We start from the raw sequence: 72089 nt of genomic DNA, 5'->3' as shown, positions 1-72089 counted from the left end.
CTCAGAGGTAGATATCCCCTAGGTTCCATCCCCAATACCGCAAAAAGAAAAAAAGAATTATTTAAACAGATTTGAAAAACTTAGTCAATCTAACTATTGGTAAAACTGCCTGATGTGCTATAAAAAAACTTTTATCTAACATATTTCATATTCAAAGTTACTAATAACATAAATAAATCTGTTACTAATAACAAATCGTGTCCCAAAATCAAATTAAATCAAATCAAATCAAAATATCTAATAAACACATGTTGCATTAGTCTCTGTAGTGACCTTTAATCTAAAACACTTCCTACTTTGTTTTCTTTCATAGAACTAATATTAATTAATTAATTAGTTAATTAATTAATTAATTGCAGTACTGGGGATAGAAACCAGGAGCATTATACCTCCAAGCTATACCCTCAGTTCTATTTTTTAGTCTTTTTATTTATTTTGTGTGGTACTGGGGGTGGATCCCAGGGGCTTTTCTACCTCTGGACTATACTCCCAGACCTATTTTATACTTTATTTGGGAACAGGGTCTCACTAAGTTGCTGAGAGCTTCACTAAGTAGCTGAGGCTGGCTTTGAACCTGTGTGATCCTCCTGTCTCAGCCTCCCAAGGGTGGGGATTACAAGCGTGAGCCACCACGCCCGGCTTCTGATTCACATTTATTTATATTATTATGCAAGTTATTGTTTTATGAAAGTCTTTTGGGAACTCACAAAAATGAAATTTCTCTTGTTTTAATTAAAATAAAACATCTTACTAGCAAACTGTATATAAAAGCAAAACAAATATATATGCATACCTTTTTTCTCAGTTTTCCTCTGATATGGCATAATCTCCTTACACCATCAAAACATATTGCTTCTAGTCGTCCATTTCCTAACATTTTGATTACCTGAGCATATTCTGAAGTAAAAAAAATACTTATTCAACATTTGTTTAAATGTAACAATATACTTGTTAAAATTCAGCTTACAGATAAAAGCTTAATTTTTACTACTAAATTTGGATTCAACTATTATTTTTTTAAAGAAGACTTGAACAGAAAAAAGTATGTCTTCTACTTTGGAAAGCCCTCTTCCAAGGTGACATATAGTCTAATTTTACCCAAGGAAACTGTGGAAGCCTTTATCTGACAATTTTTTACAACTTTTCCAGGTGTGTGTGTGTGTGTGTGTTTGTGTGTATCATATATATATTTAATCTCTTTATTTTTAGAGTAAGTAAAGGACAAATTGTCCAAGAAAATAAATGTCTTTCCATAAGAAGCTATTACTGCAAATATTTTGTTTACTCATTTTGAATAAATCATTTGACTACTGATTGTATGCTGTTATTTATATATTTTTTATTTATTTATTTTGCAGTACTGGGAATGGAACCCAGGAACATTGTATCTCTGAGCTAAACTCCCAGGTCTATTTTGTAGTCTTTTTTTATATTTTGAAAAACAGGGTCTCATTGAGTTGTGAAGGGCCGAAATAACTGAGGCTGTCCTCCACCCGCAATCCTCATGTCTCAGCCTCCCGAAAACTGGGATTACAAGTGTGCATCACCATGCCCGGCCTATATTTCAACTTTTTATTGATTAACTGAAGTGAGATTCAGAGTGATAATATTTATATATGCACACATCTCTTGTTGCATTTCCTTCTGTATCCTAACGCCTCAAACCCTCCTCCATTTCTGTACTTGCTATGCAATTGATTGTGATACATTTATATTCAAATAACATTATTTGGTCTATTTGGTTTGTTTCCTTAAGTCTAATTTTCCCATCCTCCCTTCACTTTTCCCTATATATATGGACATAACATTATATAAACTCCTTTTTACCTCCCCCAATCTCCTTCTACTATTCTTTTTTCCTTTTCAATTTTTGCTCTGGCTTTTCTAAATTTTAGAAAGCATATGTCCTGTGACTTTCTGACTCTTGGTATAATGTTCTCTAGTAGTTCTAACAATTTTCTTGCAAATACATAGTTTACTTCTTTTTTTAAGGCTGAGTAAATTCCAGTTATGTATATAACACTTTTTTTTTGGTATTTTTTATTTATTTTATTTTTTATTTTTTATTATTTTCCTGGAAGCCCTTCTACCTCCGGGCTACACTCCCAGACCTATTTTATATTTTTGAAACAGGGTCTCTTAAGCCAGCGCAGCTGGTTTTGAACCTGCATGATCCTCCTGTCTCCGCCTCCCAAGCGCGGGGATTACAAGCGTGCCCACCACGCCTGGCTATAACACATTTTTTGTTATCCATTTGTCTGAAGACAGAACCATAGGTTGGTTCCATAAATTGGCCATTGTGAATTGTGCTGCTGTAAACTTGGGTATTTATGTGTAATATGCTGACTTTAATTCTTTTGGAAAGATACCAAAGACTGGTCTAGCTGGCTCATTGTCATTTCATTCCTAGTCTTTTGAGGAACTTCCACACTGATCTCCATAATAGTTGTAGTAGTTTACATCCCACCATATATTTTTGTTCTTTTGTTCTTTTATTTATTTATTTGCAGTACTGGGGATGGAACCCAGGGGCATTCTACCTCCAAGCTCTACCCCCAGCCCTATTTTTATTCTTTATTTTGAAACAGGATCTCACTGAGTTGCAAAGGGCCTCATTAAGTAGCTGAGGCTGTCCTCAAACAGTAATCCTTCTGTGTCAGCCTCCCCACTGCTGTGTGCATTTATGTCTACGCAAGTTTTTTACCCCATTATGATATATAAATACAATGCACCAATAAAAAATCTAATAAATAAAACAAAAAAGAATACTCAGTGATTATTCTAAAGTTTGTAAAACACAAGGATGTTGTTCTAGGTAAAATATAAAATGTTGAACGTGAGAATGGTAGCACACCTTATAATTCCAGCTGAGACTGGATGATCTAAGTTTGCAGCCAGCCTTAGTTACTTATTGAGGTCCTTTGCAACTCTGTGAGACAGACCCTGTTTCAAAAATAAAGAAGAAGCCAAGGATGGTGGTGCATATTTGTAATTCCAGCATTCGGGAGGCTGAGACAGGAGGATCATGGTTCACGGACAGCCTCAGCTCCTTAGTGAGGCCCTCCGCAACTTAGTGAGACTGTTTCAAAATAAAGAATAAAAGATAGGACAGGGGGTGTATCTCAGAGGTAGAATCCTCTTGGGTTCCATCCAATATGCAAAAAAAATGCAAAAAAAAAAAAAGAATAAAAAATAGGGCTGGGGTATAGTTCAGAGGTAGAATGTCCCTGGGTTCGATTCCCAATACCACAGAAGAAAAGTGTTTAATTAAAATACTTGCCAAAGTGTCCTGATTTCACTGTAAGAATATAAGCATACTGTTGGTGGGAGTGCAAACTAGTTCAGCCACTATGAAGATCTGTGTGGAGATTCCTTAGAAAACTGGGGCTGGATCCACCATATGATCCAGCTATGCCACTCCTGGGTATGTTTCCAAAGGTGTTGAAATCAAAGAACTACAGTAACATATGCATACCCATGTTCATAGCAACACAATTCATAATAGCCAAAATATGGAACCAACCTAGGTCTCCATAAACAGATGAATGGATTGCAAAATTATGAGAAATACACATGATGGAATTCTACTCAGTTATAAAGAACAAAATCATGTCATTCAAAAAAAGATGGAAAGACTTTGAGAATATTATGTTAAGTGAGATCAGCCAAGCACAGAATGAGAAGGGACATATGTTTCTCTAATATTCCCAAACTAGGGAGCACTGGGGATACCAGAGGGACTCCAGATAATGGAGGAGAAATCTTAGCAAAGCCAGAAAGGAAGGGGAGGGGAGGAAGAAGGGTGAGGTTGATTAATGGAGGAGCTACATTCAAATACATGTAAAAGAATGAATGTAGAATGGTTAACCTGAACACTTATTGTTGGGAAAGGGGGAAAAGGGAAGTAGGGGTGGGGAGGGCACCAAGCACATTCTAAGTGTATGCCATTGTCAATATGATCCACATAAAAATAAAAAAATACATAAACTGCCCCACAACCCAGTGGCTTAAAACAAACAAACAAAAAACAATATAAGCATTAACTCTCACCGAAAAATATTTTCTAGAATCTAGAAATAATTTTTTTCTGGTTTTGGGGACTGAACCCAAGGGTATTTTACCTCAGATATACACACTCAACCCTTTTAACTTTGAAACCAGGTCTGGCTTAGTTACTGCACACTGGCATCAAATCTGTGTTCTTCCTGTCTCAGCCTACCAAGTAGTGGGAGTATAATAACCATGCCTGGCTTCTTGTAGAATTTAGCAACAAAAACAAGAGTGGAATATGGGAATGTAAGTAGAGAATTTATAAATCTGTCACTAAGATTTTAGGAATACCCCCCCAAAAAAAATATCAACTGATTACTCAGGACAAAACTGAAAAGCTATATTTTGAGGTACTAATGTGGCAGTAATAACCACAGCTAGTGAGCCTACATTTCTACTTAGCAATTTTCCAAGATGGAAAGAAATAATAAGAAAAAATGAAATAAGAAACTAAAAAAGTTGGCCCTAAAAATAAAGCCACCATTTAAAGGGAGTGATGAAAATAAAGGCTAAATAACTCTTTAGCCAAAAAACATGCTTTTTTAAATTTTTTATTTTTATTTTTTGCAGCACTGGGGATGGAATCCAGGGGCATTCTACCTCCAAGCAACACCACCGCTCTATTTTTTATTCTTTATTTTGAAACAGGGTCTCACTGAGTTGCAAAGGGCCTCACTAAGTAGCTGAGGGTGTCTGCAAACTGCAATCCTCCAATCTCAGCCTCCCAAATGCTGGGATTACAAGCATGTGCTACCACACCCCGCCAGAAAACATGTTTTATGTAATTAAAGATGTCATTTTTTTAGTAGCTTCTATTTATGACATGACTATCAAACTTATCTTACAAAGAAACATGAAGCTGATCATGATGGCACATACTGGTAATCCCAGTACATGAAAGGCTGAGATTGGAGAATTGTAAGATCAAAACCAATCTCAGCAAAAGACTCTCAGACCTAGTGAGACCATGTTTCAAAATTAAAAATTAAGCTGGGCGTGGTGGCGCATGCTTGTAATCCCAGTGCTTGGGAGGCTGAGACAGGAGAATCGCACAGTTTTCAAGCCAGCCTCAGCAACTTAGTGAGACCCTGTTTCCAAATAAAGTATAAAATAGGTCTGGGAGTATACCCCGAGGGAGAAAAGCCCCTGGGTTCTACCCTCAAATAACACACACACACACACACACACACACACACACACACACACACACACACACACACACACATTAAAAATTTAAAAAATGGATAGGGGTAGAAGCCCTTTTAGGTTTATTCCCCACTATCAAAAACAAAAACTTGTTTTGTTATACAGTACTAGAAGCTGGATGTGGTGGCGCATGTCCACCATTTGGGAGTCGGAAATAGGAGCATTGTGTAGGTTCGAAGCCAGCCTCAGCTACTTAGTGAGGCCCTTTGCAACTCATTGAGACCCTATTTCAAAATAAAGCATAAAAAATAAGGCTGGAGGTATCACTTGGAGGTAGAATGCCCTGGGTTCTATCCCCATTACAGTAAAAAAAAAAAAAAAGTACTATCAATGACTATAATACTTGAGGTAATCTGAATGTGGATTATGTATTATATTTGTACTATTCAATAAAACATTTCTATCTTGGTGGAAACATTATAAAAATGAAAATGAAGTATTAATGTAATCACTATATATGCACTATAATTATAATTAACTTGAGCTTCATATAGCTAGTGAATAATTATTTTGACTATAGAATATTAAATTTAAATATCTAGCTAGGTGTGGTGGCACATGCTTATAATAGCAATAGTTGGAATGCTGAGATGGGAGGACTGCAATCTTGAAGATAGCCTCATGAGGCCCTCTACAACTTAGGGAGACCCTGTTTCAAAATAAAGAATAAAGCCTGGTGTGGTGGCATGCTTGTAATCTACCCCCTACCCTGCTTGGAAGGCGGAGACAGGAGGATTGCACCAGCCTCAATGGCAGAGACCCTGTTTCCAAATAAAAATAGAAAATAGGTCTGGAAGTGTAGCCCAGAGGTAGAAGGGTTCCCAAGAACCTCAGTACCAACAACAACAACAAAAAAAGAATAAAAATAGGGCTGGGAATGAAGTTTGGAGGTAGAACACCCCTAAATTCAATCCCCAATACCACACACAAAATAAAATAAAACAAAATAAAGACTGCATCTATACTTAATTTGCTTTGCACACTAAAATTCAAAATCAGTTATAGCATGTTCTTCCACATAAAATAAACTATTATCTTATTTTTTTATTTTTTTGATGGTACTGGGGGAGGAACCCAGGGGCTTTCTACCTCTGGGCTATACTCCCAGACCTATGATATTTCTATTGATTGATTGATTGATTGATTGATTGATTGTGGCACTGGGGATGGAATCCAGGGGCATTCTACTTCCAAGGTACAAGGTCCTAAATTGAAACAGGGTCTTACTGCGTTGCAAAGGGCCTCACTAAATAGCTGAGGCTGTCTGTGAACCTGGATCCTCCTGTCTCAGCCTCCCGAATGCTGAGATTACAAGCGTGCATCACTACACCTGGCTTCCCAGACATATTTATTTGGAAACAGGGTCTCACTAAGTTGCTGAGAGCCTCACTGAGTAGCTAAGGCTGGCCTCGAACCTGTGCGATCCTCCTGTCTCAGCCTCCCAAGTGTGGGGATTACAAACTCGTGTACCACTACACCCAGGTTAAACTAATATTAAAAAAAATACCATCAATGAATCCAGAATAGTATTATAAAAAATGTTTAATAGGTCTGACAAGTGGGAATAAAAATAAATGGAGAAAAGCAAATCGCTACTATAGGCCCAAATGATCAGGATTATGATTAAAATCCCTTTTAGGTTAAAAATTAAAACTATAATAACAACAAAACAATGACAATAAAATGAGCCTAAAGTCTTACCTTGCCCATCCTCTTTAAACACCAACTCTCTTTTTTCAGATTCATTCTCATTCTTACCTCTGCGCCTGTTTTTGCCTCCTTTACCTAAGTAGTAAAGATAAATAAGAGATTAACCATAAAAATCTGTATAATTTTTATAAACTAAATTATTAAAAGTTTGTTTGTTTGTTTGTTTGTTTATTTATTTGGTGGTTGGTACTTGGGTTCCTGGAAACCCTTCTACCTCTGGGCTACACTCCCAGACACTTATTTTTAATATTTTTATTTGGAAACAGGGTCTCTTAAGCCAGCGAGGGGCTTCGAACTTGCGCGATCCTCCTGTCTCCACCTCCCAAGCACAGGGATTACAAGTGTGCACCACCATGCCCTGCTAGAAAAAGTTCATTTTTAAAAAATTAAAGAAAAGGCCAGGTGTGGTGGTGCACGGTTGTAATCCCCACGCTTGGGAGGCTGAGACAGGAGGATCACACAGGTTCAGTGCCAGCCTCAGCTACTGAGTGTGGCTCTCAGCAACTTAGTGAGACCTTGTTTTTAAATAAAATAAAAATAGGTCTGGGAGTGAAGCCCAGAGGTAGAAGATCAGAAGGTCCCTGGGTTCCATCCCCAGTACCACAAAAAAAAAAAAAAAAACCAAAAAAACCAAAAAAATTAAAGAAAAGCCAGTGTAGTGGGACATGCTTATAAGCATGAGGTCTGAGAGGCATTTGACTTTCAAACACATCCTTAAAACCAAATCCTCTAGGCCGGGCGTGGTGGCGCACACTTGTAATCTCAGCACTTGGGAGGCTGAGACAGGAGGATCGCACGGGTTCGAAGCCAGGAGGATCGCACGGGTTCGAAGCCAGGCTCAGCTACTGAGTGAGGCTTTCAGCAACTTAGTGAGACCCTGTTTTCAAATAAAGTATAAAATAGGTTTGGGAGTGTAGCCCAGAGGTAGAAAAGCCCCTGGGTTCTACCCCCCAAGTATACCATTCCCCCAAAAAATTAAAAAATAGGGCTGGGGGTGTAGGTTGGAGATAGAATGCCCCTGGGTTCCATCCCCAGTGCCACAAGAAACTAAAACAAACAAACAACAACAACAACAACAAAAAAAAACCCACTTCCAACCCATAAGAATCAAAGGGGAAATTATTACACATCTAAGCATGGAGTTAAGCATAGGTTAGGTAATATAAAAAAAAAATTATTGAACACTTACTAAGAGAGATTATTTTACCTTTAGAATTAATAGCTTTGCAAGAAAACTGGAAACGTCATCATTACAAATAAAAAGGACGCCAGGCATTGTGGTGCACACTTGTAATCCCAGCATTTGAGAGACTGAAACAGGAGAATTGGGATTCACAGCCAGCCTCAGCTATTTAGTGAAGCTGTTTGCAACTCGGTGAGACCCTGTTTCAAAATAAAGAATAAAACCTGGGCATGGTGGTGCACACTTGTAATCCCAGCATTCGGGAGGCTGAGACAGGAAGATCACGGTTTGTGGACAGCCTTGGCTACTTAATGAGGCCCTTTGCAACTCAGTGAAATCCTGTTTCAAAATAAAGAATAGAAAATGGGCTGGGGTATAGCTCTGAGGTAGAATGCCCCTGGGTTCCAGCCCCAGTACTTTAAACAAACAAAACAAAGAATAAAAAATTGGGCTTGGGATGTAGCTCAGAGGTAGAATGTCCCTGGGTTTGATCCAAATAAAAGAGAGGACAAAGCATGTACTAAAATGGTCTAGTAATCACCTAAAATAACCAGGGATTTTATAGAAACTACATAATTCTTAACAGGAAGTATATTCCTTTTCTACATAGATTAAAGCCTCCCTTTTCTCCTCAATAATTAGCTACAAAAATAACTTGTCAGTTGGTTCTGGAGATAAAATGGAATACATTTGTTACACTGTTTGTGTACGGAAGGCATAGAATTGTAATGAAATGTGATAAAGGATAAGCACCAGGAAACTGCTAAAAGAGAAAACACTAGAATTTCTTATGTTAGCTGTTAAGTAAAATAAACAAAGTCTGATTGTGGCCCAAGAACAAAAAGTCAGTCTTGTATGCTGTGAAACAGTTTTCTCCTACAGAATCATTTTGGTTTTTCCCTAGTTTTTTTCAAGAAATTATATGGCTATCAAAAACAACAAACATTTAAGCTCTTAAATAAGAGTTCAATAGTGACTGTGCATGCTTTTACAAAGGTTAATTTTTCTACTTTGGAAATCTCAAGTAAATAGACTTATATCTAGTGAAAAGAAAGTTGAAAACTTTCCTAAATATATAACAAGTCTTTAGGATAAAATGTTTAACTCTGTAAAGTGCTAGGTGAAAATAAATCAGTAGAGATAAAACCTTAAAATGTATGATGGTTTCACCTACTATTCTCATGGTAGATGGCATATCCATAATAAATATATATATTAGTGGTACTAGGATGGAACCCTTCTACCTCCAGGCTACACTCCCAGACCTATTTTATATTTTTATTTGGAAACAGGGTCTCTTAAACCCCTGTCTCTGCCTCCCAAGCGCAGGGATTACTACAAGCCTGAGCCACCACGCCCAGCTCCTTAATAATATTCTTAACAGTCCTTAAAGTTACCCATCCAAGAGTGTCTGAGGTCATTAAAGCAAGTTTTTGAAAGTTGGGAAGAATAAAGGGTCTCTTTTATGAAACCCAGGAGTACCCGTTGGAGATCTCTCTTCAGGTGACTAGAGACCCACAATGGTCATTTATATTTTAGATCAGGCGTCAGAAATAGGGGTACCAGAACTAACAGTAACAGAGTCTCGTAATTCAACATCATTACCTTTATTCTTGGGCATGGCAAGAATAACCTTGTGGAACCACCAACTTCCTTTCTGATGGTTACCTTTCCCGAGTTTCTTTTTAGATCGGTAGGCCTATCAGTTCCCAGTGTGTTAACAATGTGTAACTATCGGAGTTCGGCATCAAACTGCAAGTGTACAAGATTATGAGGCACCAAATGACAACCAGTTACCCCACCTCTGGTGGCCTGTAGGGTCAATCCCCTTTCTCTTTGCCCCTCCCCCACCCGCGCCTTACAGCGCAGGCGTGGCCTACTAACTGACATCTATTACAGCAAATAAGGGGCCTTACAGAAGAGTGCCGGGGTCAGAGTCTTTATTTCGTCAAATTAGGGACTGTGAGCAAAGATTAGGCAGTTGGGTAGAGTAGGCTGTCCCTGGGCATCTACTGCTATGTAAAAAAGCCATATCAAAACCAGGTGTGGTGGCGCACGCTTGTAATCCCAGCATTCGGGAGGCTGAGACCCGAGGATCGCGGTTCGCAGACAGCCTCAGCTACTTAGTGAGGCCCTCTGCAACTCAGTGAGACCCAGTTTCAAAATAAAGAATAAAAATAGGGTTGAGGGTGTCACTCAGAGATCAAATGACCCTTGGTTCCATCCCCAGACCCGCAAAAATAAATAAATAAATAAATAAATAAATAAATATAAAATTATTATAGAAACCAGTATGGAGGTTCTAAAAAAGAATATAAAAATTAAGAACTATCCCACAACTAAGTATATCTATCCAAAGGAAATGAAATCAGTATGTTAAAGAGATATATGTCCATGTTTGTTGCAGCACAAATCAAAATAGCCAAGGAAAGGAATCATCAGATGTGTTCATCTCTATGTGTCTATCAATACATATAATACGTATACACAATGAAATACTATTCAACCATAAAAATAAGATCCTGTCATTTACAACAACATGGATGAACTAGAAATTATGTATGTGAAATAAGCCAAGCACAGAAAGTCAAGTACTACTTCATTTCAATCATACATGGAGTCTAAGAATGTTGATCTTAGAGATGTTTAGAGTAGAGCAGTGATTAACAGAAGATGGGGAGAATGAGGAGCTGGGGAAGAATGGGGAAATATGGATACTATGTTACAGTTAGGATCAAGAAGTAATTGTTTGCTACAGCATAATTGATTACTATATATAATAATAATGTACAGTGCATTTCAGACATCTGGAAGCCAGGCCCCATGACACATGCCTGAAATCCTATTACCTGGGAGGCTGATATAGGAGGACTTCAGGTTCAAAACCAAAACACACAGCAACTTAGTGAAACTTAGTGAGAACCTATCTAACAAAACAAAACAAAACAACCATACACACACACACACACACACACACACACACACACACACACACACACACGTATTCATTATAATATAGATAGCCATTAAAAACCTGAAAGATGCTGGGCATGGTGGTACATGCTTGTGATCCCCATGCTTGGGAGGTGGAGACAGGAGAATCCCACAAATTTGAAGCCAGCCACCCTGGCTTAAGAGACCCTGTTTCCAAAATTTATAAAATAATATAAAAAATAGGTCTGGGAGTGTAGCCCGGAGGTAGAAGGGTTTCCAGGAACCCCAGTACCACACACACACAAAAGAACCTAAAAGAAAAAAACTGAGTTTTTAGGATGTAGAAATTATCTTTGGGAGCCAGGATGATAATATATGCCTGTAAATAATATTAGGGAGGCAGAGACAGGACTTCAGGTTTGAGATCCTGTTTTAAAATAAACAATAAAAAGTTGGGGGGGTAAAGCTTGTTATGCTATCTATATTCAATTCCCATTACAAAAAGGATATAAAAAATTGAGAGAAATAAATGCTGTTTACAGAGATAAATATGCTTAATTTGATGTAAATATTATACCATGTACATGTGTATTAAAACAATATGGATCCCTATAAATATGTTGTATCAATGTAAAGTGATACATACATAAATTGTATGTATCAATGTAAAAACAAAAGAACAACAACAAAAACTAAAGCTTACCCAGTTTACTGTAAACTGTAAACAAGTGGCTGTTCATCAAAGTTCACAATAAAATACTTTACAAGTTAAAAAACAAACAAAAAGGATTCAAGGATCATCACTATGTTTCTTGTTGAACTCCTTTAGAGTTATCATAACAGTGCAAGAGGACTGCAAGTGAAGCAACATTGAGGGGCTGGGAATGTGAATATTTCAGTGGTAGAGCACTTGCCAGGTAAGAACAAGTTCCTGGGTTCAATACCCAGGCAGGGGTGGGAGGAAAAAAAGGAGACAGATTCAGAAGGTGGAGATTTGGCATGTAGTTTGGAGTATGTGCAGTTTGAGATATCTATTAATATTCAGGTGGAGGTAAAAAAATTATATACATGAGTCAAAAGATAAGAGTTTGAGATAAAAACATACAGATAGCTATTGATAAGATTATCAAAGGCAGAATAAATGAAAGAGAAGTATAAGAAATAAGCTTTGAGACATGAAAAATACAGAGTAATTCAGGGGAATATAGGTGATAAAGGCTAGACAGAGGAAGTTGCTAGACATCAATTATTAATGTCAGTAAACTAATACTACTGATTTAATTGAATAACTTTAAAAAGTGTAGAAAATGTCCAGTTGTAAGCAATAAAGTAAAACTGAATTTAAATAAAATCATCCGTTTTTTTTTCTAATGTTAAATGTAAAATTATATTTTAGAATAATGAAGAAAATTGAGCACAGATGTGTGATCATGCACATACACACTGGTAGATATTGTAGTGAAGGCTGTAACACACTATTTTCAGGGTGAAAAAATGGGAAAAAGCCCCAGGAACTAGTGTTAGATAAAGTACAACTTTATTTTCTGGTGTTGGAGATTAAACTCAGGGGCATTCTGTAACAGTGTGAGATGGAGCTATGGGTTCTTGTTCTTAGCTACTTTAAAAAAGAATAGCCAGAACTATGCTTAAAGCTTAAGCAATTTTACTATTACAAAGGTAGAAAGAAGGGACAGAGTATTATAAAGCACTATATCAGAGAGTGACATAGTAGAGTGTCTTGAAAATAAGACACTAAAGTTTTTGGATACAGAACAGTTTTTATAAAGATTTATTATCTTCTATCTTGCCTAACCAATAGTCTTCCTAACCTCACTAGGTGTGGGTCCGTATATTAACCTGGGACAAGCCTTTTGATATGATTTTGAGGATTCACCATCTTACATGATTATGATATGATTTGATTTTGATTATTATGATTTTAATATGATTATACAGATTCACTCTCTTAGATTCATTTGCTCCTGACTTGATGCAGGTGTAGGTCTACCCCTGTTTCTTGTGCAAGCCCAAGTCTTTGTTAAGACCCAAAATGTGTTACTTGATTAACAAAGTCAGGGGTCACATGGTATCTGTCCCCTTTGACAGAGGCCTGTACCATTCTCCCATGTCCTTGGGAAGTTTTAGTCTATCTGCTAGAAGTTATTTATTATGTAAACTTGTCTTTAAAATATGGAGTCCCTGGGCTACAACTCTTTTGTGCACTTGCTAATCACATTTGGTGAGGGAACTCTGCATTATAACAAGCTGCCTAAGTGCTTGGCAGTATCCAAGCCCTGAATACTTTGTACATTTTGAAATTAGTGCCAAGGAAATTTTTATACATTTGGAAATTAATATCAAAGCCATTTTCCAATATCAGCACACATTTCAGCTCTGAGCTACACCTCCAGCCCTATTTTATTTTTATTATTTTATTTTATTTATATATTTTTTTGTGGTACCGGGAATGGAACCCAGGAGCACTATACCTCTGAGCTACAATCCCAGCCCTATTTTTTAGGCCTTTATTTTTGAAGTAGGGTCTCCGTTGCGAATTGCCTCCCTAAGTAGCTAAGGCAGTCCTTGAACCAAGATACTCCTATGTCTGCCTCCCAAATGCTGGGATTACAAGCATGGGCCATCACATTGGCTATTTCATTTTATTTTATTGCTGTATCGGTGATGGAAGCAGGGGCATTCTACCTCTGAGCTATACCCCAGCCCTACTTTTTATTCTTTATTTTTGAAACAGGGTCTCACTGAGTTACAAAGGGCCTAAGTATTAGTTGAGGCTGTCCATGAACCATGATCCTCCTATCTTAGCCTCCCAAATGCTAAGATTACAAGCGTGTGCCACCATGCCTGGCTTTTTATTTTGTGATAGGATTTCTTAATTTGCTGAAGTCTCGTCAATTTGTGTAGTTAAAATTTAGAAAGAGGTTTGGATCTAGGATTTATGGTAACTTATGGTTCCAAAATTAATTTCTTACTATTTTTATATACTTTTTGTGGTCTTGGGGGTGGAACCTAGGAGCTTTTCTACCTCTAGGCTATACTCCCAGACCTATTTTATACTTTATTTGGGAACAGGGTCTCACTAAATTGCTGAGAGCCTCACTGAGTAGCTGAGGCTGGCTTCGAACCTGTGTGATTCTCCTGTCTCAGCCTCCCAAGCTCTGGGATTACAAGCGTGCGCCACCATGCCCGGCTTCAAAATTAATTTTGAGTTTTGTGACACCTTTGTCAATGCAAGATATCAAAGAATCTTAAGCAAGTCAGTTCTGATCTATTCCAAACATTTTCATTTGTTTTTAACATAATAGATTTTCTATCATAAGCATATGCTTATAATTAGAAAATGTAAACAACACTATATAGTAGGCCATTTGAAGGAAGAGAAGGTATACAGTTTCACACAGGAACATGTAGGCACAAGCCTATGTCAAGCAGCACTACTTTAATGAGCTTCGTAAACATCAAAGGAAGCATCATAGCATTATTTTAGTAATTCCAGCTCCACCATGCACTAGTGGATGCAGTTCGGCAAGTAAATCCTTCTAAACTCAGCTTAATTGTAAAATAGAAATGTATTTGAATTAAAAAAAAATTGTGGTACCGGGAATGGAACCTGTTGTGGTGAGATATGTTCGGTGTGTGAGGGGAGAAATAATTCCCCCAACACAACTACACAAACAGAAAAACAGAAAAACTGCAGGTTCTTGTTCTGAGCTAAGTATAAATATACATTAGCCTGAACTCTTGCTGAAGATTTAAAGAAGTTTATTAAAAAGACAGAAATACAGGAGATAGTTTATAGCCCTGTGCCCGAGAGTGGCACAAGGGGACAATTCGAATGAATACACCAAAAACCCCAGTATGCTGAGTATTCTTATCCTGACCAAGTCTGTGGCAGGTCCTTTGATCTGTAGATATGTTGTCCTATCTCTAGCCCAGTGTTCTGCTCTCTCCAGCCGGATTTGCCCCAGAAGTGGGGGCAGCCCTGTCTCCAAACACAAACCTCTACACTTTTTGTTATACCCCCAAGATGTGTTAAATTGCTTCTCCCATCTGGGATTTCCTCCCATCCCATAGGCCCTCTGTCTCTCCTTAGAAATGTAAAGAGATTCTTCCCTGGCTCCAGCTTTCTTTTCTTCTCTTTAAAAATGTAAATTACAAGTCCCTTCTTCCTGCCAATCCTGGCTTTCTTTAGTACAAACGATATATTTTCAAAATTGGAAATCTTTCCCAATACTGGTACATTAATACATTTTAAAACCTCTCCCCAATACTAGTACAGAACCCAGGGGCATTCTATTTCCAAACAACACCCCAGCCCAATTTTTTAATTTATAATTTTAAAACAGAGGTTACTGAGTTGTGGAGGGCATTACTAAGTAGCTGAGGCTGTCCATAAACTATGATCTTCTTGTTATAGCCTCCCAAATGCTGGAATTGCAAGTGTGCACCACCACGCTTGAATGGAATGTTGTTGTTGTTGTTGTTGTTGTTGTTGTTGTTGTTGTTGTTGTTGTTGCTGTTGTTGTTGATGGAACCCTGGGGCATTCGACTTGAGAGCAATTCCATCTGCCCCAATTTTTATTCTTTATTTGAAACAGGGTCTCACTAAATTGCGGAGGGCCACACTAAGTAGCTGGGTCTATCTGTGAACCGTGATCCTTCAGCTCCTGAAAATTGGGATTACAAGCATGCGCCACCACGCCCAGCTCCTATTTTATATTTTTATTTGGAAACAGGGTCTAAGTTGCCAAGAGCCTTACTACTTAGCTAAGGCTGGCTTTGAACCTGAGCGATCCTGGGGTCTCAGCCTCCCAAGTACTGAGGTTATAAGCATGTGCCACCACGCCCGGCTTGGGATTATTTTAACTAATTAATACTTATAAAGTATATGCTAGAGTTGTCAGTTATTATTACTGTTTTTTTGTTTGTTTGTTTGGTTTTTTGCGGTATAGGGGGATGTATTCCAGGAGTATTCTACCATTGAACCACACCCCAACCCTATTTTTTAATCTTTTTATTTTTTTGAAGCAGGGTCTCACTGAATTGCAGAGGGCCTAAGAAGCTTAGACTGGCTGTGAAGCGCGATTCTGTTTCAGCGTCCCGAATACTGAGATGACAAACATGTGCCACAATGCCTGGCTTAGTTGTCAGTTATTGTTTCCTACAATTCTTAGTGATCAATGATAGAATTTATGAAGTACAATGATAGATTATAAAGTTCAAATATGAGTGTGACACCACAGACTAGAATCATGACCTTAGACCTTGAGGTTGCTCCCTGGAAACATGCTGGACTTTGCTTTTGGTTGGTTATGCAGTTAAGCACATCATCAAATGTCAACGCAAGGACTCTCCATCAAAGTCCGGCCAGGGTCCGCGAGGGGACGCAAGCAAGGATAGGTCAGTATGCAAATTTCTCCTAAGAGTTGCTGTTAGAGGCGGGCAAGGATCACGAGCCGACCCGGCTTCATTATAGAAATGGGTAAAAGTGCAGACAAACGTTAGAAATAATTAAGCTAATAACTTCTCTTCCTGCTCTGACAACTGAAAAAGAGTGTCAGGTTTCCGGAAGAGGAAAGGGCTTTGCGGCAGCACCCTGTTTAAGTGCTTTACTCCTCTGGCAGAGGGGTCTTTTCAGAAGCTGCTCTTGGTGTTGCCTGAACAAATATCTAATAAGTCCAACGAGTAGAGCACGAAACTTTCCATTATGTTTTAAAATAATTCTTCCTGACGTCTTTATGCAACTCCAGTTACAGGAAAGTTCAGATAGTGAGGCCACTGCAAAATCTGTCATCTTTTTTTTTTCCAGTTCAGGACCTCAGTTGGCCTTCCCGCCTTTGCTTACTGGCCCCGCCCACGGGGGGGTCCTCCGTACTGTGTGGCCTCAGCTCAGTGGACAAGATGGCGGGGAGTGCAGCTGGAGTGAGTCTGGGTCAGCCGCACCTTTCTCGGCAGGATCTCACTAGCTTGGTAAGACTGTACTTTGTGAACATATAGAGTGACTTCAGAAATGGGGAAAGAGTGGGACGAGGCAGTGCTGGGCTGTGAAGAACATGGGATAGGTAAGAGCCTAACAGCGCTCTAGGACACGCAGTGGGTGAGGAGAGACCTTGAATTTCTGAAGAATTCGGCCGATATTTAAAGCCTTTATCTCTGAAGGTTTAGGAAGGAAGCATATATTGAGCTTATTAAGCTTTTCACCTTTAATAAACGCATGGAAACGTGCTTTGGTATCAATTTTTAGTAACATTTGGGAGTTGGTGTCGGAATTCAAGGTCTTCTGTAGTAAATTGAAAGCTAGAATTGTCTTTTTTTTTTTTTTTTTGGCGGGTTTGGGGATGAAACCCAGGGGCCTCCGAGCTACGCCTTCTGTCCTATTTTTTACTTTTTATTTTGAAACCGTCTCACTAAGTTGCAGAGGGCCTAAGTAGCTGAGGCTGTCCGCAAACCGTGATCCTCCTGCCTCAGCCTCCCGAATACTGAGATTATATGCGTGCATCACCACGCCCAGCTTTAGAATTTTCCTTTTTTTTTTTTTTTTTTTGTTGTACTAGGGTTTCTGGGAACCCTTCTACCTCCGGGCTACACTCCCAGACCCATTTTCATATATATATATATATATATATATATATATATATATATATATATATATATATATGTATATGTATATGTATATGTATATGTATATGTATATGTATGTATATGTATATGTATATGTATATGTATATGTATATGTATATATTTATTTATTTATTTATTTATTTATTTATTTTTGGAAACAGGGCCTCTTAAGCCAGCAAGGCTGGCTTCGAACCTGCTTGATCCTCTTGTCTTAGCCTCCCAAGCGCGGGGATGACAAGCATGGACGTTAAACACAGCTGTGGAATTGTCTTTTTGTAGTATCCCTGTCAACCCCTCAACTCTGTCTTTGAAACAAAAAGCATTTACAGTAAAGGCTCCTTTTGTCCCAGAGACAAATAGAAGTCAGGATTCTGTACATAACAAACTTGAAGTCAAAGAAAAACTTTGTTTCAAATTAGATGTATACACACTTGTAATCCCAGTACTTGTGAGGCAAAGACAGGAGGGTTGCAGGTTCCAGAACTGTCTCAGTAAGCAGCCTCTTAATACCCTGTTTCAAAACAGAAAATAAAATTGGATTTGGAAGTGTATCTTGGAGTTAGAAGGCCCCAGGGTTCAGTCCCCACTACCACTAAAAAAATGAATGAATAAATGAAATTTCATTGCAGGATGTTACTAAGTTGACTCCACTTTCACAAGAAGTGATTAGCAGACAAGCTACAATTAATATAGGTAAGAATAAATGAATACATAAGGAGTACTGTAGTCCAGGATCCCTGACTTGATTACTCTCCAAAAAGGAATTTTAATCTTGTGTGATTAACTGATTTATAGTAAGATTGATATATTTTAGAAATAATTTTAGCTCTTGTATGCAAAGCACCTTCTAGGTCTTAGAAAAATAGAAGTAATGCACTGTATTTCTGCTTTACAGAGTGTCATGAGAGTTGAGGTTGTACCTCAGTGGGTAGATTGCTTGCCTATCATTTCAGGAAGCCCTGGATTTAAACCCCATCAATTTTCCTTTCTCCTAAGAACAACAAAAGTAACAATAGATATGATGGAAAGTTCTATAGATATGTGAAAAGGGATCATGCTATATATATCTATATATATACGATCAGTTTTAGAGATGAAAATATTTGTTGCATATAGCAGTGTTTGCAAAAGTTTTGCTTGTTGAATAGGATGTTGTTAAGCCCTTTATAAGCTGTGTTGAATAGGATGTTGTTAAGCCCTTTATAAGGTGTGTGTGTGTGTGTGTGTGTGTGTGACCTACCTTTGTGCTACACCCCTGGGTCTTTTTTTTTTTTTTTTTTTTTTTTTTTGGTTATACACAGGGTTTCAGTAGGTTGCTGAGAGCTCTAAGTTGCTAGTCTTGAACCTGTAATTCTCCTGTCTGACGCCCAGGTACCAGAATTTTAGGTCTGCACCACTATGCCTGGGACAGTGTACATTTTTTTAAATTGATATACTTAGTGCTTTACTTTTTTATTTTTTTTGGTGGGTTTGGGAATGGAACCCAGGGTCATTTTAACTCTGAGCTACACCCCCTGCCCTATTTTTTATTCTTTATTTTGAAACAGGGTCTCACTAAGTTGCAGAGCTACACCCCCTGCCCTATTTTTTATTCTTTATTTTGAAACAGGGTCTCACTAAGTTGCAGAGGGCCTCACTAAATAGCTGAGGCTGTCCGCTGCCTCCTGAATGCGTGGCTAATTTAGTGCTTTATAAGAAAAATAATTTTTCTTTTTTCTTTCTTTTTTTTTTTTTGTACTGGGAATGGAACTCAGGGGTATTCTACTTCTGAGCTACACCCCCAATCCTATTTTTTATTTTTTATTTTGAAACAGAGTCTCAGTTAGTTGCAGAGGGCTCACTAAGTAGCTGACACTGTCCATGAACTGCCATCCTCTTCATCTCAGCCTCCCAAATGATGGGATTGTAAGTGTGCGCCTCCATGCCAGGACTGAGAAATAATTTTAACTGAGTGAAAACTTCACATATTTTAGGGTCTTTATAAATAGTAAAACCTAGCGAGACTCAGAGTCACTAAAAGTCATAAGATATATACAACTCATCATAATTGTTATTAAAATCATATTTTCTGTTTTTCATGGATTTGATGTTTTTTGTTTCAGAAGCTGGTAAACCTTTGACCCTACTTTTGAAATACTGGGAGGTTTTTTTGTTTCGTTTTGCGGGTCTAGGTATTGAACCCAGGGGCATTTGACCTCCGGGCTACAATCCCTGCCCTATTTATTATTTATTTTGAAACAGGGTCTCACTTAAATTGCGAAGGGCCTAAGTAGCTGAGGCTGTCTGAAAACCGTGATCCTCCAATCTCAGCCTTTCAAATGCTGGGATTACAAGCCTGCTCCACCATGCCTGGCTCTAGAAGGTTTTTTTTTAACATACAAAATTTTGTGTACCTATTGCTGAATGTTTAAATGAAAATAATCTTTCAGATTAATAGAATAAATAGCTTATGTTAAACAAGTTTTGTTCATGAAAAATTTTCTTCAGTCATGTTTCAGAACAGAATTTATGAAGAGAATTGTGGGAGGATTAAAATCAGTGTTGGTTATAGGTTTACACTCTTATAGTGAGTTATAGCTTTGGTTTTTTAATTGAAAATTTGGTATGATATGGTACATATTTTTTTGTTTATTTTATATAGGTACAATTGGTCATGTTGCTCATGGTAAATCCACTGTGGTAAAAGCTATTTCTGGTGTTCACACTGTGAGGTTCAAAAATGAGTTGGAAAGGAATATTACCATCAAACTTGGATATGCTAATGCCAAGGTATATAAAATTCTGTGAAAATAGAAACCATTTTACCTTAATTGTTAATTATGTAGTTGGCAAATGTATTAGTGTCTTTGAAACTTTTCAGATTTATAAACTTGATGACTCAAGTTGTCTTCGGCCAGAATGTTATAGATCATGTGGAAGTGGTACACCTGATGAGTTTCCTACAGACATCCCAGGGACCAAAGGGAACTTCAGACTAGTCAGGTGATCATTTTTGTACTAAACACTCTTCCCGTTTCTGTTTTTATTTGTGTGTACTATGAGGGATTGAACCCAGCCTGGTTGTACCACTGAGCTATACCCTCAGTATTATTTTTTTATTTTAACAGGTTTTAGCTAAGTTGCTGAGGCTGGCCTTGAACCTTTTATTCACCTTTCTCAATTTTCTGTGCTTGCTGAAATAGTCAGTGAAGTCAGTTGTAACACCAGTACTGAGGAGCTAAGACAGGAATTACAGATTTAAGGCCAGTGACTGGTAGGTTAGTTAGGCTTGGGATGTAGTTCAGCAGTAAAATGCCCTTGGATTCAATCTCCAATACCACATTAAAAATTAGTGAAGTATTAACAGTTATTGAAACCTAAGTTTGATACAGATAAGCTAAAAATATGGATAGGAACCATTGAACATTTGTGACCAAGAGATGGTGTCAGTTCACAAAAGCTACTTTTATTAAAAAATAGCTTTTAGCTGGGCGTGGTGGCGCACACTTGTAATCCCCGCGCTTGGGAAGCTGAGAAAGGAGGATGGTACAGGTTCAAAGCCAGCCTCAGCTACTTAGTGAGGCTCTCAGCAACTTAGTGAGACCCTGTTTCCAAATAAAGTATAAAATAGGTCGGGGGTGTACCCCACAGATAGAGGCCCCTGGGTTCCATCCTAAGGACCAAAAAATAAAAATAAATAAATAAAAATAGCTTTTAGCCAGGTGTGGTGGCACACACTTGTAATTCCCACAGTTGGGAGGCTGAGGAAGGATCGCACAGGTTCAAAGCCATCCTCAGCCTACTTAGTGAGGCTCTTCAGCAACTTAGTGAGACCCTGTTTCCAAATAAAATAAAAAATAGGGCTGGAAGTATAGCCTGGAGGTAGAAAGCTTCTGGGTTCCACTCCCAAGTACCACACACAAAAAAGCTTCTATTAAAAAAAAAAAGTGTTACTGCAAATAATAAATATAATGAAGCCGGGCATGGTGGTGCATGCTTATAATCCCAGCAGTTGGGAGGCTGACATAGGAGGTTTGCAGGTCAAGGACAGCCTCAGCTACTTAGTGAGGCCATTTGAAATTCAGTGAGACCCTGTTTGAAAATAAAGAATATAAAATAGGGCTGACGATGTAGCTCGGAGGTAGAATGCTTCTGGGTTCCATCCATAGTACAGCAAAAGAAAAAAAGAAAAAAAGAGAAAAGTATAATTTGAAAAATCAATTATTTAAATCCAGCCAAGATATGTCTGTGTACTTCTTGAAACAATTATTCTGTAAGAAGAATGGAGTGTTGAATTTGATGATTTACTTTTCTAGGCTTTTAAAATTTTAACTACTGCTGTTTTCTGTACTAGAATTAACATTCTTAATTCTTTTTTTCTCTGTCACTTTCTTTCACTTGGGGATAGAACCCAGAGTCTAGCACAAAGATAGGCAAGTAATATAACAAAGCTTCATCCACAGACCTACTTCTTTTTAATATTTTGACTTGTTTCCCCATCTATTTTGGGGTTTTAATTGGATGCGCTATACGAGGACACTGATGTCCACAAGTGATAGGATTTTAAGTAAGAGTAAGGAAAGTTTAGATTATGACAATATAAGCATAACACTTAAAAAAATGCTAACAATTCTGAATGCATAGTATAGTTTTTTTTTATGTTGTTTATGTGCTACTGTCTTAGACTAGCAATTTCATTAGTCTTTTTAAGGTGATAGAGATCTTTTTTGTGTGTGTGTGGGGGGTCTGGGGGTGGAATCCAGGGGCATTTGACCTCTGAGCTATACTCTCAGCCCTATTCTTTATTTGGAAACAGGGTCTCACTGAGTTGCAGAGGGCCTCACTAAGTAGCTGAGGCGGTCTGCGAACAGCGATCCTCCTGTCTCAGCCTCCCGAAAGCTGGGATTACAAGCGTGTGCCATCACACCTGCCAAAATTACATATCTTTACACTCAGGTGAATGTATTAGACCTGTTGTAGGATCATTTTGGTTACTTCTGGTATTGGGTTATTAGTGAAATTGTTAAGAACACCTGGGCATAGGTTTTTACAGACATAAGACTTTATTTCTCTGGAACATCTCAGTGTGCAATTACTGGGTTGTGTGATTTGTATATGTTTAGCTTTTTTGTGTGTGTTTGGTACTGGCAATGGAACCTAGGGTCATTCTACCTCCTGACATTTTTTTTTGTGTGTGGTCCTGGGGATGGAACCCAGGAGGCTCTACCTCCAGGCCTATTTTATATTTTATTTTGAAACAGGCTCTCACTAAGTTGCTGAGAGCCTCACTAAGTAGCTGAGGCTGGCTTCAAAACTGTGATCCTTAGCCGGGGGTGATGGTGCATGCTTGTAATCCCCACGCTTGGGAGACTGAGAAAGGAGGATCACACAGGTTCGAAGCCAGCCTCAGCTACTTAGTGAGGCTCTCAGAAACTTAGTGAGACCCTGTTTCCTAATAAAATATAAAATCGGTCTGGGAGTATAGCCCGGAGGTAGAAAGCCTCTGGGTTTCACCCCCAGTACCACACACACACAAAAAAAACTGTGATCCTTCTGTCTCAGCCTCCCAAATATTGGGATTACAAGTGTGCAGCACCATGCTTTGCTTTTATTCTTTATTTTGAAACTAGTCTCACTAAGTAGCATAGTGAGGCTGTCTGTGAACCACGATCCTCTGGTCTCAGCCTCCCGAATGCTGGGGTTACAAATATATGACACCACTCCTGGCTTTCATGTTTAGCTTTTAAAAAGAGGTCCAATTATTTTTTTTTATAGTGGCTGTACCATTTTAGATTTCTACCAGCAATGTGTGAAAGATCCTATTTCTCATCTACTAACATTTGGGATTGAAAATTTTTCTTTTTTTGCAGTACTAGGGATTGAACCCAGGGACATTCTACCTCCTAGCTACAACACTAGCCATATTTTTTAGTCTTTATTTTGAAATAGGGTTTCACTGAGTTTCTGAGGCTGGCTTCAAACCTATAATCCTTCTTAATCTCCTAAATACTGGGATTATAGGCATGTGCCACCATGCCTGGCTAAAACATAAAATTTATAATCTAGCCAGGCATGGTGGCGAATGCTTGTAATCCAGCATTTGGGAAGCTGAGACAAGAGGATTGTGGTATAAGGACAGTCTCAGCTACGTAGTGAGGCCCTTTGGAATTCGGTGAGGTCCTGTTTCAAAATAAAAAATAAAAAAATATGCCTGGTAATGTTGCCCAGAAGTAGAACACCCCTGGGTTCCATCCCCAGTACTACAAAAAAAAAAAAAAAAAGTAATCTGGCCTGTTACCTTAAAATACCAGAAAAAGAACATCAAGAATAACTCAAAACATAAAGAATAAAATGATATTTACCCATTAAGTCCAAAGTTTTCAGTTCTGCGAATTTTATTTTTCCCTTTGATTATGGGGATAGAAGCTTTTTATTTTTATTTTTTCCTTGTGGTACTGGGGATCCTGGAAGCCCTTCTACTTCCAGGCTACACTCTCAGACCTATTTTATATTTTTGAAACAGGGTCTCTTATGCCAGAGCGGCTGGCTTCGAACCTGCGCGATCCTCCTGTCTCTACCTCCAAGCCTGGCTTGGGATAGAAGCATTTTAACTATGTGCTGCATCCCCAACTCTTTTTTATTTGGAGACAGTCTCACTAAGTTGCCGAGAGCCTCATTAAATTGCTAAGGCTGGCAGAGATCCTGTGATCCTCCTATCTCAGCATCCTAGGTACTGGAATTAAAACATGTGCCACCAGTCCTGGCTGAATATTACAGTGTAATTAAAAATAGTACATTAGCTGGGCGTGGTGGCGCACACTTATAATCCCTGCGCTTGGGAGGCTGAGACAGGAGGATCGCTCAGGTTCAAAGCCAGCCACTCTGGCTTAAGAGACCCTGTTTCCAAATAAAATGTAAAAAATAGGTGTCTGGGAGTGTAGCCGGAGGTAGAAGGGTTTCCAGGAACCCCAGTACCACCAAAAAAAGAGAAAAAAAAAAGTACATTAAATAGGCTGAAAATCATAATATAGAACATAGTTAATGGTTAGTGCCATATTATAATTTAAAATTATTTTATGGTTATAAAATCATATCATATATTTAGATTTACCTATGTGTTCCATTTTTGGGACCATGGTACAAAGTGGGGTAAGAAACCAATGAAATTGAAAGCAGAAATAATGGAGAAAGTCAATGAAACTAAAAGATATTTTTTTCAAAATTGAAAACTGACTTAAGGAAAAAGAGGTTACAAATTGCTGGTGTAAAGAATGAAAATGGAGCCAGGTTTGGTGGCACATGCTTATAATCCTAGTACTTGGGAGGCTGAGACAAAACTGTCATGGTTCATGGCCTTCCTCAGCTACTTAGTGAGGCCCTCTGCAATTTAGTGAGACCCTGTTTCAAAATAAAAAATAGGGCTGGGGGTGTAGCTCAGAGGTAGAATACTACTGGGTTTCATCCCTAGTAAAACACACACACACACACACACACACACACACACACACACACACACACACACAGCAAGAATACAATTTTATGGCTAGTATAAATAAGTGCACTGATTCCTTCAAAAAGTAAAGCTACCAGGCTGAGGATGGTGGTGCATGTTTATAATCCCAGTACTTGGGAGCCTGAGATAGGAAGATCTTAGGTTCCTTCATGGCCTGTCTCAATTTAGTGAGACTTTGTTTCAAAATAAAGAATAAAAAATAGGGCTGGGGGTGTACCTTGAGGTACAATGTCCCTGTTTTCCATCTCAGTACTACAAAAACAAAACAAAAAACCTAAAGCTACTAAAGTTTACTTGATATGAAAAATAATTTAAATAGCCTGTAACGATTTTTTTTTATTGTTGTTGTACTGGGGATGGAACCCAGGTGCATTCTACTCTGAGCTACACTGCCAGCCCTATTTTTTATTTTGAAACAGGGTCTCACCAAATTGCAGAGGGCCTCACTAAGAGCTCAGGATGGCCATGAACCATGACACTCCTGTCTCAGCCTTCCAAGTACTGGGATTAATAGCGGACTTGTAGCTATTAAATTTGTAATTTCAGAGCTGTTTAAAAATAAATTTCTAGCGGGGTGTCATGATGCACACTTGTAATCCCAGCATTCGGAAGCTAAAACATGAGGATCAGAGGCTGAAACAGGAGGATCCTTGTTTGTGGACTTGAGTATAGCTACCTAGTGCTGGGGTTGTAGCATGAAGGTAGAATGCCAGTGGGTTTCACCCAACTCCCTTGTTCTCATCCACCTTACTTCTTACCTTTTCTCTCATACATAGTACTAGAAGTTTTGCCTTAAGGCAAGAAAGGAAATAAAGACTACAAATTGATTAAGTGGTGGTTTATTTCAGGGGTAAAAGGCTGATTTAGTATGAAAATGGTTCATCATTAATTTACCACATCAGTAGTGTAAAGAATAATCTTACAACTTGAGTTGTATAGTGAAACATTCCACAGTCATTCATTATAAAAAAATTTCTAATAACTCAGAATAAAGAAGCTGGGTATGGTGGTGCATATTTGTAATCCCAGTATTTGGGAGGCTGAGACAGGAGGATTGTGGTTCAAGGACAGCCTCAGCTACTTAGGTTTTTCAACTCAGTGAGACCCTGTTTCAAAATAAAGAATAAAACATAGGGCTGGGAGTATAGAATGCCCCTGTGTTCCATCACCAGTACCACAAAAAAAGAGAAACAGGAAAAAAAAAAAAAAGGAAAAAAAATATATATATTCTTAACTCAGAATAAAGAACCCAGGCATGGTGGTGCATACTTGTAATTCCAGCATTTGGGAGGCCGAGACAAGGAGGATCATGGTTCTTCAGCCTCAAATACTTTGTGAGGCCCTTTACAACTCAGTGAGACCCTGTTTCAAAATAAAGAATAAAAATTAGAGGAGACTTCCGGGAAGATGGTGACCGAGGAAAGCGGGGCTTAAGAGCCCCGCTAACAACCAATCTCCATTACCACAAAATCAGCGCCTTTCATAGCCAGAAAACACTATCACCAGAGAAACAAAAAAATCACCAGGCTCCAGAGAGAAAGCGGACTGAGAACAGGGCTCAGAGCCACAGAGGAGATACACCGGCCTCACGCCGAGGACGCAGCAGCAGCGCCATACTGCCAGCGGCAGCGGCGAGTTCACCAGACGGCTACAGCAAGCCGAGGTGAGCTGCTGTGGAACAGCCAGGCGGGAATTCTCAGTGCAGGGAGCATCTAAAGCTCCCAGTGGCTGAGCTCAGCACACGCTGCAGGGATTCAGAGTGGAACTCAAAACCAAGAAGAAATACGCCAGCCTCACGGCCGAGGGCATATCAGTGGCTCCATATTGCCACCGGCGGCAGCAGCAGTGAATTCACCGAGTCCAGTACAGCTACATCTGCGTACTCAAGAACAGTGAGTCAAATTGCGGGACACAGAGGAGAAATCCCAGTACTGTACTCCCTGGGACTTGACCCAGTGGGGGAGTGGCGGTGGCAGAGATATCACACCATAGGAGAAAGAGCAACCTGGCACCCCCCACAGTCTAAAGCAGCCTCTATCGACTCTCTGGGTCGGAGACTCCGTGATACAACCCAGTAAAGGAGTAGTGGGGTCTGAGATACTACTGACTCGAGATCCAGAACACCTTAAGTGAAGTCATAGTGACCCAAGGGAAGAACCCAGAGAAGGCACAAACTTCCGAAATCATGGGAAAGAGGAATAATACTGGAGCAATGAATGCACACAACCCCACAACATCAGAACCCGATAAAACAGAAAATCAGAGATTTCTAGAAGATCAAATCAGGAAAATAACTGTAGAAATAATAGAGGTGCTTCAAAAAGAACTCAGAGAGAGCCAAAAGGAGATAAAGGATGCAATTAATGAAGTAAAGGCCTCAATTCAAAGCACAAACAACCGATTAGACCACATGGAGAACAGAATCTCGCTCTTAGAAGATGATCATTCCAAAAATGAACGCATAGTTTCTAATCTAGAAAAAAATATCCGACAGCAGGAATCTGATATTGAAGAAATATGGGCCCATTTTAAGAGAGCTAAACTAAGAATAATTGGAATAGAGGAGGGAAAAGAAAGTGAAACCAAAGTGATCAACAATCTCTTTAAGGAAGTAATAGCAGAAAATTTTCCAAACATAGAGCAAGAGGTTGATACACAGGTCCAGGAAACTTATAGAACTCCCTTTAGACAGGATCGGAGTAGAGGATCCCCACGCCACATAATTGTCAAAATGATCACTGTGCAAGCCAAGCAGAGAATCTTAAAGGCAACAAAAACAAAGGGCCAACTGACATTCAGAGGCAAACCAATTTGAATCACTCCAGACTTCCCAAATCAAGTCATGAGAGCCAGAAGGGCTTAGAGTAACATATTCCAAACTCTGAAAGAAAACAACTTCCAGCCAAAAATTTCCTACCCAGCAAAACTTTCTATCAAATTAGATGGAGAAATAAGAAGCTTCCATGACAAACAGAAACTGAAGGAATTTATGTCTTCAAAACCAGCACTAGAGAAAATACTCAGAGATTAACTACAAAGAAGAAATAGGTAACACACACCAGAACCCGAGAAATAAGAATTTCCCTCCAACAGATAACTAAGATTGGTTATCTGTGGAGATTCATTATTTATGTTAGTCTTTTACCTGTCTCTAAGTGGTATTGTTTGCCTTTATTGTTGTTAATTTTTAGGATTTCTAGTTGGAATATTAATATACCTTCAGATATAGCATTTGGAAATATTTTATCCCATTCTATTAGTAACTGTTTCTGTTTACATTGTCTTTGGATATATAATTTTTTTTATTTTTTAGGGAGTTTGTATACTCTTCTGTTGCCTGTGCCATTTAAATCATATCCAAGAAATCACTGCCAATTTCAATGTTGTGAGGTTTTATGACCCAGATTTTCTCCCAAAAGTTTATAGTCTTAAGATTTATATTTAGGTCTTTTATCTATTTTGAGTTAATATTTGTATATGGGATTAGGTAAGGGTCCAATTTTATTCTTTTCCATGTAAGTATTATTTTTCAACAATATTTAGTTAAAAGATTATTATTTCCACCATCAAATGTTCATGGAAACCTTGACAAAAATAACTTGACAATATAGGGAAGAATTTAGCTCCAGGCTTTTATTTAACTCCAATGGTTTATATATCTGCCTTTAGAATAGTACTACACTGTTTCAATTATTGTAGCTTTATATGGTTTGAAATCAGAAAATATATATCTTCTAGCTTTATTCTTTTTCAAGATCGTTTTGGGTATCTAGAGTCCATATTCCATATTAGGATAGATATTTTTTTCTGAAAAATAAATATATAAATATATGATAGTTTCACCTAAAAAAATAGAAAAAAATATTCTCTGGTAAGAAAGAAAGTAAAAAGAAATATTGAAATGTTATCTTTAAGTTATCAAAAGCTTGGTATCAGACAAATGAAACTGTTATGTGAGATTATCATTTTTAATTTTGGATAAATTGCTATAATACTAGATGTCAACCACTAAACCAAGCATGGGAAGGGGGGATGGGGAGAGAATGGGGTGGGGATTGGGTGGGTGCTGACTGGGCGATGTGTGCATGTATGTCTACAAAAGTTTGTATCCCACTATGATGTATGAATACAGTGCACCAATAAAAATAAATAAATAAATAAATAAAGAAAGAAAGAAAGAAAGAAAGAAAGAAATAAAGTAGAATGGGGGGGTGTCTTGGAGGTAGAATTCCTCTGTGTTCCATCCCCATTACTGCAAGAATAAGAGAATAAATAGGAATTTTTCAAATTGACAAAAAACCTTACATAGTCATCAAAATTATGAAATAAGTATTTTCTTCTAATTGGGAATTAAGCAACTCCCTTGTTCTCATCCACCTTATGTCTTACCTTTTTAGGTTTAATACCCAGTATACCTTTACAAGGGACTAGAATACACATAGAACTGTTAGAATTGAACAGTAAGAAATAAATACCTCAAAGAGAATATGGCAGACGACATGAAGAGCATGTAGAAATGGCAGAAAAAGCAGTTTTTTTGTTTGTTTTTTGTTTTTGCGGGTCTGGGGATGGAACCCAGGGGCATTTGACCTCTGAGCTACACCCCCTGCCCTATTTTTTAATCTTTATTTTGAAACCGGGTCTCACTGAGTTCCAGAGGGCCTCACTAAGTACCTGAGGCTGTCCACGAACCGCGATCCTCCAGTCTCAGCCTCCCGAATGCTGGGATTACATACGTGCACCACCAGGCCTGGCAGAAAAAGTAGTTATTTTAACTCGTTACATTTAATTTTCAAGTCAGTGTTACTTCCAGTATGTTCTATAATATCTATAGCTTTTTTTTGTGTGTGTGGTACTGGGGATTTAACCCTGGGGCATTCTACCTCTAAGCTACACCCCCCAGTACTGTTTTTTTTTTTTAATTTTTAATTTTTGAAACGGTGTCACTGAGATGCAGAGGGTCTCACTTAATTTAGCTGAGGTTAGCTGCAAATTTGTAATCCTCCTATCTTAGTCTGCCAAGTACTGGGATTACAAGGGTGCACCACCACACCTGGCTGTAGCATCTTCATTTTGATTATATTTGAGAGTTTCCTAGGTTTATTAGAATCTTGTTTTATGAAAATGTCTGGTCCTGATTGTTATTTTAACTGGTAATTTTTTTTTAAATGTGAAAGCATTGAGATTTTTAGTCATGTATTTTGCAGGAAGGATATTTTCAAAGTGTTCTAACACTAAACTATAATTTGTGTATCTGTTAGTTAATCTAAAGGATAACTGTTATTTCTTCATCGTTAGACATGTTTCCTTTGTTGATTGTCCGGGTCATGATATTTTGATGGCTACTATGCTGAATGGTGCAGCAGTGATGGATGCAGCTCTTCTGTTGATAGGTAAGTATTTTAGAATTGGCTTGGACAAATCAATAGTGGTCCAGTGAGTCTGAAATGGAAAACCTATGACCTTTAATGACCTTAAGGTGACTTATGTATATTTTCTTAAGTTTTCCAAAGTAATGTTACAAAATCCAACTGTCACAAAATATGAATGATGAACTTGGGGCATTATGGGGCATAGTTCATGATGGATTGTGAGAATTTGTGTGGGTTAATGAAAAAAAAAAATTAAAATCAGGGAATGGCACATTGTTTTTGTGGTACTAGGAATGGAACCCAGGGGCATTCTACCTCTGAGCTACACTCACAGTCCTATTTTTAATTTTTAATTTTGAAATAGGGTCTCACTGAGTTGTAAAGGGCCTCATTAAGTAGCTGAGACTGTCCATCAACCACGATCCTCCTGTCTCAGCCTCCCAAAGAAGTGTGGACCACCCATGCCCTGCTGAATGGCACATTTTTTTCATCCACAATTTTATGAGATTTTTCATTGTTTTATGTAGTTTTTTTTGTTGTTTAAAAGTATGCATTTGTTTGCTTTCTTTAAGATCTGTGTTGTCCACTGCACTGTTGACATTTTTGTTTTATTTAAATACTAATCTTACTAATTTGAAATGCAGAAGTCAAGGCCTATTTGGAGATATTCAAGTCTAGGGACATGTTTTCTTTTCTGTGACACCTGTCAGGAGATTTTTGTTCTTTTTTTTTTTTGTGTGTGTGTGATATTAGGGATAGAATTGAGGGGCATTCTACCTGTTCTCCTCTCCCACCAAGCCCCCCCCCCTTTTTTTTCAGTACTGGGGGTGGAATCCAGGGGCATTTTACCTCTAAGTTACACCCTCAGCCCTATTTTTGATTCTTTATTTTGAAACAGGGTCTCACTAAGTTGCAAAGGGCCTCACTAAGTACATGAGGCTGTCCGTGAATGGAATTCCTTCTATCTCAGCCTCCCAAATGCTGGGATTACAAGTGTGTGCCTCCACGCCCGACTTCCAGCCCAATTTTTTTATTCTTTATTTTGAAACAGGGTCTCATTAAGTTACAGAGGACCTCACTAAGTAGCTGAGCCTGGCCTTGAACTTGAGATCCTGTCTGTCTTAGCCTCCCAAGTACTAGGGATTACAAGTGTGCACTACCACACCCAGCTCTGGCAAGAGATTTTGTTTGTGGGTACTACATGGAGTTTACTCCAATGTAAAGTCAGAACTTGAAGTACTGCTTTGCATAAAATTGGACTTCTGACACCATTTGCAAATTCAAGGAATTCCCTATAAACTAAAGTTTGACAGTTTGTTAGAAGAGTCATAAATCTCACTGAAATACACTATACTCAGTGGTGGTTAGTTACAGAGAAAGGATTCAGATTATTATCAGCCAAGGGAATAGATGTATCAAGGCAGAATATAGGAGGGTTCTACACTTGAATCTTCTATTTTTTTTTTTCTTCTTCTGGAGACAGAAATTACTTTCCCAGAATGGTATGACATGACACATAATATTAACTATTCAGATAAATAACTTGGGTAGGTTTTTTAGTGGGGTTTCCTTTATATGTAAAAATAATTATTTGCCCACTAGCATATCATAGTTTATAATTCCAAACCTTGACATTAAATCGCATAAGTTTGTTTTTCTAGCTTGGCCACCTTCTACTTGGTGTGATGGCCCCATTCTAAAGTCTGGTATGGTCATCTCCTAATCTAAACACGGACACTTGTATCAGGAACAACATTATGATTTAACTTCAAGAAGCATAAGAAAGGCTAGGTCTGTTTTTGGGGAAGGCCAAATGGCTAACTAGATAAGAATACACTTGGAGAAATAAAGATACTGTATCCAACAAATGAACATCACAGCTTGGGGGAGATGATCTTTGTTCTATAGAAAATTTCTTTTTTTTTTTTTTACTGGGGATGAGTTGCAGAGGGCATTTTTAAGTAGCTGAGGCTAGCTGTGAACACGATCCTCCCAAATATGTGGGTCCAGCTTAGAACATTTCTGTACAATACATTTTAGGTTATATTGGGGGATAGATTTTTACCCTTATTTTTGTTAATATCTGTATTTATTGTTATGTAACAAAATGCTTGAAAATACACACACTTTTAATCCCAGCACTTGGGAGGCTGAGACAGGAGGATTGCAGTTCACAGCTTCAGCTACTTAGTGAGGCCCTTTGCAACTCAATGAGACCCTGTTTCAAAACAAAAACTAAAAAATAGGGCTGGGGGTGTAGTTCTGAGGTAGAATGCCTCTGGGTTCCATCTGTAGTACCACAAAAACAAACAAAAAAACAACTTTAAAGCCAGGGGTGGTGGCACATGCTTATAATCCCAGTGCTTGGGAGGCTGAGACAGGAGGATCGCACAGGTTCAAAGCCAGCCTCAGCTACTTAGTGAGGCTCTCAGCAACTTAGTGAGACCCTGTTTCCAAATAAAATAGAAAATAGGGCTGGGAGTGTAGCCTGGACGTAGAAAGCCCCTGAGTTCCACCGCGTGCGTGTGTGTGTGTGTGTGTGTGTGTGTGTGTGTGTGTGTGTGTGTGTGTGTGTGTGTGTGTCTCCCCTCTCTCTCTCTCACACACACACACACACCAACTTGAAAATATAGTAACTAGGAGTTATGAAGTTATACCTACTTAGCTTCTCTAGTTAGAGTTTTGGAAAGTTTCCTGCTCAAGGTCTGCTTGATAAGTATGCCAGTAAGAATTGCAGTTATTTTAAGACTTTGCTAGGGTTAAAGAGTCAATTCTTAAGGTTACTTGGGTCTTTTTTTCTCTCCTATCAGATTTCTTTTAACTACCTTAGTGTACTTATAACATCATTCTATTTTGAGAGTCAGAAGATAGTCTTTGTAATTTAATTTGATAGTGAAACCTCACTTATCAAAAAAAAGCTGTCAAGCTCTTCACTAAAAAAGAGAAAAGAAAGGTGTGAATACAGATCATTTGGGGCATCTTGGTGATTATCTGCCTCATTAGTTATAATTTATAGACTTTATTAAGTGAGTTTCTCTCTCTCTCTCTCTCTTTTTTTTTTGTGGTACTGGGGGGTGGAACCCAGAGGCTTCCTACCTCCGGGCTATACTCCCAGATTTATTTTATATTTTATTTGGAAACAGGATTGCACTAAGTTGCTGAGAGCCTCACTAAGTAGCTGAGGCTGGCTTTTAATGTGTGTGATCCTGTCTCAGCCTCCCAAGTTCAGAGATTACAAGGGTGCACCACCACACCGGGCGTAAGTTTCTCTTTTAACTGTTCTGGTTTCTAAAAGCAGACTGGACCATAATATTCAGAATACTAAATAAAGCCAAACGTGTATGTTATGGCTCAGCTGTGATATACTGAATGAGCCAAATTTATTGAGTCCATTTTGGCCTTTATTACTAGCAGTACTAGTTAAGTGACTGGGAGGATCAAAGGAAATTGGCCTTGAGTAGTTCATCTAAAGGGCTATTAGAGCTGGGTGTGATGGCTGCATCCTTGTAATTCCAATATGTGGAAGGCTAAGACTGGAGGATCAGGTTCAAGGCCAGCCTTAGCTACTTCATGAGGTCCTCAGCAACTTAGTGAGAAATAAAAGAAAGAGCTTGGGGGTATAGCTAAGAGTTAGAATGCCCCAGGGTTCATTCTTAGCTCCACTTCCCCTCCAAAAAAAGGGCCATTAGGCACTAGTTGATTTCTTATTATTCATCCTGTTGTCATTGTTTTTAAATTTTTTTTTTTTAATCAATTTAGCTGGTAATGAATCTTGTCCTCAGCCTCAGACTTCTGAGCACCTGGCTGCCATAGAAATTATGAAACTGAAACATATTTTGATTCTACAAAATAAAATTGATTTGGTAAAAGAAAGTCAAGCTAAAGAGCAGTATGAACAGATCCTGGCATTTGTACAAGGTAAGAAGCCATTATATTTAAGAAATGTTTGAATCTAGATATTTTGTTATGGTGGTGGTGATTGCAGTATTGGAGAACATTATGTTAAGTGAGATTAGCTTTCAGTTTTTTAGGAATCTTCATACTGATTTCCATAGCGGCTGTGCTAATTTGTAATCTCACCAACAGTGTAAAAGAGTTCCAGTTTATCCACATCCTTGTCAACATTTATTTTTTGAATTCTTGATGATTTCCATTCTGATTGAGATTACATAGAATCTTAGTGTATTTTTAACTTGCATCTCACGTGTTTAACATTTTTAATGTATTTATTTGCCAGTCTTTTGTGAAGTGTCTATTTAGTTAAATTATTCATTTCTTGATTGAGTTTTTTTTTTTTAGTGTAAATCTTTTAAGTTCCTTGTATATTCTAGATATTAGTCCTCTATCAGAGGAAGAGCTGGCAAAAATCTCCCATTCTATAGGTTTTTTTTTTTTTTTTTTTTTTTTTTTTTGGCGGGTTTGGGGATGGAACCCAGGGGCATTTGACCTCTGAGCTATACCCCCTGCCCCATTTTTTATTCTTTTATTTTGAAACAGGGTTCACTAAGTGGCAGAGGGCCTCATTAAGTAGCTGAGGCTGTCCGCAAACCATGATCTTCTGGTCTCAGCCTCCCGAATGCTGGGATTACAAGTGTGTGCCACCATGCCCAGCTTTGTAGGTTTTCTTTTGATGATAAGAAACTTTTTAGTTTAATGCCACACCACTTATTCTTGTTTAATTTCCTGAGCTTTGGGGGTCTTATTGAGGAAATTTTTACCAGTTCCTATACATTGGAATGTTGATTCTATGCCCTTCTCTAGTAACATCACAGTCTCTGATCTAGTTTTCAGATCTTTGATCCATCTCAAGTTGATTACTGTAAAATGCTTGTTTTTGAAAAAGTTTTAAACTAGCCACATATCTTTGCTTTTAATGACTATATTTTTCCTTTAGCCACTTTTTTCTGCTTATTATATATATAACTTTTATATATAACTTTTTTTTTAGTATAACTTTTTTTTTTGGTGGTACTGGGGTTTCTGGAAACCCTTCTATCTCTGGGCTACACTCTGAGACACCTATTTTTTAGATTTTTATTTGGAAACAGGGTCTCTTAAACCAGCAAAGCTGGCTTCTAAACTGTGATCCTCCTGTCTCAGCCTCCCAAGTGAGGGGATTACAAGCATGCACCACTACGTCTGGGTATATTAGTATAACTTGATAACTTTTTCTTAAAGGGGATTATTTTCATGTGGAAAATAATATTGTGAATTTTCTAAGTAGAAAGATGATTTCTAAGCCAGGCATGGTGGTGCACACTTGTAATCCCCGCGCTTGGGAGGCTAAGACAGGAGGATCGTGCAGGTTCAAAGCCAGCCTCAGCTACTTAGTGAGGCTCTCAGCAACTCAGTGAGACCCTGTTTCCAAAGAAGGTATAAAATAGGTCTGGGAATATAGCCCAGAGGTAGAAAAGACCCTGGGTTCCACCCCAAGTACCACCAAAAAAAGAAAAAAAGACGATTTTTGTCAATTGCTAATATACATATGAGGATGTTTGGATATTAAGTATAAGTTTAATAACATTTATATTAAATGATTTATGTAATAGTTATGCAGTATTTGTTAACTTATATTTATCTAAATGTTATATAGGTACAGTAGCTGAAGGAGCTCCTATTATTCCAATTTCTGCTCAGCTAAAATACAATATTGAAGTTGTTTGTGAGTACATAGTAAAGAAAATTCCAGTACCTCTTAGGGACTTTACCTCAGAACCCCGACTTATTGGTAAATACTTCTTTACCTCTTTTTTCTCAATTGTTTACTTGAGGTTTTTGTAGTTATTTTTAATACAGAGAATGGACTTTATTGTTTTTTTTTTCCTCCTCCATCTTCTTCAGTAATTAGGTCTTTTGATGTTAACAAACCTGGCTGTGAGGTTGATGACCTTAAAGGAGGTGTAGCTGGTGGTAGTATTTTAAAAGGAGTATTAAAGGTAAACTGAATTCTAAACTTTCTTAAGAAAAATACTGTAGTGGAATAAATCCTAATGCTTTTATTAGCTAAAGAAAAATGCTTATTATTGTGTTTTAAATAAAATTGTTCATAAGATCTAACTCATAGATTTCTTACATTATTAAATCAGGTTGTTTTAGAGCCGGGCGTGGTAGCGCACACTTGTAATTCCTGCGCTTGGGAGGCTGAGACAGGAGGATCACAGGTTCAAAGCCAGCCTCAGCTCCTTAGTGAGGCTCTCAGCAACTTAGTGACACCCTGTTTCCAAATAAAGTATAAAATAGGTCTGAGAGGATAGCCCGGAGGTAGAGGACCCTGGTTCCATCCCCAGGACCACAAAAAAATAAAATAAAATAAAATAAAATCAGGTTGTTGTAGCTTTAGTAGTGTCTTTTTTATAGTAATATTTGAAAATATTTTTAAATTGTACTGCTCTGGCTGGCAGAACTGTATACATTTCAATAGTCATTGTGCTATCCCAAATATGTCAATTACTTATTTATATTTCAGGTGGGCCAAGAGATAGAAGTCAGACCTGGTATTGTTTCCAAAGATAGTGAAGGAAAACTGAGGTGTAAACCAATCTTTTCCAAAATTGTATCACTTTTTGCAGAACACAATGATCTTCAATATGCTGCTCCTGGGGGTCTTATAGGTAAAGATGTTCTCTCATCCATTAACTCTTATTCGAGGTTTATGTTACTTTTTTGGGCAATGAATTATCTAAGAGGTATGTTATGTATGATTAGATATTTTAATTCAGTATGAAAAAGTGAGAACAAATACACATATGGTTAAATTGATTTTAGATAATATGAAATATATTTGTAAAAAGGTAAATTGCTAGCTGGACATGGTGACTCACACTTGTAATCCCAGTATTTGGGAGGTGGAGACCGGATGATTGTGGTTTGCTGACAGCTTCAGCTCTTAAGCAAGGGCCTTGCCAGTGAGACTCTGTTTAGAAAATAAAAAGACTAAAAAATAAGGCTGGAGATGTAGCTTGGAGGTAGACTGGCCCTGAGTTCTGTCCCCAGTATAGGGGGAAAAAAAGGTAAACTGCTCATAGTGAAGAATACATTTTTAGTATGTACAAACTAACTAATGCAGTAACAGAAAATAGCACTTAAAATGTACTTTTTATCTATACAGTTTTTAGTTGTTCAATATGTACATTTTTACAAATGGAGATTTTCTTAATGCCTAGAATTTAAGAGTATCTTGGTCCTTGGTCAAGGGCTTTTTTTGAATGTTGTAGCTTTATTTCCAACTTGTCAAAACCTGAAAATTATCTAGCTTCAAGAACTTAAGGTTAACGCAGGCATTCCAGGTCATGTTATAGCCCTTGGGTTTCTAGATTTGCAGGAACAATCAATATTTCAAAGCCCCAATGGACATATTATTCCACAGTTACTCTTTTTAAACTTTTGTTTAATGTAGTGTTTTTCTCAGTCTTATCCTTCAGTAGTTACTTGTGATCATTTTCAGCAAATTCTCCCTGAGAAAAGGTCTTTCTTTATGGGCATATTAACAACTTTCAAAGTAGTATATTCAAGGGAGACACTGGGAATGAAGTTTTAAAGGAGCTCTAACCTTATTTCCCTCTCTACTTTGACTGCCAAGGCAGCTGTGTGCCACATAAGGTAGTTTTTTTAAATTTTATTTTTATTTATTTTATTTTATTTTATTTGACTTTTTTGTGGTCCTGGGGGTGGGACCCAGGGCCTCTACCTCCAGGCTATTTTATACTTTATTTGGAAACAGGGTCTCTAAATTGCTGAGAGCCTCACTAAGTAGCTGAGGCTGGCTTTAAACCTGAGCGATCCTCCTGTCTTAACCTCCCAAGTATTGGGATTATAAGTGTGTGCCACCACACCCGACTCACATAGGCTAGTGTTTTTTTTTTTTTTTTTTAACCTCTGGGCTAAACCCCCATACCAATTTTATACTTTATTGGGAAACGGTCTCACTAAGTAGCTGAGGCTGGCTTCAGACCTGTGCAATAAACCAGGGAGTTTGCAAGGAATTTGATTAGCTGCTCTGTGGCATCAGTAAAATATAGCTATGTGACATATATGTGTAGTAGATGCTCTTCTGGTTTGACTGACTTTATCTTTTCAGCCATTTGATGAAATGAAACATAGAAAATATACGTCTTATATTTTCATTAGGAGTTGGAACAAAAATTGACCCAACATTGTGTAGAGCTGACCGAATGGTAGGCCAGGTACTTGGTGCAGTTGGAGCATTACCTGAGATATTCACAGAATTGGAAATTTCTTACTTCCTACTTAGAAGATTACTAGGTGTACGTATAGAAGGGGATAAGAAAGCAGCCAAGGTAAATATGTCTTACAATTTCTGTTTTATTTTATTTTATTTTTATTTTTTTGAGGGTCTGGGGATGGAACCCAGAAGGCATTCTACATCTGAGCTACACCCCCTGCCCTATTTTTTATTCTTTATTTTGAAACCGGGTCTCACTGAGTTGCAGAGGGCCTCACTAAGTAGCTGAGGCTGTCTGCGAACCATGATCCTCCAGTATCAGCCTCCCAAATGCTGGGATTACAAGCGTGTGCCACCATGCCCGGCTTACAATTTCTGTTTTAAAAACAGACAAAGCATAGAATTATAGCCAGTTTTGAGTTTTATTCTTTGATTGTTAAAATGGAATTACAAAAAGAGAAAGATAATTGAAAACTTTTAAGACAAAAAAGAATATTTTTTTTTGGTACTGGAGATAGAACCCGGGGGCATTCTACCTTTGAGAGACACCCCAGCCCTATTTTTTTATTTATTTTGAGACAGGGTCTCACTGAGTTGCAAAGGACCTTAATAAGTAGCTGAAGCTGTCCGTGATTCTAGATCCTCCTGTCTCAGCCTGCCAAATGCTGGGACTACAAGCATGTGCCACCATGCCTGGCTAACTTTGCCCAAATTTTAAAATAGAAAACATGCGGCCAGGCGTGGTGGGGCAAGCTTGTAATCCCTGTGCTTGGGAGGCTGAGACAGGAGTATTATACAGGTTTGAAGCCAGCCTCAGCTACTGAGTGAGGCTTTCAGCAACTTAGTGAGACCCTATTTCCAAATAAAATAGGTCTGCGAGTATAGCCCGGAGGTAGAAAAGCCCTTGGGTTCCACCCTCTGTACCCCCCCCCCCCACACACACACACAATAAAAAAATAATATATTAAAAAAAGAAAACATGTTATATATACTTTTAAGATTTAGTTACCAGAGATGGAAAATTACTGATAACTTATTAGCAAGTGTACAAATAAATATATGTATTCTTTTAGAGTGTAAATTTGAGACATTTTTATAGATCAGTATGATTGCAGTAGTTATAAAAAATGTACAAAACAATTCCAACAATTTCACTTGAGAGTTGTTTTAAAAATTATAATAGAACCGGGCATGGTGGTGCATACTTATAATTCCAGCATTCGGGAGGCTGAGAAAGGAGGATTGCGGTTTGCAGGCAGCCTCAGCTACTTAGTGAGGCCCTTAACAACTTAGTGAGACCCTGTTTCAAAATAAAAAAAAATTAGGGCATGGGATGTAGCTCGGAGGTCGATTGCCTCTGGGTTTCATCCCCAGACCCGCAAAAAAATTGCAATAGAAGGGGGCCTCATTGTGCATTGTTGTAAGCCCAGCATTTAGGAGTCTGAGACAGGAGGATTGTGGTTCACTGACAGCCTCAGCTACTTAGTGAGGCCCTTGGCAATTCAGTGAGACCTTGTTTCAAAATCAAGAATAAAAAATAGGGCTGGGCGTGTAGCTCAAAGGTAGAATGCCCCTGGGTTCCATACCCATTACCACAAAAAACAAAAACAACAAAAAAAATTGCAGTAGGGCTGGGAGTGGTGTTGTATGTATGTAATGCCAGCATTTGGAAGGCTGAGACAAGAGAATCAAGGTTTGCAGACAGCTTCAGCTACTTAGGCCCTTTGCAACTCGGTGAGTTCCTATTTCAAAATAAAGAATAAAAAATAGGGCTAGGGGTGTAGCTTGGAGGTAGAATGCCCCTGGGATCCATCCCTAGTACCGCAAAAAAAAAAGGCAAAAAAAGTTGATAATTTTTATTTTTTATATATATTTTTTGGTACTAGGGATGGAACCAGAAGCTTTCTAGCTGTGGGCTACACTCCCAGACATCATTTATATTTTTATTTGAAAACAGGGTTGTTTTAACTAGTTGCTGAGCTGGCTTTGAACTTGTGATCCTCTGTTCCCAGTCTCCCATGTAATGGATTAAAATTGTGCACCACCACACCTGGCCAAAAGTTGCTATGTTTTATAAAGGAGGTCTAACCCGGCATGGTGGCACACGCTTGTAATCCTGGCATTCGGGAGGCTGAGACCGGAGGATCGCGGTTCGCAGACAGCCTCAGCTATTATTGAGGTCCTCTGCAACTCAGTGAGACCCTGTTTCAAAATAAAGAATAAACTATTGGGCTGAGGGTGTAGCTTAGAAGTCGAATGCCCCTGGGTTTCATCCCCAGGTCCCCCCCCAAAAAAGGTGGTCTATGTATAATTTTGTAATAAGTGATTTTGCAGTGATATTGTGTACAGATGTGAAAATGTCATTGTCAATCTCAGTATCATGTATGGAAAAAGACATGGGCGGGGAAGGGAGGGAAAGTTTACCACATGCTATGTTCATGTAAGTTCCTATCACTCAGAACTACATTATGATGTGAGACTACAGTGAAGCAATAAAAAAGTGTATATATGAATTTAAAAAAAGAAAAAAGAGCTGGGCGTGGTGGCGCATGCTTGTAATCCCCGCGCTTGGGAGACAGAGACAGGATCACGCAGGTTCGAAGCCAGACGCACACACTGGCTTAGGAGACCCTGTTTCCAAATTAAAAAAAATGTAAAAATAGGTCTGGGAGTGTAGCTCGGAGGTAGAAGGGCTTCCAGGAACCCCAGTGCCACCAAAAAAAGAAAGAAAAAAACATAAGGAAAAAATTATTTCCAAGATAGAATAATCTTGAATAGTGAGACAAGTAAGTTGAAAACAATATAAAATTTTTATTTTTCAGTACGAGACTGTTTGGTTTTTAATATACTTTTATTGGTACATTTTAGTTATTATATTAGGTTTACTCTGATAGAACCATATATGCACAGAATACCCAATGTGTTCCCTGTGAATCTCACTCTGCTCCCTACCCCTAAATATTGAATTGGTATTTATAGCTTCACAAATGTACAGAGGATATTTTGAACTATTCACTTCACCAGTCTTTCCCTCTTTTTATATCCCTCCCCATTTTCGTTTCAGCTATTGTACTTGTGTGTCTTTTCATTACCTGAAGTTGGTGTTTTTTTTTCTTCCTAATTTCTATCTAGCTTGCATGAGAAAGACCAAATGACCCATCACTTTCTGAGACTGGCTAATCTCAGCATAATATATATACTCTATTTTCATTCATTTTCCTACAAATGATATCATTATGTTCTTTATGGCTGTGTAAAATTTTATGTGTATATTCAAGAGTTTGATAACCTGTTCATTTGATAATAGACATGCTGGCTGGTTCCATAGTTTTGTCTATTGTGAAATTATACTGTTGTAAACATGGATATATGTGAGTCTATAATATTTTGACTTCAGTTTTTGTTTTGTATTGTTTTGTTTTGTTTTGCAGTATAGGGGATAGAACCCAGGGGAATTGTACCTCTGAGCTACAACCCCAGCCCTATTTTTTAAGTCTTTTTATTTTTGAAATAGGTCTCACAGAGTTGCAAAGGATTTTGCTAAGTAGCTGAGGCTGGCTGTGAACCTCTATCTTCTGATCTCTGCCTCCCAAATGCTGGGATTACAAGTGTGTGCCACCATGTTTGGCCCCCCATATTGTTGCCCCCATTTAGTTCATTTTCTTTTTTGTACTAGGAATGGAACCCTAGTTCCATCTAGCGGCCTTCTACCTCTGGGCTACAACCTCAGACCTATTTTCATTTTTTTTATTTGGAAATGGTCTTATACTAAGTTGCAAAGATCCTCACTAAATTGCTGAGGCTGGCTTCAAACATTCAGTCTTCTTGTTTTAGCCTACAAGTACTAGAATTACAGGCATGAGCCACCATGCTCATTGTTTATGCCACCATTTTATTGCTTATATATATTGTTTTTTGGTGCTGGGGATTGAACCTAGGGATGTTCTACCTCTGAACTACACCCCCACTCATTTTCCATTTTTTCTTATTTTTTTATTTTCTTATTTCTTATTTTTATTTATTTATTTTTTGCGGGTTTGGGGATGGAACCCAGGGGCTTTTGACCTCTGAGCTACACCCCCTGCCTCATTTTTTCTTTTTATATTTTGAACAGGGTCTCACTAAGTTGCAGGGGGCCTCACTAAGTAGCTGAGACTGTCCACTGCGATCCTCCAGTCTCAGCTTCCCGAATGCTGGGATCACAAGCATGCACCACCACACCTGGTTTCCCATTTTTTTTTTTTTTAAAACATGGTCTCACTAAGTTGTGGAGAGCCTCACCAAGTTTCTAAGGCTGTGAACCTGCAGTCTTCCTGTCTCTAACTCTTAAATGTAGGAATTACAGGTATGCACCACTGTTCCCAGCTCTTGTTTGTATTTTTTTTTTTTTTTTTTGCGAGTTTGGGGATGGAACCCAGAGGCATTTGACCTCCGAGCTACTCCCCCTGCCCAATTTTTTATTCTTTTATTTTGAAACAGGGTCTCACTGAGTTGCAGAGGGCCTCACTAAGTAGCTGAGGCTGTCCCTGAACCGCGATCCTCGGGTCTCAGCCTCCCAAATGCTGGGATTACAAGCGTGCGCCACCACGCCCAGCCTTTGTATTCTTGATGATTGGCATCCTAACTGAGGTTAGATGGAATCTCAATGTAGTTTTAAAAATTTTTTTTTTATTTTTACATTGTAGTCATACATCTTAATAGAGTACAAGATGGTAGAGGCATACGTGCACCTATCACCATTTAGTGCTTTCCTTTCTTCCCTATTCCTTTACCCTTCTCTCCTGTTTGCCTTACGGATTGACTTTGATATGTTTGTGAATGTACATCATGTACATTTGGGAATTTCCCTATTCCCGCCTCCCATCCCCCTCAGTTAAGTTGTCTTATTTGCTCATTTATAGTTTCTTCTTCTAGAGTACCTCCTATGACCTGTTTTTCCCCCTGGCTTCTACATATTAGTGAGAGCATACTCTGACTTACTTTTTTTTTTTTTTTTTTTCTTTTTCTTTTGGTGGTACTGGGGTTCCTGGAAGCCCTTCTACCTCCGGGCTACACTCCCAGACCTATTTTTACATTTTTATTTGGAAACAGGGTCTCCTAAGCCAGCGCATGCGGCTGGCTTCGAACCTGCGTAATCCTCCTGTCTCTGCCTCCCAAGCGTGGGGATTACAAGCATGCGCCACCACGCCCGGCCTGACTTACTTTTTGTGACTGACTAATCTTAGCACACTGTTTTTCAGTTCCATTCATTTCACTAAATATAAATTATATAATTATGTTTTTTTATAGCTGAGTAAAATTCCATTGTGTACCTATCCCATCATAATTTTGTTCTTTTTTATGGTTGAGTACAGTTTCGCTAGTTACATATCCCATAGTTTTGTAATCCATTTATTTGTTGATGGACATCTTGGCTGGCTCCATAGTTTGGCAATAGTGAATTGTGCAGCTGTGAACATAGATACTCATGAATTAGTTTTGTAGTTTGGTTTCCATTCTTTTGTGTAGGTACCCAGAAGTGGTGTTACTGGATCATAAGGGAGGTTTGGTTCCATTCTTCTGAGGATCTTTCATACTTGTTTCCAAAGTGGTCGCACCAATTTGCAATCCCACCAACAATGTTTTAGAGTTCCCAGTTCTCTACATCCTGGCCATTCAAAACTTGTCTGTGTTTTGAATTATTGCCATTCTAGTTGGAGGTAGGTGAATCTCAGGGTGGTTTTGATTTGTATCTCTTTGATTGCTAATGATGTTGAGCATTTTTTTCCTACATTTATTGGCCATTTGATTTTCTTCTTTCATGAAGTGTCTGTTTAATTCACTTTCCTATTTTTTGAGTTATTTGTTTACTTAGTGCTGAGTTTCTTGAGTTCTCTATATTTAAGATGTTAGTCCTCTATCAGAGGAATAGTTGGCTAAAAATTTTATCCTATTCTGTTGTTTCTCTGTTGAGGTTCTTGATAATTTCCTTTGCTGTTCAGAAGCTCTTCAGTTAATACAATCCCACATATTAATATGCCTTTGGGATTTTGTTTTTACCTGTACTTATGTGTGGCAGTGTTGGACCTATGCCCACTTCAAGGAGCCTCAAGGTCTCTGAACTAAAGTCCAAGTCTTTGGTTTATCTTGCTGAGTTGTTGAGGCTAGTCTCAAATATGTGATCCTTTTGTCTAGCCTCCTAAATACTGGGATTACTGATAAATGTGCCACTTTAGCTGGCTGCCGTTTTTTTTTTTTCCTTAGGCTATTATGAATGGAATTGTTTTTGGGTTTCTTTTCAGTAATTCAGTAGATTCATGATTGGTGTATAGAAAAGCCAATTTTTTTTGGTGCATTGTGGTCATACATCTTAATGAGGTGGTAGAGACATACATGCACATATCACACATTTAGTCCTACTTCAGTTCCTACCTTACACCTTTCCCCTCTCTTCTCATGTTTGGCATAATGATTAACTTTGGTATGTTTTTGAATATATAATAAGCAGCATTAAGGAATTTCCTTATTTCCCTGTCAAATTTTCTTCAGTTAGGTTGTTTTATTTGCTCATCTGTGAGTCATCACCTATGACTCTTTCTCCCTGCAAATTACATAATTGTGTTTTTCTTCACAGTTGAGTAAAATTCCACTGTGTTCATATGCCATAGTTTTGTAATCCATTCATTTTTGATGGACATCTTGGCTGGTTCCATTGTTTGGCAATGGTGAATTGTATAGTTGTGAAAATAGATACACATGCATTAGTTTGGTAGTTTGGTTTCCTTTCTTTTGGGTAGATACTCAGAAGTCAGTATTGCTGGATCACATGGTAGGTTTGTTCCCATTCTTCTGAGGATCCTTCATACTGTTTTCCAAATTAGTTACACTATTTTTCAATCCCACCAACAATGTATTAGAGTTCCCACTTCTCCACATTCTTGCCAGCATATGTTGTTTGTGTTTTGAATGATTGCCATTCTAGTTGGAGTTAGGTAAAGTCTCAGGGTGGTTTTAATGTGGTTTTCAATATAAATTGCCAGTATTTTATTATTAATTTTTCCATTTGTATTCACTAAGGATAGTGGTTTGTTATTTTGTTTTCTTGAGGTACTCTTATTCAGTCTGCATTTACCAAGAATATTGGCCTGTTATTTTGTTATTGTACAATTTGAAATTGTACATATTGTATTGTAGGATGAGTTTAGAAATATTACATCTCTTTCTGTTTTATGGAATAAATCTGATTTGGGACTTTTCTTTGTTGCTGTTTTCTTTATTGTTTCAATTTCTTTGCTTGTTATTGGGTTTTCTATATATTTTGTTTCAATCTAGGTAGGCTGCTTATGACTAGACTTTTGCCAGTTTCTTCTAGGGGTTCTAGCTAATTAAGAGTGTAAGTTTTCAAAATAGTTTCTGTTGATTACCAGGATTTCCATGCAGTGTATGGTGATACCAATTTTTTTAACCTTTTATTTTAACAATTGGGTCAATACTGTCTTATTGTATTGGATACGCTAATAAGCCTTTTTATTTTTTATTCACTATTTTAGCTTTTATTTTTCTATTTTTATTCTAATTTCTGCTGTGATTTTAATTTCCTGCCTTCTGCTGGCTTTGGGGTTAGTTTATGTTTCTCAAAGGCCTTTAGATACATCATTATGTTGTTTATTTGGAGTCTTTTTCTTATGTGGGCCCTCAGGGCCATATATTTTTCTCTTTTTTTTAATTTATTTTTTATTTTTTTGGTGGTACTGGGGTTCCTGGAAGGCTTCTTCTCCCTCCGGGCTACACTTCCAGACCTATTTTATACTTTTTTTAAAATTTGGAAACAGGGTCTCTTAAGCCAGCATGGCTGGCTTTAAACCTGCACGATCCTCCTGTCTCCGCCTCCCAAGCACAGGTATTACAAGCATTCGCCACCATGCCCCGGTATATTTTTCTCTTAAACCCACTTCCAAAGTGTCTGAAAGGTCTTAAAAGTTCTGTGTCTTTTGTCATTTGATTCTAGGAATTTATAAAATTTTCCATTATTTTTTTACTCAAAAGTGTGTTATTCCATATCTCTGTATTTATTTAATTTCTCTGGATCTTCCTATTGTTGAATTCTTGTTTTAGTCTATTATGATCTAAAAAAATGGAAGGAATTATATCAGTGTTTTGGATTTGCTAGTACTTACTTTGTGGCCTACAATATTTAGTTTTGGAGAAGGTTCCATAAGCATCTGCGAAGAATGCGAAGTAGTCTGTAAATATCTGTTAGATTCATTTGGTTTATATGTTCTTTAGGTTTAAAGAGTCTTTACAAATTTTTATTTAGAAGACTGAACTAGTGGTAAGAAGTTTATTTAAGTCTGCCAGTATTATTGTACTGGGGTCTATCTGAGACTTAATGTCATGAAGCATTTTTTTTACTTAAGTGGTGCATTCACATTTCTGCCATAAATATTTACTATTATTATATATACTTGTTGATTCCTTTATCAGAAGAAGGACCTTTGTCTCTTCTAATGACTTTTGTTTTGAAGTTTGCTTTGTTGGATAGGAGAGTAGCTATCCCTGCGTGCTTTCAGTCTCCATTTGTATGGAATATTTTACCCATCTTCTCTCCTTTGGTCTGTGAATATCTTCATTTATAACATGAGTTTCTTTGAAGAATCACATAGATTGTGATTTTTTATTTTTGGTGGTATTGGAGATTGAACACAAGGCATTCTACTTCAAAGCTGCACTATGAGCCCTGTTTTTTCTCACTAAGTTGTGGAGAGTCTCATGAAATAGCTGAGGTGAGGCTGGATTTGAACTTCTGTGATTTTCCTGGCTCAGCCTCCCAAGTACTGGGATTATAGCATGTGCCACCACACCCAGCTAAATTATGATTTTGAATTCACTTTACCAATCTATACCTTTTATTTTGGTAATTAAAACCATTAAAATTGTTCTAGTATTGAAAAGGGATTTTTATTTTCTGTCTTTCATAGCTATCTCTATCTATCTATTTATCTATCTATTTATCTATCATCTAATTTTTGTGGTCCTGGCTTAGAACCCAGGGGCCTTTCTCCCTCCGGGCTATACTCCCAGACCTATTTTATACTTTATTTGGAAACAGGATCTCACCAAGTTGCTGAGAGCCTCACTAAGTAGCTGAGCCTAGCTTCAAACCTGTGCAATCCTTCTGTCTCTTCCTCCCAAACACTGGGATTACAAGTGTACACCACCATGCCTGGCCTCTTTGTATATTTCTATTTGATACAGTAGTAGTTTTCCTTCATTTAGATGCTTATGATGGATTTCATTCCTTCTCTCTTTGATGTTTACTTTCAATTTCTTGTGTTTTATTTCTTTAAATGTTCTCTCTTAAGCCGGGTGTGCTGGTTTAAGCTTGTAATCCCAGCTTTCAGGAGGTGGAGACTGGTGGAGATTGAAGGATTGTGGTTCTTGGCCAGCTTCAGCTATTTAGGAGGCCCTGATTTAAAAAAAAAAAATTCAGTGAGACCCTGATTTCAAAACTAAAAGAATAAAAAATGGGAGTGTAGCTCAGAGGTAAAATGCCCCTGGGTCCATCCCCAGTACCACACACACACAAAAAAACAAAACAGCAACAACAAAAAATGTTCTCTTGTGCTGGTTTTGGTAGTCATAAATTCTTTAGTTTCTGCTTATGTTGGAAGATATTTTTTTTCTTCATTGATTTTTGAAAGATATCAGAGCAATCGTTGTTGGAATTTCCCACCCCCACCCCCCCCCCAGGGATTGGAGTATATCCTTTTAAGGCCTTCAGGCTTTAGAATTTGAGTCTAGAAATCTGGAAGGATCTTTAACTCCTTTACATCTAATGACTGTCTTTTTTGTTAGGCACTTTTAGTATTATGTTGTGTGGAGAAGTACTTTAATCTTGCCTTATTGGTGTTTTGAATGTCTCCACTCTGTGAATGCCCATCTTGTTTTTCAAATTTGGGTAATTCCCTGAATTTTTTTTAAATGTTGTTGTTTTGTATATCTAGGCCTACTTTAATGTCAGTTTTCCTTAAGTTTGATTATTTGATATTTTTTCAGATTTCTTAATATTTGGTCTTTGTGTGTCTTTGCTGTATTATTGATTGAATGTTTATTCTTGAATTTACTATTTTGTAAGACTGAGACTCCATTTTTTATGTTGTGTTGTCTTTTGGTGATAGTTTCAATTGAATTTTTTATTTGGTTTGTTTTTTCTTTTATTTCATTTAGGGTCTTTGATTTTTGTTTATAGTGTCAGTTTCTTTTGAAGAATCACATAGTTAGATTGTGATTTTTCTTCCTCTCTCCTTTCTTCCTCTCTCCTTTCTTCCTCTCTCCTTCCTTCCTTCCTTCCTTCCTTCCTTCCTTCCTTCCTTCCTTCCTTCCTTCCTTCCTTCCTTCCTTCCTTCCTTCCTTCCTTCCTTCCTTCCTTCCTTCCTTCCTTCCTTGCAGTCCTGGGGATGGAACCAGGGCATTCTACCTCTAAGCTACACTCCCAATCTCTATTTTATATTCTTTTTCTTGCGGGGGGGGGGGGGTTACTGAGGTTCCTGGAAGCCCTTCTACCTCCAGGATATACTCCCACAGACTACACTCCCAGACCTATTTTTTAACTTTTTTTATGTGGAAACAGGGTCTCTTAAGCCAGCACGGCTGGCTCCGAACCAGCGCAATCGTCCTATCTCCGCCTCCCAAGTGCAGGGATTACAAGTGTGTGCCACCATGCCCGGCTATATTCTTTATTTTTTACTAAGTAACTGTGAGGCTGTCTGTGAGCTGCGATCCTTCTGTCTTAGCCTCCCGAATGTTGGGATTACAAGTGTGCACCACCATGCCCAATTCTTCATATTTTTTTTTATACCTGTATATTATCTCTGATTTTGAAAATATTTCATCATCAGTGATGAAAATTCTGAATTCTCCTTTTGGTATTTTGTGCATCTCTACATTTTATTGTTGTGGGGTTGTGGGATTTATTGTTTTCTTGTTAGCTTTCCTTTTTGTGTTTTCAGGTTTTTAGATTTATACCTCAGTTGTATTGGTTTCTTTTCCCTCTTTATGTGGGAGTCCAGTGTCTAATCATTGTCTCTTTATAATGGGTATTGAGTTAATGGGTATATATTATTCTCAGAGGATCTGTCCCATGTAATCAGAATCTTATGTAAGTCTCCCAGTATCCCTTTCTCAGGATATAGTACAAGCAAGTTAAGAATGGTAGTTTAGCCGGTTGTGGTGGCACACGCTTGTAATCCCCGCACTTGGGAGGCTGAGACAGGAGGATCGCACAGGTTCAAAGCCAGCCTCAGGTACTTAATGAGGCTCTCAGCAACTCAGTAAGACCCTGTTTCCAAATAAAATATTTAAAAAAAAAGGTCTGGGAGTATAGCCTGGAGGTAGAAAGCCTCTGGGTTCCACTCCCAGTACCACCAAAAAAAAAAAAAAAAAAAAAAAAGAATGGTAGTTTATCAGCCAAACAATTTAGAATACATTATAATAGTAGTTACTACTTCTGTATTATCTGTTTTTCTAGAGGATATAGTGGTAGTTTTGATGTGGAGTAGTCTGCCAAGACTATGAATTAAAGAGTATACATTAAATTGGTTTGGATGACAGAATAAAAAGTAAGGGAAACACATAGTAATATAGAATGGGAGAAGACAAAAAGATAATGGGAGCAGGTGGGTGATAGAAATTCAAACATAAAGAGTGTTTTAGAAGAGAAGTGGGAATTAAGCTCAGTGAAAAAGTTGAGAAGTTGTGATGGCCTATTTAGATGACAAAATACCAAAGAGATCAGTATATACTCTTTTTTTCAGTACTGGAATGGAATTTAGGAGTATTCTACCTCTGAGCTGTACTCCCTGCACTATTTTTTTAAAAAATTATTTTGAAACAGGGTCTCACTGAGTTGCAGAGGGCCTAAGTAGCTGAGGCTGTCTGAACTGCAATCTTCCCATATCAGCCTCCCAAATGCTGGGATTACAAACGTGCCCCACCATGCCTGGTTCAGTATATAATCTTAACAGCACAAGATGTCAGGGACCAATAGAAGTTTATTAATATCGGTTAATACAAGTCTATCATGAAATTGATCCTTTTTTTGTGTTCAGAGATATTGAGATAGCTTTCCCTTTGAGTATGCTTTTTTGATGCAAATAGCTGTTTGGGGACTCAGTAATTTTCTATCATATGTCCTCTTCTTTCCTTGGACCCCTCTGCTGGATGGTGATGTGGTCTTATGATAGCACAAATTATGTCTTGTTTATTTGAAATTCATCATCCAGGGTTTTTTCCTCTTTTTGGTTCTATTTACATTTGACCTGGTACGTAAAATTTTAGCTCTCTGTTACTTTTTTAACATTAAAATGAATGTATTTCTATCATAGTAGTAGAAATACTATACATATATGTTCATAAAGTACTTTGCATATTAAGTGAAAGGATAATGAAAAATGACAGGGAAAGAAATTATTATGTCATATGCTTATAAAACTGATATTGTTTCATTTAAATAGTAGATGTTACCCAGTTTTGCAGAGGCCCAGAAATTAAGTAGTTAAGATTGCATGAGTAGAATTTGACTTTTGGGACCCACTTAACTATTATTACTGCTGTTAAAAAAATTTGTTACTTCTTTCTTCCATATAGCTTCTTTAGACTTTTAAGAGATTTTTTTGGTCTCTCTTCACTTACTTTAGAGATTGATCTGTTATAAATTTATTGAATTCTGCATAAAATTTTTATTTTACTTTGTAAGTGTAGTAAGTTTTCCTTCAATATGTTTATTTCTTTCCAAGTAAACTCAAGAGTTTACTTGGACAGCATTTTATTTAAGTGTTTATTTATTTCTTTAGGTACAAAAGTTGTCCAAAAATGAAGTCCTCATGGTGAATATCGGATCGCTGTCTACAGGTGGAAGAGTTAGCGCAGTCAAGGCTGATTTGGGTAAAATAGTTCTCACTAATCCTGTATGCACAGAAGTAGGAGAAAAAATTGCCCTTAGCCGAAGAATTGAGAAACATTGGCGGTAAGTTTTCCAGTTTAGTCACTATCTGTTCAAGAAAAATATATCAGATTCTTTTGTGTGATTTAATTTTAATTTTTTTATTTTTGGTGGTACTGGGGTTTCTGGAAGCCCTTCTACCTCCGGGCTACATTCCCAGACCTATCTTATAATTTGTTTTTAAATTTGGAAACGGGGTCTCTTAAGTCAGCGGGGCTGGCTTCGAACCTGCGCGATCCTCCTGTCTCCGCCTCCCCAGCGCGGGGATTACAAGCGCGTGTCACCACACCCGGCTGTGATTTATTTTTTATTCTTGCGGTACTGGGGATTGAACCCAGAGGCAATCTACCTCCGAGCTGCACCCCCAACCCTATTTTTTTATTCTTTATTTGCAAACAAAGTCTCCCTAAGTTGGGGAGAGGACCAAACTAAGTAACTGAAGCAGACTCTGTGATCCTCCTGTCTGAGCCTCCCAAGTACAGGAATTAAAAGTGTGCACCACCATACCCGGCTTATGATTTAGTTATTGATAGTATGCACCCTTGCTTTTTCTAAAATTCAGTAGTCATCAAACTTTCATTTATGTTTGATTACATACCATTAATCCATTTAACCATTTCTAATTATATACTTTATTGTTAGTAATTGTATTCACACTGTTGTACAACAATTATCACCATTCATCTTCAGAACTTTTTTTTTTTTTGTGGTACTGGGAATGGAACCCTTCTACCTCTGGGCTACACTCCCAGACCTATTTTGTTATTTTTTTATATGGAAACAGGGTCTCTTAAGCCAGAGAGGCTGGCTTCAAACCTGTGCGATCCTCTTGTGCTTTACAGAGCCGTGTATGGTGACACATGCTTGTATTCTCAGCATTTGAGAGGCTAAGACGGGAGGATTATGGTTTGTGGACAGTCTTAATTACTACTTAGTGAGGCCCTTTACAACTTGGAGAGACCCTGTTTCAGAGTAAAGAATAAAAAATAGGGCTGGGGGTATAGCTCAAAGGTAGAAATGTCCCTGGGTTCAATCCCAAGTACCACCAAAAAAAAAATATATATTATATGAAGTGGGATTTGATGTTACATATTTTTACATGCACACATAATTTGGCCATTTTAATATATATACACATGTGTGTGTGTGTGTGTGTGTGTGTGTGTGTATATATATATATATATTGTGTGTGTGTGTGTTGCTGGGGATGGATGGAACCCAGGGACATTCTACATCTGAGTTACACCCAGCCTGATTTTTTGTTTTCCATTTTCAAACAGTCTCACCAAGTTGCAAAGGGCTATTTATAAACCTTGATCTTCCTGTCTCAGCCTCCCAAATGTTGGGATTAGAAGCATGCACCATCACGCCAGGCTAATTTAATCTTTCAGAAATGAAAATCTACTCTTTAAACAGTTAACTCTACTCTCCTCAACCCTAACTGGTAATTCCCATTTTCTGTATATCAATTGGACTGACTATTTCAATTACATTTTATTTGTCTTTTTATTATTGGCTTTTTTTTTTTTTTTTTTTTGAGTACTGGAATTGGACCCAGGGGCATCCTACCTCTGAGCTATACCCCCAGCCCTATTTTTGTTTTTTTATTTTGAAACAAAGTCTCACTAAGTTGTAGAGGGCCTCACTAAGTAGCTGAGGCTGGTTGAACATGTGATCCTCCTGTCTTGTCCTCTCAGGTACTGGTATGATAAGTGTACACTACCATTCCTTCCTTACTGGTTTATTTTTTCTAGCATAGTGTCCTTACAAGTTAGTTCATGTTGTAGTAGTGTATGTCATAATTTTTTCTATTTTGTTTTAGCTTTTTTTTTTTTTTATGGTACTGGGGTTCCTGGAAGCCCTTCTACCTCTAGGCTACACTCCCAGACCTATTTTATACTTTTTATTTGGAAACGGTCTTTTTTTGTGTTTGTTTGAATGTATTTTTTTTTTTTTTTTTTTTTTGGTGGTACTGGGGTTCCTTGAAACCCTTATACCTCTGGGCTACACTCCCAGATCTTTTTTTTTTTTTTTATATTTTTTAAATTTGGAAACAGGATCTCCTAAGCCAGCGAATCTATCTCTGCCTCCGAAGCGCGGGGATTACAAGCGTGCACCACCACACCCGGCTAATGTATCTTTTTTATTATTATTTATATATGGAACATATTGAAAATGCTGTACATTTAGATTGTGCTTTGTGCCCTCTCCCCCCATTTCCCTTCCCCCCTCCCAATAAAGAGTGTCCAGGTTAACCATGCTATATTTATACTATTACACATATTCCTATGTAGCTTCTCCATTGAACAACCTCAGCTTTCTTCCTCTCCTATCCTTCCATTCAAGCTTTGCTGAGATTTCCCCTCCATTATCTGGAGTCCTTCTGGTATTACCACTGCTCCCTAGCTTGGGCATATTAGAGAAAACATATGTTCCTTCTTTCTGTACTTGACTAATCTCACTTAACATAATGTTCTCCAGTTCCTTCCATCTTTTTGCAAAAGCTATTATTTTATTCTTCTTTATAGCTGAATAGAATTCCATTGTGTGTATTTCCCATAATTTTGCAACCATTCATCTTTGATGGAGATCTAGGTTGGGTTCATATTTTGGCTGTTATAAACTGTGCTGCTATGAACATGGGTATGCATATGTTAATGTAGTTCTCTGATTTCAAGCCCTTTGGAAAGAAACCCAGTAGTGGTATAGCTGGATCAAATGGTGGATTTATTCCCGGTTTTCTAAGGAATCTCCATACTGATCTCCATAGCGGCTGAACTACTTTGCACTCACACCAACAGTGTAAAAAGAGTTTCTCTTTCCCCACATCCTCGCCAGCAATTGTTGTTTGATTTCTTAATGCTTGCCATTCTGATTGGGGTTAGATGGAATCTCGGCATAGTTTCAATTTGCATCTCCCTGATGGCTAGTGATGTTGAACATCTTTTCATGTATCTATTGGCCATTTGTATATCTTCTATTGTGAAGTGTCTATTCAGTTCAGTTGCCCATTTCTTGATTGGGTTGTTTTGCTAGTGTAGAGTCTTTTGAGCTCCTTGTATATTCTGGATATTAGTCCCCCTTATGAGAGTGGTGACTGGTAAAGATCTTCTCCCATTCTGTAGGCTTCCTCTTTAGGTTCTCGATGATTTCCTTTGATGAGAAGAAACTTTTTAGTGGAAAAAGTCTCTTAAGCCAGTGCATCTGGCTTTGAACCTGTGGATCCTCCTGTCTCCGCCTCCCAAGCACAGTAATTACAAGCGTGAGCCACCACACCTGGCAGTTGTGTTTTTATTTTCTAGTTTTCTGATTCCCTATTAAACTCACTGATTTTTAAAAGCTCTTAATTTCCACATATTTGTGGATTTCTTAGTTATCCTCTTGCTATTGAGAATTGGAAGTTGTATGTTTTTAGTTTTTTCTTTTTTTATTGGTGGTACTGGAGTTCCTGGAAGCCCTTTTCCCTCCTGGCTACACTCCCAGACCTATTTTATATATATTTTTATTTGGAAACAGGGTCTCTTAAGCCAGCGAGGCTGGCTCCGAACCAGCGCCATCCTCCTGTCTCCACCTCCTAAGCACGGAGATTACAAGCGTGCGCCACCACGCCCGGCTAGTTTTTTTTTAATTAATAAAGACTAGATTATTGATATAACACATGGTCATATGGAGAATGTTGTGTAGGTATTGCTGTGGTTTAGTAGAGACTGCTAGAGTGGAGAATGTTGTGTTGAGTATTGCTGTAGTTTAGTAGAGACTGTTTGAGTGGTTTGATTAGTCTGTAATGTTGTTTAGGCTTTTTTCTACCTTACTGGTATTTTTTCCTGATTATTTTATCCATTTTGAAAGTTAGATATTGAAATCTTACTGCTATTGAACAGTTTTATTTTCCTTTTTCATTCTGTCAGTGTTTGCCTTATATTTAGGAGCTATAATGTATTGTAGATAATGTATTTATAATTTTTACATTTTTTTGTTGAATTAACCTCTTTATTATTATATGAATATTTGTTTCATGAGAGTTTTATTTAAAAGTTTATTTTGGCTGATTCCAGAGTAATTGCCCCTGTTCTCTTTGGGTTACTTTATAGTTAATGCCTTTTTCCATCCTTTTCTTTTAACCTATAACCTATATAACCATAACCTGTATGAACCTCTTTGAAATATATAGTTTCCTGTTTTTTAATTTATTCAGATAATTCTTTTGAATTATTGGTAGAATTTTAATGCAGTGGCATTTAATGATACAGTGATAAGAATTTTTTTTTTTTTTTAGTGGGTGTGCAGATGGAACCCAGGGGCATTCTACCTCTGAGTTACACCCCCAACCCTATTTTTTATTCTTTATTTTGAAATGGGGTGTCACTAAATTGTGGAGGGCCTCACTAAGTAACTGAGACTATCCACGAACCACGATCCTCTGGTCTCAGCTTCTTGAATGCTGGGATTACAAGCATATGCCACTATGCCTGGCTGATGTGAATCTTACTGCTGACATTTTTGTTTTTTGTGTTTTGTATATCTTAGTGCTTTTTTTTTTTGGCTCACTGCCTCTAATTGGCTTTTTGTTTAGTTGATATTTTGTAAAATATTATTGTTTATTTCTTTTTATGTATATTCCACAGATTATTATTACAGTTTTTTACGGTACTGGGAATGGGAGCCAGGGACATTCTCCTTCAGAGCCACACTCCCAGTCCCACATATATTTTTTTCTCTGTTTTAGGTTTTGAAACATGGTCTCACTGAGTTGCCAAGGGCCTCACTAAGTAGCTGAGGCTGTCCACGAACCATTATCTCCCGTCTCCGCCTCATAAATGCTGGGATGATTAAGTGTGCACCACCATACCTGGCCAGATAATTATTTTTTATTATCATGGGCATTACATATAACATATTAGAGTTATAAAAACTCATTTCAAAATGATACCTTTAGGGGGCTAGATATGTAGCTTAGTGATAGAGCATGTGAATAGCATATATGGAGCCCTGAGTTTGATCCTTAGAAATGCAAGAAAAAAAATTCAAAATAAAATATAAAGTAATAAATTTAACTATATACAAAAAGTATTCCATTATACTTTGACCCATGCTCTGTGAAAAACATGAATTTCACATCTTTTTATACTTTTTAATCATAAGTCTAATCATAAATCTGTATACATAAATCTATAATTATAGCTTTTATTTTTCTTTTAAATCCTATAAATATGAAGTTAAGATGCACTATCCTAATGATAGTGGAATGTATGAAACCTATGTATGTACATTTACCAGAGAACTCACATTTCATATGACTTCAAGTTAGATTGTCCTACATCTTCTGTTTTAATTTGAAGGGCTTCTTTCAGCGCCCCCCCCCCCATTCCAAGGATGGCACCAAGGGCATTGCACCTCTGAGCCACACACACCCCCAGTCCTAATTTTTTTAAAGTCCTTTTTTTTTTTTAACTTTTGAAATGGTCTCACTGAGTTGTGAAGGGAAATCATTGACCCTCTTTATTTGTATATTCATGTCTATTAAATTTGGAAGTGTGGGACATTTTTTATGCAAATGAACTCTCTACTCCCATTCTGTTTCTTTTTTCTTAGTAATTCCCATAATGCATATATGTTGGACTGTTTGACCTATCCCAGAGTTCTTTAGGCTGTGTTTTCTTATCTTTTTTTTTTTTCCTTGTTCCTTTGATCATTTTTATTTATTTATTTTTGTGGTACTGGGGATTGAACTCAGGGGCATTCTGTCTCTGAAATTCAATCCCAGCCCTATTTTATATTCTTTATTTTGAAATAGCGCCTCACTAAGAGAGCCTTAAAAGTTGCTGAGGTTGGCCATGAACCCATAATCATCCTGTTTTAGCCTCCAGAGTACTGGATTTACAAGTATGTGTCACCATGCCTGACTACTTTGATCATATTATTATTGTTATCATTATTATTATTATTATTTTGTGGTACTGGGGTTCCTGGAAGCCCTTCTACCTCCAGGCTACACTTCCAGACCTATTTTTATATTTTTAAATTTGGAAACAGGTTCTCTTAAGCCAGCGCGATCCTCCTGTCTTCGCCTCCCAAGCGTGAGGATTACAAGGGTGCACCACCACGCCCGGCTATTATTATTATTATTATTATTATTATTATTATTATTATTATTATTTATTTATTTATTATTGGTGGTACTGAGGTTGAACTCAGGGGTTTGTCTACCTCTGAGCTACACTCCCAGACCTATTTTATACTTTATTGGGTCTCACTAAGTTGCTGAGAGCCTCCCTTTCTAAGTAGCTGACACTGGCTTCACACCTGTGCCATCCTCTGTCTTAGCCTTCCAAGCACTGGGATTACAAGCATGTGCCACCACTCCCGGCTCTACTTTGATAATTTTATTTATTTGTTTGTTTGTTTGTTTGCGGGTCTGAGATGGAACTTGGGGGCATTCCATTTACCTCTGAGCTACACCCCCTGTCCTATTTTTTATTCTTTAGTTGAAACAGGGTCTCACTAAGTTGCAGAGGGCCTCACTAGCTGAGGCTGTCAGCGAACCACAATCGTTCATTCTCAGCCTTCCGGATGCTGAGATTATAAGCGTGCACCACCATGCCCGGCTACTTTGATAATTTAAATGATATATTTTATTTTTATTTTTATTTTCTTGCTCTTTTGTTTTTTTGGTGGGGGGTCTTTTTTGTCATTTTGGAATTGGAGATTGAACTGAGGACACTGCACTTGTTAACTGATATATTTTCAAGTTTTCTGAGTCTTTTATTTTTTTATTTTTTTTATTTTTTTATTTATTTTTATTTTATTTTGGTGGTACTTGCCGCAAGCTGCTCAGTCGAGATTGGGGTGATCCCACTCGCGATCGAATCAATCTCAGAAAAGATGGGTGAGGATAGGGTGCCGTACTGCAGCCACTTATCTGCAGCGATTCTTTCCTTTCTAGGAAATAAATTTCTTTAAGTTCCTATTTACGGCACTTCTGGAAAGAATCTGACATGGACAAGAGCTTCTTGAGCTAATGACACTTTATTACAAGAAACCAGAAAATTTATATCTTTCACCAGTGGGGTTAATAGTTAAAAAAAAAGGAAAGGAGTGTAATCACCATAAATCAATAATCAAGGTAAAAAAACAAGTTAGTCCGGCTTTCAGGAGATTAGCTCAGAATCTTCTCCGGATTCTGTAGCAGATGCAGCTGTCCTTGCAAAGGGCAAATTCCAGAAGAAATGGCACCCCCAGGGCTTGGAGAATAGGCTTCTCATGGATTGTTCTTTAACTTTGGAACTTTCCTTCTTTAGGGCTTAGTCCATAAGTCAGGCATGGGGAAATGTGGCGATCCAGGTGAATGTAATAAAGTTTTCCCAGGTGTGTTCGCCTTGCCTTCTAAATTCTGAAATCTTAAGCAAACTCACAACACAGTTTGGCAGATAAACACCAAAAAATACCATGAAGTTTTTAGATTTAGTTGTCAGATGTATTTCCTTAGCTGCTGAACACTTTTCCTCAAACGATAGGCTTATTAGAAGCCTATTCCTCTTTTAAATAATCCATTTCCACATCACAATCCTGCAACCTGCTTTTAATCTTTCTAATTCCTTTCTTTCCCATTTGGGACAATCTTCTTTCTTATTCTCACCATATTTCCTTTCTTTTACACATTTATTATATCTATCATTGTTTCAGACATGTTCATTTCTTAGCCACGTGGCGCCTCTTTGTCTTGAGCAGTGCTCATACTGGGTGTAAAGGTTAAGAATCTTCCTAGCCTTTAGCTCGATTGTATTGGGCAGGATCGCAAGGATAAACAGTTACTGGTTGCCTCCCCTTTAGGGCTAATGGTTTCAGTTAACTTAATGCTTTTACTGTGTGTTAATGAAAGTCAGAGATAGAAGGGAAATCCGCGTTTGTAATTACTGCCTGGAATGCTGTCACTGCATCTGAATTCTAACTAGATTTTATTACTACTTGAACAAAGCCGAGGACGTTTAGAGGCTTAGACAAATTACCAGGAAGTTTATTTTCCACGGACTCAGTTTCTCTCACAGTCCTGATCTTACACCACTGGAGCAATTCGTGTGGAGAGTTAAAAGAATCATTACCAAAAGAATAATAGTTATAAAAGAATATCTAAAAGTGGAGGAGTTTTTTGGCCAGAGACGACACCCTCTCTCGGGACTATATGCCGATTTGACTACGTGGGAGGTCACACACGCAGATGCTGAGAGGAAGTGGGTGATCTCGGCAGGTACTGGGGTTCCTGGAAGTCCTTCTACCTCCGGGCTACACTCCCAGACCTATTTTTACATTTTTATTTGGAAACAGGGTCTCCTAAGCCAGTGTGCGCGGCTGGCTTCGAACCTGTGTGATACTCCTGACTCTGCCTCCCAAGTGCGGGGATTATAAGCGTGCGCCGCCACGCCCGGTGAATTTTCTGCGTCTTTATGTTGAGAACTAATACTTTGATTTAGTCATATTTTTATTTCCAGATTTTTAGTAATTTTTTTGTAATTTCCTTTTTTTTTATGGTACTCGGGATTGAACCCAGGCCATTCTACCTCCAAGCTACTCTCTCAGCCCTATTTCTTATTCTTTTTTTTTCTATTTTCTTTTTGCAGTACTGGAGGTGAAACTCAGGGGCATTCTAACTCTGAGCTACCCCTCCCAGCCCTATTTTTTATTCTTTAATTTGAAACAGGGTTTCACTGAGTTGCAAAGGGTCTCACTAAGTAGCTGAGGCTGATCGCAAACCACAGTCCTATCTCAGCCTCCCAAATGCTGAGATTACAAGCATGTGCCACCATGCCTAGCCTATTTTTTCATTATTTATTTTGAAACACTAAATTGCAGAGGACTTTACTAAGTAGTTGAGGCTGTTCGTGAACCTATATCCTCCTGTCTTAGTCTCCAAATGCCTGGATATCTCTCTTTTGATTTTATCATTTTTGTTCATATATTGCTTTCTGGTTTCTTTAACATTTTGGTTTATGTTCTCCATTAGATCTTTGAGCATACTAATGTCAGTTATTTTAAATTCTTTGTTAAATGATCTGAGGCCTGTTTTTTTTTTTTTTAATCGGTTTTTGGAAATTTATTCTGTCCATTTGAAAGAATTTTTTTTGGTATACTTTGTTCAGTCTTTTGCTTTAAAGTGAACTTCATTAAAGAATACCTGCCCCTCCTTGTAGATTGGCTTTATAGAACATGATCATCACTAATCAACCCAGCATGAATACTGAAGGCTACTTTAGGCCTATTTTGTATATATGTCATTCTTGGGACTGTGTGTATGCTTTTTATACTTCTATCTTGTACATGGTGTGTGTGTGTGTGTGTGTGTTACTGGGGATTGAAGTCAGGACATTTTACCTTTCAGCTATATTCTTATCCCTCTTTTTCTTTTGTTTTTGAAACAAGGGTCTTTCTGGGTTGCTAGATCCTCCTGTCTCAGTCTTCCAATTACAGGGATTATAGGTGTACAACACCATGTACGGTTTATATGGCAGCTGTTTTTGGGATGTGGCAGAGGATCAAACCTAGGGCCTTATGGATGCTAGGCAAGCATTATACTAGGCTGAGCTATACTTTCAGTCCCTAAATTGGGGCTTGCACCTTCTGTCCCTCTCTCCCAAGATTAGAAGAGATCTGGAGTGTTCAGGGTAGTATGGCCACAGACCTCTCTATTTCTCTTTCTATTTTTCTTCTTTTTGTTTATTGAGATGGGATCATGGTTCCAGTATATAGTTTGGACTTGTGATACTTTCACTCCAGCCTCCTGAACAGCTGTGATTATAGGCTTGCCCTATTCAACTGTGTGACTGGTTTTTAAAATAAATAATATACATATATATACATATACATATACATACATACATATACATATACATATACATATACATATATATGTATGTATGTATATATATATATATATATTTTTTTTTTTTTTCCCCCCTCCAAGAGTCATTCTCTTGCATCTTCTTAGAGCCTATCTGTTATGTTGTATTCTTACACCTGTAAGCTTTGCCTTTAGGCTCAGGATTTCTTGCAGTTCTTGGGCTGGCAATCCCACCACTACTTTTAGCAACCTCTAACTTGATTCCTTTACTATGCCACAGTTACTGTCAGAGGTTTAAGACTTGAAAGATAGAAACTAGTTCTTTGCCCAACCCGTAGACAAGCCAAAACTTTAAAAATGAATTACAGTTTTTTCTTCTACCCCAAGAAAGTGAGATTTGGTTGGCTTCTACTGTGGGAGCTAGTGGAGCAAAGGTGAGCAAAATGCCATAAAGTTTTTTTTTTTTTTTTTTTTTTTTTTTTTTGTTATTGGTACTGGGGTTCCTGGAAGACCACCTACCTCTGGGTTACACTCCCAGATCTATTTTATACTTTTTATTTGGAAACAGGGTCTCTTAAGCCTTTGAACATGCGCTATCCTCCTGTCTCTACCTCCCAAGCGCGTGGATTACAAGCATGCGCCACCACACCCGGCCATAAAGTGGTATTTTGATTGAGATATTTTCTTAATTGAGCACTTGCTTTGTTACTCAGAACTTTATGGCCTAGCAGGTTTGTAATCCCCGCGCTTGGGAGGCAGAGACGAGATCGCGCAGGTTCGAAGCCAGCTGCGCGCTGGCTTAGGAGACCCTGTTTCCAAATAATAAAAAATATAAAAAATAGGTCTGGGAGTGTAGCCCTGAGGTAGAAGGGCTTCCAGGAACCCCAGTACCACCACCAAAAAAAAAAAAAAAAAAAAAGAATTTTATGGCCTAAAGATAACTAGTAAACCTACTTTATCAGTATACTATTGTTTATTTGGGATTTTTATAGGGTAAATAAGGTTCTGGAGCTTTTAAGTCTCCTAGTTTATTGACTATTCCCTTGTTTTTTAGTCTTTGTAATTGTAGCTTTTAACCCATGTTTGGTGATTGTTGCTTTGCTAAATTATTAGACTGATATGAACTAAAGTGCACTGAAAGATGAAGTAGAGGTTCATCTGCTGCTAAAAATATTCTGTTTATGAGACTATATGGTCTTTTAGTTCTTTACTTATTTTTCTTTAAAGCTGTTTGAATCTTTTAACCTGTTCTCCAAGTAGGAAAACACTTTGCATCTTTTGAAGAGAGAATAGCCAAAGAGTTGGTTTGGTTTTTTTGTTTTTGCTTTTTTATAGGCCAAGGTGTTTTGTGTTTGTCATGGCTCCTTAAGGGGACTTGGAGTGTTTTTATTTGCTAAAGAGGTAGGCATATTGTTTTAGGGAAAGATGAGCATATATATACCAGCAAATCCTTGCTTGCTTTTCTTACACTAACCAGTCTCATGTATGAGGCTTTAAAAATCTAAGATATCATGGGCTTTTCTGTTAAGCGTTTTGTGGAAATTGATTTGAATCTAAAATTAGAGCAAACGTACGTCATGATTATTTTGGTAATGTTGATAAAGTAAACTTTGAATTTGTGTTTTCTTTTTTTCATTTTTGCAGCTTAATTGGTTGGGGTCAGATAAGAAGAGGAGTAACCATCAAGCCAACAATAGATGATGAATGAAGAGTCACAGTTACTTAATACATTTTGATGAAGCCAGAATTTCTCTTTTAGCAATTCAGAGATATTAGAAGTTGTCAGGTTATATTTGGTTAGGAAAACATACTGTGTTAAGTAGTAGGGTCTTCAATAAATATCAAAATTGGCATGTTGGATTTAATCTACATTTTAGCAGACATTGATTTTTGCTTAAGATTTTCAGATTTACATGCCAGTGCACTGTTGAAATGAAATTGGCTGTTACAGACAACTTTTGCTATATCATTTATCACTAAACTTGGTTGAAATAAACTTCTTGATTTTTTTTTTTTTTATGATTTGGTTTTGAGTATCTTGAGGTTTAAAGAACATCAAAACTTGAAGACAAGAAATGTCTTTGAAGGGCCTTTCCATTTGCCTCATATTTGATGTTTCTTTATTTTTAAAGTATAAGATAAGAAGATTAATTGCTTTTAATAAAATTGTTCATGTCAACATGTAAGCTTATTTTCATGGCTAAATTATTCTGGAATTCTCATTTTCTTCCTAAAAAGTGCAAGTCGGTTTTATTTACCATCTTCTGGATACCATGTACTTATTTCTCATTGGTTATTACTAGGCCCATAAGTCCTACCTATTGGAAATAAAGTTATACCAAGCATTCAGAATTAATGCTTCTGAAAAAATAACTTGGAGCTGGGAGTGGTGGCGCATGCTTGTAATCCCAGTACTTGGGAGGCTGAGAGGATCATAGTTTGAGGACAGCCTCAGCTACTTAGTTGAGGCCCTTTGCAACTCAGTGAGAAATAAAGAATACAAAATAGGGCTGGGGGTGTGGCTCAGAGGTAGAATGTTCCTGGGTTCCATCTTTAGTACCACAAAAAACAAATAAAACTAGGATCTTTATATTCTTATCCCATAGTATAATATTATAAAATATATTATAAAATCATATTTAAATACTTATACAGTTATGCTTAGAATGTACTAGGTTCTAATACTAGAATTTTTGCTATCAAGTGGTAAGTAGTTTCATAACTACTCGAAATTACTAGTGGTTGAAAAAATAGTTTATTAAAGGCAAAATATTTTTAGGTTAAAAGCACTTTCAGCCATAACTACTCAAAATTACTAGTGGATGGATAGCTGGTTGTGGTGGCACATGCTTGTATTTCCAGCATTCAGGAGGCTGAGATCAGAGGATCACAGTTTGCAGACAGCATCAGCTACTTATTGAGGCCCTCCACAACTCAGTGAGATCCTGCTTCAAAATAAAGAAGAAAAAGTAGGGCAGAGGGTGTAGCTCGGAGGTCGAATGCCCCTGGGTTCCATCTTCAGACACACACACACAAAATTACTAGTGGTTGAAAAACTTCCATGTGATTTTTTTAAATTAATTAATTTTTGCGGGTTTGGGGATGCAACCCAGGGGCATTTGACCTCCGAGCTACACCCCCTGCCCAATTTTTTATTCTTTATTTTGAAACAGGGTCTCACTAAGTTACAAAGGGCCTTACTAGGTAGCTGAGGCTGTCCGCGAACCGTGATCCTCTTGTCTCAGCCTCCCAAATGCTAGGATTACAAGAGTGCGCCACCATGCCCAGCTTAATGTGTTATTTTAAACAGGAATATTGCAAGTGAAAATTTTAATTGTATTTATTAATTTGTCTTTATTTAGGTCAAAATTAACCAGTAGATTAACTTGCCAATTGACCAGTCAATAACAGTTTGTATTTAAAAACCTCTTGATTGCTGGGTGTGGTGGCACAAGCTTATAAACCCAGCATTCAGGAGCATATAGGCAGAGACTGGAGGATTGCATTTTGTGGATAGCCTCAAGGCCATTCGCAACTTTAATATAAAGACTTGCTGGGTGTGGTGGTGCACACTTGTAATCTCAACATTGGGGAAGCTGAGACTGGAAGATCATGGTTAGAGGACAGCCTCAGCTACTTAGGTTCTTTGTAACTAAGTGAGACCCCGTTTCCAAATAAAGAATAAAATGGGTAGGGGGTGTATCTTGGAGGTCAAATGCCCCTGTGTCCCATTCCCACACCCCCCAAAAGAGGGAATACACATGCGCACTGTGTGTGTGTGTGTGTGTGTGTGTGTGTGTGTGTGTGTCTGTCTGTCTGTCTGTCTGTCTGTCTGTCTGTCTGTCTGTCTGTCTCAAAATAGGACTTGGGTGTGTAGCTCAGAGATAGAATACCCCTGGGTTCCATCCCCAGTAAAGCAAAAGAAAAAAATAAAAAATAAAATAAGAAGAAAAAAAGGAAAACCTTAATTTGCCACTGCAAAAAAGCATGTCTGTAATTTTTGCCACTCTGGAGGCCAGCAGAGGAAAGTAGGCAGTTCAAGGCCAGCCTGAGCACTTCATGAAGTCCTCTCAAAATAATAAAAGGGTTGGGGATATAGCTGGTAGAGCACCCCTGGCTACAATCCCTAGTATTAAGAAAAAAGGAAAAACTCATAGTTTGTGATGCCATAAAATTAATGGGTAAATGAAATATTTTGCAGCATTTTATTTGTAAAAATGTTATAGATCGCATTAATATTTAGGCTTTGGAAGTTTTTTTCTAAGAACAAGAAGTTGTGGGTACTGGGAAGCTGAGATAGGATCATAAGTTTGTAGCCAGGGCTGGGGGTGTAGCTCAAGAGGTAAAATGATCCTGGATTCAATCCCCACTGACAGGAACACACACACACACACACACACACACACACACACACACACAGAAAAGGAACACACACACACACAGAAAAGGTGTGAATTTACACCTAGGAAAATATATTGAAACTATTTTGTACATGGTTTCAAAGAGCCACAAGAGTCATTTCATAAATCTGATATTTTTCTGGTGTTTGGTACTGATTGCTGCTAAGTATATTGAGTACTTATTTAATGTAGGTAGAGTATGTTTAGTAATTTTGTTTAGTAATTTGTCCATAAGACACCATACACTAAGAATTATTTCCTCCACTTTATTTGAAAACAAGTCACAAAGAAAACAGGAAGTTTGCCCAACTCTTATTAGTAAGTAATAGAATTGGAATTAAAACCTAGACAATTTTACCTTCTTATACTTTTTTTTTCTTAGCTCTTGGCTACCATATTATGTCTTGAAATTAGTGTTTATTTGTACTGTTTTAGGCTTCTCACATTTTTCTATTATGACGGAGGGGTTGTCATTTTTCTCATTTTGGTTGTCTCCTTTGTTTTACGTATGTTGAGACTAAGTATAGGTTAATTGGCAAACAGCCTTCATGAAATAAATATCTACCCAATATTGGTTTTGGCTAGTACTAATTTATTTGCTATTGTATAGCTATATCCACATAGGTATTTTTGTTTTGTTTTGGTTTTACAGTACTGGAATTGAACCCATAGTCATTCTACCTCTGAGCTACAACCCCAGCCCTATTTTGTTTTTGTTTTTAATTTTGAAACAGGGTCTCACTAAGTTGTGGAGGGCCTCAGTAGTAGTAGAGGCTGGCTGTGAACTGCTTTCCTCCTATCTCAGCCTCCCAAATGCTGTGATCACAAGCATGTGCTACTATGCCTGGCTACTCACATAGTTTAGATTAGTGTCTACTTGGCATAGGTTTTTCATTCTTTGATTTTTATAAACTATAATTTTAGACGTTAATTATAGCACTTGAACTTATTTTTTATTTCTACAGGAGATGAGAAAAAATTTAATGTGAACCAAGAATACAGTGACTAAACAGCACTTTGTAAAGCATTGTTTTAGCATATCAAGATAATAGCTAGTGATATATTATTATTACTTTTATAACTTTTATATTTTTAACCAGTGTCTACTTGTAGACATACTGTATATTTAACACCTCATTCATTCATTCATTCATTCATTCATTCATTCATTCATCCATTTGGTGGTACTGGGGTTCCTGGAAGCCCTTCTACCTCCGGGCTACACTCCCAGACCTATTTTATATTTTCATTTGGAAACAGGGTCTCCTAAGCCAGCGCGCACGGCTGGCTTCAAACCTGCGCGATCCTCCTGTCTCTGCCTCCCAAGCGCGGGGATTACAAGCGTGCGCCACCACGCCTGGCTTAACACCATATTTAATATAGGACTTAGGCCACAATAAACTAACTTACTAGAACAAGATATGCCCTTTAAAAATATCTTTGCCTCTAAATCCAATAATGGAATTAATTTTTTTATATAGAAAAACTCCTAAGACTGGAAGTATAGCTCAGTGGTAGAATGCTTGCCTAGTATAAGCAAATCCCCAGCACTGCAACAAAATTTCTGTTAAAAGATTCATAGGATTAAGGCCGGGCATAGTTGGCACACCATCGTGCCACACCATTGTAATTTTAGTCTGGGATACATAAGAGTATAGGTGAGAAATATGTACAAACATAACTTTTCTCTTCACAGTCATACTAGTTATAATTTAAAGAAATGTTTGTTCTGCCAGGTGTAGTGGTGCATGCTTATAATCCCAGTACTTGGGTACAGGTAGATCACAGGTTCCCAGTAAGCCTCAGTTACTTAGTAAGGACCTCTGCAACTTAGCAATACCCTGTTTCAAAAATAAGTTAAATGGCACTGGGTGTGGTAATACAGGCTTGTAATCCCCTGGCTTGGGAGGCAGAGACGGGAGGATCACGCAGGTTCAAAGCCAACCTCACTGGTTTAAGAGACCCTGTTTCAAAAATATAAAATAGGTCTGGGAGTGTAGCCCGGAGGAAGAAGGGCTTCCAGGAACCCCAGTACCACCACCAAAAAAAAAAAAAAAAAAAAAAAAAAGAAATAGGTCTGGAAGTGTAGCCCAGAAGTAGAAGGGTCTATCCACAGTACCACCCAAATAATTAATTAATTAATTAATTAATTAATTAATTAATTGGTATAGCTCAGAAGTAGAATGTTTCTGGATCCAATTCCCAGCAACCCCCTCCAAAAAACAACAAAAAAATGCTTGTTCTTATGCTATGTGTGCTTCAAGTCTAGTTAAATTTATGTTCTTTTACAGATAGAAACCATCTAAAAGTTAGCAGTAACCATCTATGTGACTTGTATAAATGTAGTTAATAGTTTTTTGTTTTTTTTTGGGGGGGGGGTCTGGGTATGGAACCCAGGGGCATTTGACCTCCGAGCCATACCCCCTGCCCTATTTTTTATTCTTTAGTTTTTTGTTTTTTTTTTTTTGTTTGTTTGCTTTTGGTGGTACTAGGGTTCCTGGAAAACCCTTCTATCTCTGGAATACACTCCCAGACACCTATTTTTTAATATTTTTATATGGAAACGGTCTCTTAAGCCAGCATGGCTGGCTTCAAACCCACATGATCCTCCTGTCTCTGCCTCCCAAGCTCGGGGATTACAAGTGTGACCACCATGCCCAGCTTATTCTTTATTTTGAAACAGGGTCTCACTGAGTTGCAGAGGGCCTCACTTAAGTAGCTGAGGCTGTCCATGAACTGCGAAGTTCCAGGCTCAGCCTCCAAAATGCTGGGATTATAAGCGTGCGCCACCGCACCCGGCTTTCATGTATTTAAGTTGTTCAAAGGAGAGGCTTATAAGAAATTTCTTCAAGCAGGGTGTGGTGGCACACACTTGTAATTCTAGTATTTGAGAGGCTGAGACAGGATCAAAGGTTTGAGGGCATCCCCCCAAACTTTGATGAGATCTTTAGCAAATTAGACCCTATTTCGAAACTTAAAAAGAGGCTGAAAGTGTAATTCAGAAGTAGAATGTATCTGGGTTCACTTGCCAGTAGTAAAAAAGGATTCTAATGTATAATTAGTTTAGTTTTTATGCAGAACCCCAAAATACAGAGGGCTGTATATTGCAGAAGAGGATCAAGGGTAATGTTAGTAAATGATAAATTAACTGAAATTTGGTTAAGTTACTTTATTTCTTCTTTGAAATTGTTTATTCAGTTTTTTTGAGTTAACCTAGCATTTCATTCTTGGAATAACTACTTAGTGTCTTATCTTTTCAATGTATTTTGATGTTAGCTTACTTTAAAATTTGAAGGAACATTAGCCTGTAATTTGCTGTTTTGTGTCAGTCTTGTTCAGATTAGTTCATGCTTCAATATTTTGAATGAGTTTGTGTAGAAATGGTATTTCCTGCTTCAGTATTTAAATTAATTGACTAATGAAGGCATTTGAGTGTGGTATTTTGTTTTGGTTTCTCCTCCTTCCCCTCTTCTTTTTTTTATTTTGTGAAAATATTGGCTGAGTTTATTGTCTTTCAAAAAATTTCATGTAGGATATGAATTAATTAGTATAATTTTTTATAATCTTTTATCTCTTTGATATTATAGGCTATACTATATATGTTTTATTTCTGATTTTAATAATTTGTATTTTCTTTATGGTAATAGTAATTTGTATTTTTTTGTCAAAGGTTCTTTCCTTCTTATGGCCTAATAGTTGATATGTGGATATATCACATTGTATTATTCACTTATATTTTAGTGGAAACAAATGATATATTTGACTGTTATTAATGCTGCCTACTATATTTGCACTACTGAGTGAATCAATACTTTAAAAATCTCTTAGGTATACACTTAGAAGTGGATTTGTCAGGGCTTATGTTAAGTATATTTAATCATTTGAAAAACTGCCAGACTTTTTTAAAGCATTTATACTATTTCACCCTTCTACCAGCAGTTTATGACAATATCGATTTTTTTATTATTATTTTTCAACATTTGTTACCTGATCTTTATCAACCCAGGGGTGTAAAGTAGATATATCATTCGTGTGTGTGTGTGTGTGTGTGTGTGTGTGTGTGTGTGTGTGTGTGTTGCAGGTCTGAGGATGAAACCTAGGGGGATTTGACCTCCGAGCTATATCCCCTACCTTATTTTTTATTCTTTATTTGGGAACAGGGCCTCACTAAGTTGCAAAGGGCCTCACTAAGTAGCTGAGGCTGTCCATGAACCATGATCCTCTTGTCTCAGCCTCCTGAATGCTGGGATTACAAGCATGCACCACCACGCCTGGTTTATATATGTTTTGAAACAAGGTCTCACTGAGTTGCTGAATTGGCCTTGAATCTCCTGTCTCAGCCTTCCATGTACTAGGTTTAGAGATGCACACTAATATGCCCTGCTAATGTGCCTGTGTTTTGATTTGACCCATCACATGAGAGATCAGGTTTGAAATTTTCCACATTATGTCAGTGCTGAAGTTTCAGACTTTGGAGTTCTGAATTTAGGATTATGGATTCTCAAATTACCATTCATTCATTCATTCATTCATTCATTCATTCATTCATTTTAGTACTAGGGGTAGGACACAGAGGTATTCTATGTCTAAATTATACCCCCACCAGATTTTATTTTATTTTTATTTTTTATTTTTTATTTTTTGGTGGTACTGGGGTTCCTGGAAGCCCTCCTTCCTCCGGGCTACACTCCCAGACCTATTTTATATTTTTGAAACAGGGTCTCTTACGCCAGCACGGCTGGCTTCGAACCTGCGCGATCCTCCTGTCTCCGCCTCCCAAGCGCGCGGATTACAAGCGTGCGCCACCACGCCCGGCTAAGATTTTATTATTTTGAAACAGGATCTCACTAAATTCAGAGGGCCTTGCCAAGCCTGTTTCCTGTCTCAGCCCCCTATACTCAACTATATCTTAAAATTTCTAATTTATGGACATGGGATGTCTTTTTATTTATATTAGCCTTATTGTAATTTCCCTCAGCAAAATTTGATAGATTTTAGTGTACAAATCTTAAAGCTATTTTTTTTTTTTTTTTTTTTTGGTGGTACTGGGGTTCCTGGAAGCCCTTCTACCTCTGGGCAACACTCCCAGACCTATTTTTACATTTTTATTTGGAAACAGGGTCTCCTAAGCCAGCATGCGCGGCTGGCTTCGAACCTGCGTGATCCTCCTGTCTCTGCCTCCCATCTGCCTCCCAAGCGTGAGGATTACAAGCGTGTGCCACCACGCCCGGCTTAAAGCTTTTTTAAATTTTTACTTATTTAAAAAAATTTTTTTTGAGGTACTGGGAACGGAACCCAGAGACATTCTACCTCTGAGCTATGCCCCTTACCCTATTTTTTCTGGGGCCCTGGGGGTGGAATTCAGGAGCTTTTCTACCCCTGGGCTATACTCCCAGACCTATTTTATACTTTATTTGGAAATGGGTTTCACTAAGTTGTTGAGAGCCTCACTGAGTAGCTGAGGCTGGCTTCGAACCTGTGTGATCCTTTTGTCTCAGCCTCCCAAGTGCTGGGATTACAAGCATGTGCCACCACGCCTGACTTCCCCAACCCTATTTTTTATTCTTTATTTTGAAACAGGGTCTCACTGAGTAGTGAAGGGCCTCACTAAGTAGCTGAGGCTATCTGCGAACCTCGGTCCTACCATCTCAGCCTCTCAAATGCTGAGATTACAAGCATGGGCCACCATGCCTGACTTAAGGGTTTCTTAAATTTAAGAATTTTTATGAATGTTTTCTTTTTATAATACTGTAGATGGAATTGTTTAATTTTATTTTTGAAATTTTTTTATTATAATGTATAGGAATACAACCAACAGTTGCCAATTTTTTTCATTTACAGCATTGCTGAATTTATTAGATCTATTAATTTTGTGTATTTTTAGAATGTCTATACAAAAATCATAAAAAGAGGCTTTTTACTTCTTGCTAATATGGATGTCTTTTACTTTCTTTTCTTCTGTTAAAACTTATAGTAGTGTTAAATATTTCTACTACTAGTGTGGAATCCTAGTCTTGTCCCGAATTATGGATGGTAGTCTTTTCACCCTTTTACATCAGTTTCTTTTTAATATAAATCACTATATATGAGTGAGGATGTTCACTCATTCT

General features: G+C 37.8%; 1 protein-coding gene across 1 annotated transcript; it reads left to right on the top strand.

The window, feature by feature from the left end:
- Nucleotides 1-17002: 17002 nt before the first annotated feature.
- On the top strand, nucleotides 17003-63287 carry LOC308279554 (eukaryotic translation initiation factor 2 subunit 3, Y-linked-like; the record flags this gene model as incomplete). Its single annotated transcript, XM_080719683.1, has 12 exons — nucleotides 17003-17071; nucleotides 18352-18415; nucleotides 20364-20491; nucleotides 20583-20704; nucleotides 30513-30607; nucleotides 34346-34504; nucleotides 36180-36314; nucleotides 36428-36522; nucleotides 37053-37197; nucleotides 38714-38883; nucleotides 51599-51771; nucleotides 63224-63287. The coding sequence occupies 12 exons, from the start codon at nucleotides 17003-17005 to the stop codon at nucleotides 63285-63287; spliced, it is 1419 nt and encodes a 472-aa protein (XP_080575809.1).
- Between the last annotated feature and the right edge of the window lie 8802 nt (nucleotides 63288-72089).

Source organism: Muscardinus avellanarius (assembly GCF_963383645.1).
Source record: "Muscardinus avellanarius genome assembly, chromosome: Y".
NCBI classification, from domain to species: Eukaryota; Metazoa; Chordata; class Mammalia; order Rodentia; family Gliridae; genus Muscardinus; species Muscardinus avellanarius.
The sequence above is the reverse complement of the archived record's forward strand: the minus strand, read 5'-3'. Positions and strand labels throughout refer to the sequence as shown.